Source organism: Varanus komodoensis, unplaced genomic scaffold, assembly GCF_004798865.1.
Source record: "Varanus komodoensis strain SLA01 unplaced genomic scaffold, ASM479886v1 scaffold49, whole genome shotgun sequence".
Taxonomy (NCBI): Eukaryota; Metazoa; Chordata; class Lepidosauria; order Squamata; family Varanidae; genus Varanus; species Varanus komodoensis.
In genome coordinates this window covers 6838811-6899758 of record NW_025336072.1, presented here as the reverse complement: position 1 = coordinate 6899758, position 60948 = coordinate 6838811, and the positions used below count along the sequence as shown (strand labels likewise).

Sequence of the window (60948 nt, the reverse complement as noted above, 5' to 3'; positions counted from 1 at the left end):
GCTGTTTTTGTCAGACAAGGTGTTTTTTTAAAAAGTAAATAGTGGTAAGAAAGAGGGAAAGGCTCTGCCCAAACAGGCTGTTTGACTAATCATAGACAGTGTATAAAATATTCTATATCAAAGTCAATGATGAGGTTACAATGGCATGCCCATAGTGAGCCACAGCACCTGCATACACCAGACTGAAGCCCTAAATAAACCATGGGTGGAGGCTGCTATATTCAAAATGGCAGTCACAAACATGGCAGCAAAGCACTATCTGATTATACTAGTGGGTGGGGGACAAAACTAAATGACTTGCTGCTACTTTGTCACTGGAATAGATTTAGGATCCAACCATTGTACTGGCTATTCTATCACAAAGTTCTGTTGGCAAACCAAAAGCTTCTTCTGTTGTATAGGTGATTCTCTGCTTGTTGTGCCCACTATGTGTAAATTATTTATACTAAAATCAGTGGAACATATTTTGCCTTAGTGTACATAAGACAGTTATATCTAGCAAAAATGGTGTTTCTCTGTAATCTATTATATATGTCCTTATCCTACTTTTAAGATGCTAATGAGGCCATTCAACATCCAAGAGGAAACTTGATGCCACCAAATGTTAAGGTTCATCTGGATATGTGGATGAATCTCTCTGCACCAATTATGGAGAGAATACAGCTTCCTAAAATAAATACCACCTCCCCGTCTCTTATATCAACTACAACTGTTTCGGAGAATTTAAAACCTCACACTTTAATAAGCTCCACAAGACCTTTCCAAGGTTCATTTGGTCGGCAAAAAACACAAATTGTCATTAAAAATGTATAGGCCCATTGAGACATGGGAGAACTAAATCTCCCTAATGTTAGGCTGTATTTCTGGGCATCCCATATGGAATATCTGGCAGCAGAGTCCCAGAGAAACCGAGGGCTTCAGTGGCTCCAGATTGAACAACAGGCAGCAGGCCAAATTAATCTGGCAAACCTCCCAGACAGTATAATCCTCCAGCCACTCAGCCAATACCAGCCCTGTTGTAATGAATGGGACAGCAGCAAGAACAGCTCTTTGAGTAGGAAAACCAGGGTTTCCAAATCTGCAGGTACACTCACCTCAAGTTAAAAGGAAACTAATTATAAAACCCATATTCAAATCTAGGATACAGCATTTTAAGAGGTACAAAGTATCTTACAGACAGCATGGTCCATCTCCTACAACTCAATTATGTAGTGACTTACTAATAAGTACTTCATGTGGAGCCATGGGGTTAGTCACTTGTAACTATTCTTGGGCTTATGATTCTTGACAGCATCATCAAAACTGAACTCATCTGTAAGTTGAACTCAAAAAGTACAATTGCTCAAAGAACTTTTTAAAAGTGCCATTACTGGTGGAGATCCATATTTTGAAAAGGGGGTGGTAGTGAATCAGATAAAATACATTACTGACAAACTCAGTTTTTATTTCATTGTAGTCACAGGAGAAATTCCCCCATTAAAAATTAATACAGTTAAACAGAATTATGTGCTCCCTCTGGAACTACTTTTTTTAATCTGAAGAAGTAAAATAGGATTTACTTCTTTAAGCTCTTTGGCCTTAAACCTGCTTTCTTCATACAGAGTCCAGCAAACTTATTGCAGCGGTTAGAAGACACATCTTTCCAAATCACAGAAAATAAAGGATGGAAGTCAAGGGGAAATGAATGACAGCATTAACATTAATTCAAGGCAAACATGAGGTTAAATTCTACACATAAATTTTACATCTCTGCTGCCATATTAAAATACATATAAACTTATCCAAATGTCTACAAGCAATAACTTAAAACCTTCCCCCCACCTTTCTGTAGTCACATACCCTGTTCCAGATCTGGGAAAATGTAGGACTGTTGGGAATATTAGCCCAGTTTATTATGAATAATTGAGCTGGGAAGCTTGTGTGTGTGTTTTATGAACAAAGCACTATTGTGATACTTTGTCAAAAACATACTGGACATTTTCAGTTACTGATACTCTTCAAGTATATGCTTTTAAAGGAAGTAAATACTGGAATGTAATTAGAGGATTCAAATGGCCATGCTTTAAAGAGCTAAGATTTAACCTTTAAGGTTTAAACTACCAACCCAATACTTAGTACTAACTAAATACTTAGTAGAAACAGTGTTTTATTTTACAAGGGTAGCATGCATGCTGAAATCAGGTGTCTTGGATTGTGATGAACATTCCTACATTGGGTAACTCCATACCACATTTGCAGTTCTGCATACACTTACTTAGGATATGTAGATAATATATTACTGGTAGAAAGCAGAGATGAACTGAAAAGATTCCTATTACAGTGAAAGAAGAAAGTGCAAAAGCAGGACTGCAGCTGAATATTAAGAAAACAACATAACTACAGAAGAATTATACAACTTCAAGGTCAACAATGAAGAAATTGAAATCGTAAAATATTTTGCATTCCTTGCCTCAGTCCTCAGGAGACTGCAACAAAGAAATTAGAGGAACACTGAAACTTGGAAGAACTGCACTGAAGGAACTAGAAAAGATCACCAAGTGTAAAGATGTTTTAGAGGAGGCCAAGACCAAGATCATTCACACTGTTGTATTCCTGATCACTATTTTTTGTTGTGAACACTGCACAGTAAAATGGTCAACTGCACAGAAGCCAGCTATATATACAGAGCCTCCTTCCCACTTCCCCAATTCTCTAACGTGGCTGCTGGTGAATCTCAAATTTGCCAACAAGTACAGAAGAAATCAGGACAATATATCATATATGTGAGAAGCGTGATGCAAAAAAATTGTGAAAATACTTCTCCTCAAGTTAAATAACCAAGACTACCATCAGAGGGAGGTAATTTCTTAGTTTATTGCAATAGACGGGGAGAGCCTGCTCTATCAGAATCTCTCCAAAGTACACACACACAAAACAGCTCCTTTTAACCCTCAAGCCATCCGCCACAGTCCTCCCCCTTTCCCTCATTGGGTAAGGTACTAGGAGTTTACAATCTTTCCACCCGCCTACTTCATATCTCCCATCTCATCCCACTACATACATCTACATACATCACATGTGCATTATAATTAGCCCATTGTCTATTCAAGGTGTGTGAGTTAATATTCATCAACCAATTGCGTGCTTATAACTAAAAGTTCACTAGTTAGCTTCACCTTGCCCTATGACCCCCTGTCTCATAAAGCTACTAGGAGGATGAGATAGGAAGTAGCAAACTTTCTACCCTCCACATTCCTTCAGACAGGCTTCATGGCTTGGTTGTTTGCCTCACTGTTTCTCAATCACTGAGTTACTTCCTTGAGAAGCCACAAGAAAAGCAATGGTCAGGTGAAACTCAGGAATATTATATATATAGTGAGCAGACATCACTCAGATATCAACAAAAATGCCACCATATATCTACATTCTCATCAGTTCTTCATTTTCTTGATCCATGGATCTCTTGATAATCTTCCTAAGGAAAATGCATCTTAACAATTCCATATTTTCCACTTATACCAACAAATTGTTCTGCAATTATGTTCTTAACATATTATTTAGAAATATCTTTTTATAAGACTCGGTTGTAAGGAGAGCTGCTTGTCTGTAGATGGCATCAACAACCTCTGAAGATAAGAAACAATCTCTCACTTTAAAGATTTTATTCTTTTTACTATAATTATTATTATTATCCTCTGTCTTGGAACCCTTTTTTCCTTTCTGTGCCAGGTGAAATCCCTTTTATTTTCCCAATTTAATTGTTAATTGTATTAATTTGTGGTTTTTATATTTATTATTGGATGCTGTGCCATTCTTATTTCTTTATCTTATTTTATTGGTGGTGTTCTATACTGTCCCAAGATGTCAATGATGGGACAGTATATAAACGTTTTAAATAAATAAATAAATAAATGGAGAAAATTTAAAGTTAGCATTCTTTAATTATGATGACTTTTCATCATGTGTAGGTTCATTTGTTTTTAAAAGGCCCTTTGCAATTATTTTGAAGAATCAGAAGTCATATTCAGATTATCAACACAGATAATAAAATGTTTCAGTATTAGCACAGCACCTAAACTAATTTTGCATAAAAATATTCTGAGCATTCAGACTCGAAATAGAAAATGTATGTATTGCTAGATGTGAGCTTCCTCAACAAAAGTTTATTATTTTTATAGGGTTTTGATTGTCCTGTTCAGATATAAAATATCAGTATAATTGTCATGTTGGAAGGTGAAATATCTGGTGCCACATGTCACAAAATAGGCTATATATATGAATCATATATATAAATGATATATGATATATGATTTATATTCCTCCCTATAAGCCAAAATGGCTCTCTGGGTGGGTGACAAGAAGGACCTCTGATGATGATCTAAAGGCCCAGGTAGGCACATATAGAAGAGGCACTACTTTAGATAGCCTGGCCTCAAGCCAGTCAGGGCTTTAAATATTAGTGTGAACACTTTGAATTGCACTCAGATTTCAATTGGTAGCCAGTGGAAATGGTAGAGGACTGGTGTTATATGTCATATAGCCACTCCTTGTCAGCAGCCTCACTGCCCTATTCTGCATCAACGGAAGTTTCTGATCTCTTTTCAAAGGAAGCCCAACATAGAGAACGTTGCAATAACGTAGACAAGAGGTTACCAGCATGTAAATAACTGTTGCAAAGTTCTGCCTGTCCAGATAGAGTCATAAATCAGCCTGATAGATAAATCAGCCTCAACTGATAAAAAACGGTTCTAGCCACTGAATCCACCTGGAATTCCAGCAATAATTCAGGGTGTAGAAGCACTCCAAGCTACAAACCTTATCTTTTAGCGGGAGTGCAACCCCATCCAAGACAGGTGTCACCCATCTGGACAGAGGAGCCCCTCACCAAAGGACATCCATCTTAGCTTATCTCTTCTGTTTATTGATCCTCATTCAATCAATTATCAAGCCCAGACCACAATTCAGAATATCCACTGCGTCACCTGCATTAGATGAAAATGAGGTAGAGCTCAGTGTCGTGAACATACTGCTGACATCTCAGCCCACACCACTGAATGACCTCTCCCAGTAGTTTCAGGTAGATGTTAAGCGGCATAGGGGATAAAGCAGAATTCTGCAGAACTCCATGGCATAAATGCTGTAGCACAGAGCAATAATCCCTGAGCACCACCTCCTGGAATTAGCCTGGCAAGTAGGAGCAGAAGCACTGCAAAGCAGTGCCTGGTACCCCCAACTCAGCCAGCCTATCCAGAAAGATATTATGGTTGATGGGATCAAAAGCTGCAGAGAGATCCAGGAGAACCAAGAGTTGCTCTCCCCCTATCTTTCTCTCAATAAAGGTCATCTCACAGGCAGTCTCTGCTTCAAACCCAGGCCAATTGAAATAGATAAGGATGGCCCATTTCATCCAAGAATGCTTGGAGTTGTTCATCCACCACTTGCCCCAAAAGGGGATGTTGACGACTAATTTTAATGGTTTATCTTCATTTTTGGATTTTATATATTCATATAGTATTTATTAATTCTATGCAGTGTTTTAATCTTTTTTTAACATTTTGTATTGTTAAACCGTCCCGAGACTTCAGTAATGGGACGGTCTACAGAAGTTTTAAATAAATAAATATTCTTCTCCTATTTTAGTTTTAATTCTGTTAATTTGTTTACTGATTGTATTGTTTTATTGTTATTATTGGTTTTTGTAGCAAAAATTATATTGTGTTTGTATTGTCTTATGTTGTTGGAGTTTAATATGTTGTAAGCCACCCAGAGAACCTGTTACTAGTGGGGTGACATATAAATTGAATAAATAATAAATATATATTATATAGTTATTATAATTATTAACATCCTCTGGGTCCAAGGTAGCCTTTTTCAGGCTTTAGACTGTACTGGCTAGGTAGGAGTTTGGTTACTTAGAGGGTGATTTAGTAATAACATGTACTAGCACAGTCCAGTCAATATTAGTGAAATTGAAACAGTATGAGCAATTGGTGGAGTTTCACCTTAGAGGTAAATCTGGTACATATCTACTCAGAATTACACCTCACTGAGCTAAGTATGCATAGGATTACACAAAATGGATTTGGTTGCAAAAGATAAAAGAAAATTCCCCTTCTTCATCTAGGCTGATCTGGCTTGAAGATTTACTGGAGAATCAAAAAAAGAAAGAAAGAAAGAAAGAAAGAAAGAAAGAAAGAAAGAAAGAAACAAGAGAGCTATATTAGAATAAGCAGAGATGTTCAGGAGAGACCACTAAATCAGAATAATCCAGTCAAACTAGGAAATGCAATCTGTCTTTGACACTAGTGAACTATTGTTTGAATACTAGTGTTGTAGAGATTGTAAGATGTGTGTATGCAATAAGTTCTGAAGATATAGGTCCTTCTCGATGACTCAACAGCCCTACTATTATTCATATATAACCTCTCCCCACCCATTGCCTTTGGTCAACCACCAAAAATGTATGTGCATGTTTACATAAACCACATAGTATTTCCATGGCAACCTCTTTTGGAGATGTCATTGAATACAGGGTTTGGTTAGATTATAAAGGAACTGCATAAATAAATTGGAGAAGAATGCAACACACAAAACAGTATTAAAACAAAATTGTTCAGCTATATGTATTTGATATTGTCATGGACTACTTATCGCTGAGTTGGCCCCACTGGTTTACTGCTGAGTAAACATGTATGGGAGTGCACATTGGGCAAGTCATTTTCTCTCAGCTTCAATTCCCATCTGAACTACTTTTAAGGACTGTTACACAAGGTTTACTACTAGGTAATTATGTAAAGGAAGAAATTTGAAATCACTAAAGCAGAGTGTAAATGTTAAACATTACATATGCTAATAATGACAACTTGCAGAGCAACAAAACTGAAATAATGTGATCCAGAAAATATCTTAAGAGGAAGTCATTACAACCCAAATCCTCTTTAGGTTATATGTTAACAATATCACCACTACCATACCCCTGTTTAACTGATGAAATCTATCTTTGCCTGTGAATAATAACTTTTCCCTTGTGTTGTGTGTGCACACATGCATGTTTGGGGTTTTGTTTTTAACACTAGAAAGATTTAAAAAGGTAATCCTAGAAACAACCTAGGTTCTGTTCTGGTTGGTGGAGAAATGCAAACCACAAGGGATATTATCTAAACATCATTATCGATCAGAGCTGAAACCTACAGAAAGACTTGTTAAATTACTTATTAGCAACATGCTTCTATAAAATAGGAACAGCAACAGACAGTGTGTGTATCAGAACTGGACATGATGCAGGAAAGTGAATATTTAGCACCTGTGATATTTAGCACCTCAACTTATTTATGTCCATACAATTGTGCTGTTAAACTTCTATTTCCATCTAGTAATGAGTAGCAGTAAGAGATACTGTGTTCTGCTGGTGGAGGTTTCAATTTTCTGATACCAGGAGGCAAAGATTGCCCTTGTTCCTCAGATCATTCCTATCTTCTAGCACAAAAACAGGGCTTTTGCAACCTTCCTAGCCTTCACATTTTTGTCTCTCTCATTCCCTGCTTTTTTTAGCCAGATGCCACTCTTCTATATTTCTGTCCCTTGTAATTTTTTTTAAAATTTTATTTTCTTAACATATACAAATACATAGAAAAAATGTAGAATAGAGAAAAAAGCTAGTATAAACAGAACAAACTAAAGTGAACAAGATAAACAAAATAGACAAGATTGCCAACAGAGACAGCCAACCTCCCGAACTATCTTCCTGCGCTTTGTGAGAGCTTACCAAAAACTCTCTATACATCAACAAATAGTGCTTTCTCTTTTCTTTTCATAACTCCCCCAAACTTCCATTAATCATGCTAAGCACAGTAAAAATTTCCATTTATCATTAAATTCTTCTAACAGTCTTCTGTTTACTTAGCTGGTTAGCTTTGCCATCACTGTATATTCTGCTAGTCTATTTCTCCATTCCTCAATAGTTGGGGGCTCCAGTGATTTCCATTTAGAAGCAATTGAGATTCTTGCTGCCATAGTCATATACTTAAACAACTCTGACATATTTTTCAAAAGGGTCTCTGGGATGATATTCAAAAGCATGTTCTTGGGACTCATATGAAACTTAATTTTGAAGATTTTCTGCATTTCTGCATGTATCAATTTCCAAAATTGTTGTGTTATTTCGCATGCCCACCACATATGATAGAAAGTCTGTAAATTTTTTAGCTATAAATATCAACCATCTTAGCAGGGAAAGGGAAGCAATTCACTGAGGAAGTTATTCATCTTCTAGATAACAGCACTGTTTTGTAAGTTAGTTGGGCTTGGGCTGTCTTTAAGATTTGTTCCAGATGTGCACTACCTAAGCAGCCTTCCCCAACCTGGTGCCCTTCGGATATTTTAGCCCAACCCCCACCCCAGCATTCCTGATCATTAGCTGTGCTTCCTGGTGTTTATGGGATTTGAAGTCTACATTTGAGAGGGGCACCAAATTGGAGAAAGTTCCTAGGTACCCCCCACATTTGAAGATTTTCAGTAGGCTCCAGAAGAGGTGTAAAATTCATACAAAGACACAAGAACTGTATCCAAACACACTGTCCACAAGTGGGTCCACCACTGATTCTATTCTGCAAGCAAAGCTCACCATTTGCACAATGCATCATTTAGCACTTCCTTTAGGAAGCCTGGAAAAAGCATGCAAATGTTCCTTTTTGGAGCAAGATAAGTCAATGGAATCCCTTTACATGAGCTCGTTTACATGACTTGTGCCATTCCAGAAATAGAAACAAAAACAGCGAGTCAGAAGGGGCCTCCCGGGCCATTAAGTCTGACCCTTGTCTCCAGCCGGCTCCACTCATGAAATGCCTGCCATGTGCAGGTCCAGTCTATTGTTAAGCACCCTCACCGATGGGGCTTCAGCCACCTCCCATGGAAGCCCATTCCATGCCCTAGGGGTCTTAACTGTCAGGAAGTACTTCCTGGCATCCACCTTGAATCTTGGTTCCCTGAGCTTTGCTCTATTGGAACGTGTCCTGCCCTCCACCGCAGGGGAAATGAACCTTTTCATTTCCTACATGTAGCACTAAATTCTCCTTGTACCACTTATAAAATGGAACTGGTGGTGACTCTCAGCTATGCATGGTCTGCTTGAATACTGCCCTAACAACTTAATGCAGATTTATCTTCTCACAACAGGTCTCACCACCTTGCTTAGAACTCATGGTAGTTACGGATCTTGGCCTCCATGGCAAGCAAAACTAATCAAAAGCCTCATTATTTCCAATATCATGTCTAGGAAGTTTTTATGAGGGAAAGGCCAAGCAGAATCACCTCAGTATCTGTGACTCTTTACATGGACCTTTCCACTAATCATTTAAACAATTATGGGCCCTTCCTTGACTCTGTAATTACTATCCCGTTGGGTAACGTCTGTTGTTTATGCAAGGACAGAGCATATCTTAACACTACCATGCATAACACTCTTTCCTATGCTTTGATGGAGTTGATGCTTCTGTTGGGACAATTCAGATAAATCCTGGTAGAAAAATGTTGCTTATATGTAGCTTTATGTTATAAAATCAAACCTGCACCCCTTTTTCTTAAAGCAGCAGAATTCCAAGCCAGGTTACTGTTCAGCTTTGCTGTTCCCTTAAGAAGATGGAATCATAGCTGGAGTGAGAAGATGCTGTGGTTTAATACTATCAGTGGGGAAATACAGTGTTCCCATCTCCATCAGCAGCAGACCAGGCAAAGACATTCATTTGTTTCTGAATGGACTCATTTAATCATCTAGTTCCACAGAGGCAAGCGCCTGCTATAGTTGTCAAAACAGTTTTCCTGAATGGTTCCTCAAGCAGACATATTTGCATGTTTAAACAGACAGAGGGTTATCCAAACTGTTAGGAATTCACTGAATTGACTTGTCAATAAGGCTCCATCAGGGAAATTTTCTATTCTATTGTCACAGGCATTTCTGATTGGTTTAGAGTATTGTTTTGTATACGAAGACATCAAGATGCTATTATATTAACATTATCTGGAAACCTAATACTCTGTATGTGACTGGAAGGTTATAAAAATGTCTGTATATGGGCTGTGAGTTTGTAATTGCCAGTGAGAACCACTACCCAGTAGCATGCTATTGTAAGTAACTGCAGGGGTCCTGAGAGATCTTTCAATAAAACTGCTGAGGTTCGAGGCGAAAGGGGATAGAAGTATAACAAAAGTTTAGTAGAATAAAAATATCTTAACTGCTTGCCTACATTATATCAATAAAAGCCTAATCTCAACTTCCTTGTGAAGGAGTTTCCCAGTCAGGATGCTACCACCAAAAATGTCCTGTCTCACTCCACTATCAAGAGTATGTCCTGGGCAGTGGGATGCAAAGTGAGCCTTTTAAATAGGAATAAAAGTTATTGGTGTGTTCACATTCTTAATGAAGCTTGATCCTTTAAGAGTATTTGCCTTTTTTTCTCTGTTTACAAGGTGGCCTTTAGGACAAGTTGCCAGTTTCTAGGAGTTCCATAGGTTCCATAAAGCTCAATAACAACACTGGGGCTTGCCTGGCTTTATAGCAGAGCATGTTATACCCTGTCTTCTGACACAGCAGTTATTACATCCCTGACTCCTTTTCTGTAATTTGAATGACAGCATTTCCCATGTTTTTCAAAGATTATACACCCTTCTGTTAAGCAGAACCAAGTTCAACGTATGGTGGATCTGCCTGATTGCCCAATGTGTCTTGAGTGTTCTTTGTTCAAACTACACACTGGCATTCAGCTGAAACTTTTTGAGGAAGGCAGGTTCTGTGTCTGAAACAGAAGCACAAACCTTCATCATGCCAAGTCTCAAACTAGCTTTCAAAAATTTTATCTTAGGCACATGAAAGCTGCCTGTGATCACTGAGTCTAAATTTAAATCCAGTCATACTGTATTCCCAGGATGCAGGTGGCACAGTGGTTTAAACAGCTGTGCTGCTGGGCTGGTTGCTTGAAAGGTTGCCGGTTCGAATCTACAGTGGGGTGAGTTCCCATTGCTCCGTCCCAGCTCCTGCCAACCATGCAGTTCGAAAGCATACAAATGCAAGTAGATGAATAGGTACCACTTTGGTGGGAAGGTAACAGCATTCCGTGCACCTCGGCGTTTAGTCATGCCAGCCACATGACCATGGAGTCTGTGGACAAACGCTGGCTCCCTCAGCTAGGAAATGGAGATGTGCACCACCCCCTAGAGTCAGGCATGACTGGACTTAACAGGGGAAACCTTTACCTTTATACTGTATTCCTGCTACTGGGACTTAAGCATACATGTGTGCAGCTCTAAGGTGACATGTATGTCCTTGCTGTTATATTATAAAAGGTGCATTTATACTGTACCTTTTTTCTTCTTGCAGCCCAAGGCAACTTACATTGCCTTCACTCCATTTTTATCTTCACAGCTCCATGAGGTAGGGTTAGGCTGAGATAAGTGACTGGCCCAAAGTTACCCAGTGAAATTCATGACCAAATGGGGATGAAAACTGGGGATGCAAGGTTGCCAGTCCAGCACTTTTAAGCACCATGCCACCTAGTTGTCTGTTGCATTATGCATACAGTATGAGGTAGGGATACACTTGTAGATGCCCTGCCCAGATCTATGCTAGTGCTGGATTGGACGGCTTTCTCTGCGGTGGTGCCCAATCTATGGAATGTGCTCCCCAGAGAGGTCCACCTAGCGCCGTCATTATTTGTTTTTCGGCACCAGGCGAAGACCTTTTTATTTAAGCGTCATTTTAATTGTTAATGTTATTTTTATTTTAAAGTTTTTTGGCCAGGGTGACTTATTTTATACAGTTATGTGTATTTTATATTATTTATGTATTTAAATGTATTTATTTGTAAGCCACCCCGAGGCTTCAGTGAATGGGGCGGCCTAGAAATTTTCTGAATAAAATAAATAAAATTTCACGTGTGGACTTTCTATGTTGAAGAAAAAGCACTAATTGCATATTGTCAAGGGTACCCATTAATATTATCTCAATATTGGAGAGATGGACTAAAACAAATGAAAAGAATACCCATTGGGAAAAAAGGAATGCAGTAAAGCAATGTAGGGGTTTTCATAGAAGCCAGACCATATTAGTCAGGAGAAATTATGGGGCTAGCCATCAGGTCTTGAGTGACAGGAATGAGAGCCCAGAGCCTGCAATGACAGACATAAGTCTAGCTCTAGGATCAAGGACTATTCATTGGATATTCCCCAAACAACAGTGGCTAATGAGATGTATACCCTCTGCCCCTTTCCATTCCTTTTCGTGAACTGTTCCTTGTTTTACTGTGGCCAGTGTTTATTTCAACGGAGCAGCAGTCATATCTCAAACTTCCTGCGAATCTTCTAGTAAGCATTCTTGTAGCTTGTTTTCCTAGTAAGATACCTTTTCAGCACTGAAACCAGGTTTAAAATTATGCCAGCGTAGCTGCGTCCTCTTCAGCGTTCCACCTGTCCCTCCCCTACGTCCTGCTGGTACCGGTACATCTAAAACTGTCGTTAAATTGCACTAAGAGTCCCACACCCCGCTTGTTGGGCCTTTCAAGGCGAGCTGGACTACGCTTCAATCAGGGGGATGGACTTCAGCAAGTGGGCGGAGTACCGGGTAAGAAGCGAGGCATTCTCCCAGGAGAAACCGAGCAGGCAGTTCACTGTCCATGGAAAGTCAACGCTAGGCCCAGCTGGCTATGAACATAGTCGCGGAGCAGCAACGGAGACGGCCGCGGGAACCATGTACGCCCGAGACTGAGCGCGTAAGTCCGCCACTCAGTGTGCAGGGGTTTGACGGGCGTTCCCGCGCTGCTTCCCGGACTGCCATGCGTCATAACTTCCGCCGAAGCTACGGCCCCTTCTTTCTTTCCTTTTGTGCTCAAATTGCTACTTTGCCCGTCATTTTTCCAAAGATAGGGTGGGAGGAAGAAAGCGCTCAAAGCAGATAAAGCGCTCGTTGCTGTTATTCCTGTTGTAGACCTGATTTTTGCTGGCCGTTCAGTCCATCTACGCGGGAATGAGGGGAGAGAGAAAGAAGAATAAAAACAACGGATGGGCAGAGAGAGAGAAGTAGAAAACTGAAGAAGGCAGTATCAAAAATCCCCTTAAGATAGAACGAGATTTGGCAAGTTAACGTTCTCTGCCAGTTCCTTCTCAGGATCTGTTTTTAAAGGCACAGTACAAGCAACATTGCCCGAACGAGATCGTTCTGGTCTTGTCTGAAATAACGGCCTGAGTGGCAAGCAGAACATTGTAACAAAACAAACAAACAAAAAAAAAGACTAATTTATTTATGTACCGTTTTGTGCATTCCGGACATAAATGCGTTTGCTACTTCTCAAGATTCTTTGACGCAGCCTTGCTTAGTGCTTCGTTGCACTTTTCTCTCTTGTTTTCAAGCATTTCGTGGTTCTATACGGTACAATACTTTCCCTTTGGAGTTATTCTTTGGTTGCAAATGATCTTTGGAAATATTAATAACAAGTGGGCATGTAAAGGAGGGGAGGTGACCCCTTAAATTTTCCCTATCTCTCTCTCTCTCTCTCTCTCTCTCTCTCTCTCTCTCTCTCTCTCTCTTTTTAACAAAGAAACTATTAGAAAACAAAATTTGTCTTTAAAGGCTTGCAGACTGGAAGAACTGCTTCTCTGAGTTTTTTCTTCCCCCTGGTTTATTTTTAACAAACAAATAATTAGAAAAAGTTTATAATGTCTTTAAAAGGCCTGTGAAGAAGATGAACTGCCAACCCCACCCCAATCATCTAGGCTGTAAGGGGTGCCTCACAAGTCAGAATGGGCTGTTATTGTTGCTCTCCCTCTTCCAACCTCCTTGTCTTCAAGCTCTTCATCCAGCATAGAACAAGGCCAGCTTTGTGCCCAAAGACATCATAGGGCTTTTTAGCCTAACCACCATATTGCATTTGAAGCCAAATGGGAGGGCAGAGTGAGTTTTTCCTCCCATTCCCCTGAGTCTCAGGCTCCTAGCATAGGCGAGCATATAGTCTTAGCCAGCCATGTTTGCTGCTCAGAGTCTATGACATAGGTAGGCTTGCAGCTGACCCCAACCTGTCCTTCTGAGCCACCCAAAGTTCCCTCCATGACCTCCATACATTATTTTTCAGTGGGGTAGGAGTTTGCCACACCTACAGACTCATTAAATTCTCTTAGAGCTGGTTACAAATAGGTAGCTGGTAACTACCAAATCACATTTCAAGTTGCACTACTCCTGACACTTCTATCAATATAATAGTAATTTTGTCTAATTGCAAGTCAAAATCAGTGAGAATATATGCCACAAGCTTGTTTTCCTGCTTTTGTGACTTTAGGGCTATTATTTTAAAGGACTGAAGTCTAAATCATAAAACTTGAGGGTCTGAAAAAGAGAGTCTGGGTCATAAACTTCAGTCTCATGCACCAATTTTGGCATTCATGTTCTTAGGCCTCAAGTATCTCTGACAGATGCTTTTACTGCCTCTTCAAACATTCAAGTGATTCTACATCACTTTCCTAGAGTGTCTCTTCATCCATCAGACCTTGCAAACTCTGTGAGAAAGCAGCAGATTCTGACAAGCAAATTTCATGAGCTGTCATAGGTGTGAGAATGGAGAAAGATGTAGTAGCTTGGAGATGCATAAATGTCAGAAACCATTACCCAGTTATAAATTTAGATGGTAGATGCTTCTGATGTAATACTTTGGCAGTTCAGAGGTAGTAGGATAAGGTGATGCTGCAAGGGTGAGAGAAGACACAACTGGATTATATGCATTGAGGAGAAATTGTTGCCTGGGGCTGGAAAAATATCCACTTGTCTGGACACCTAGCATTTTTGCTGATTATGCTGGGGAAGTTGAAATACTAAGCTATGCAGTTACCTTCTCACCTGCTTTGAGAGCTGGGTGGAAGGAAGGATATGTGCAAAGGGATGAAGGAATTCACCTTGGAAACTTGGTGCACTGGCAGGGAACCGTTCTAATACTCCCTTCACTGACTTCCTTCATCAGGTCTGACTCTATTAGCAAACATAATAATGCAGGCACTCTGCATAGTCTAGAACAGGGGTTGGCAACCATTAACACTCAAAGAGCCATTTGAACCCGTTTCCCACAGAAAAGAAAACACCAGGAGCCGCAAAACTCTTTTGACCTCTAAAATGAAAATAACACTGCATATATCATTTTTTACCTTTATGCTATGTATAAAAAAACTATAGTGTGTTGCATTTATGAAACAGATCGGGGGCTGTGCTGTGCCGGCATGGGTCGCAGATTGGGGGCTGTGCTGTGCCAGCACGGGTCACAGATCGGCTGCTGTGACGCGTATTTTGAGCAACGGAGCCGCAGCAGAGGGATTCAAGAGCCACATGCCTCTCCGGAGCCACGGGTTGCCGACTCCTTGTCTAGAAGGAACAGCAGCAGCCTCCTGCCATTCCTCTCTGTTGGAGGATAGAACTATGTGTTCCTGATAGCCTTCTTTGCTCCCTATAAGTTAGTGTGGCACATTAGTTAGAATATTGGGCAGGAACTTGGCAGATATGGATTCTAATTCTCCACTAAACCATGATGCTCAGGGGTAACTTTGGGCCATCCCACCTCATAGTGTTGTTGAGAGAATAAAATGAGGAAAAACATGCCAGCCACCCTGGGTTCCTTGCAGGAGGAAAAAAAGGTGGGCTTTAAATATAATAAAGGTAAAGGTTTCCCCTTGACATTAAAGTCCAGTCATGTCTGACTCCAGGGGGCGGTGCTCATCTCCATTTCCTAGCTGAGGGAGCCAGCGTTTGTCCGCAGACAGTCTCCGTGGTCATGTGGCCAGCATGACTAAACACCAAAGTGCATGGAACGCTGTTACCTTCCCACCGAAGTGGTACCTATTAATCTACTTGCATTTGTATGCTTTTGAACTGCAAGGTTGGCAGGAGCTGAGACGGAGCAACGGGAACTCACCCCATTGTGCAGATTCAAACCAGCAACCTTTCAATCAACCAGCCCAGCAGCACAGCAGTTTAAACCACTGTGCCACCTGCATCCCTATAAATATAATAAATGACTGCAAATAAATGAAAAAGCTACCCTCCTTTCTTCAGGTGTGGTGGAGATGCTGTACCAGTGCCACCATGTGCCAAAGTAAGATTCAGCTGCCAGTCCATTCTGCTTTTATAAATAGAATGAGGGAAGGACACCATCCTGAACTTGAGCTCTTCACAAAACTTCCTTCCCCAAACTCAATACATTGAGGATCTCACCTTAAACAATGTCCTACAGAAGCTGGCTTCATTATGTTTTGTAGCAAGGATATTTAGAATAAGTGTGAACTGCTCTTTATGCTCAAAAATATTAATTTATTTCTCACTTCTGAGAGCTAAATTACTAAATATTAGATTTTGTTTTAGCCCTCTAGTGTTAATAGTTAAACATTACAGAGTGTAGTCCTTCAAAGTTTTCATTTTTGCTTATGTGGAAGTAGCCAGAGGGAAATTTAATATAGAGTCTTTAAAATGTCTTTGTAAGCAAAAAAAAAGTTTTTAAAAGGATATAATTCAGAATTCAAATGCAGCAGCACACTTATGACAGCTAAAATCACCAGTGATTTCTTATACATTAATTTTCCAAAGCTTGATCTCCCCATATCCCTTTTCTGAAGTAGTTCCAGTGAGCTTTATAGCATAATTAAACCTAACAGTGTCATGGCATGTGCTTGTTAAAAGAGCAACCTTTGGTACTTAATTGTAGTTAGTTATCATTTGTGTTATTAAAAGAGCATTTGCAAATATACAGCAAGGTAGGCAAATCCCTCAGGAATTTAACCCACTATCTTCAAAACCCACACTCTGCTCTAACCTTCCCTTTGGCAGAAAAGGGTTGACCATGTTTCCCCTCTAGAGCTTATTAAACTACTCCATTAAGTGACCAGAAGCTGTTAATGCATTAATGCCATTAGTTGCTTCCCACCCACTCCACATTTTTTCTCCTTTTTTGGTGACACTAATGGCTTTTCTGTGTTGGATTAGATTTGTTCACTGTGTTGATCAGAATAATGCAATCTAATGCCATCCTTATTTTCAGTTTCTGTATAAAGGCTATCGTCTTTAATGCTTTATATTCAGTAGAATGAGTTTTAATATTACCCTTAAGGGGCATTGGTCTTATCTGCAGCTTTTGAGATCATAGTTGGTAATTGGTGTCTCCTTTAATTTTTATTCCACTGATACACTCAACTAAGAATATGCTCCCAGCCATATGGTAATGCAGCCAAGCCAGACTGTGAGTGCAGGTTTCCTATCCTGCCTCTCCCTTGGGTCAAACAGTACATTTCTTCCAGAACTAACCAAACTAAAATTATCAAGCAGAGGAAAAGACAGTAGGTTTTATGGAGACATTCAGAAATAATACAAAAATGTCATAATACCAACAACAGAGTAAGATGTCAGTTACTGTAAGAGAAAGCTTCAGTGTCAGCATACAACCTATTGAATGAAGCTCTAGTAACTGGAATTTAACATAGAGAACCTTACTGTGATGCCATAAGCTGAAGTACTGAATCCCAGGCTCTTAGATAAATATTCCTAGCCAGTCAGATTGTGGTCAACTGGAACAACCAAGAACTTTGCAGACTCACAACTGAGTTCCGTACTCAGGCTCAGTGATCCGGTAGCTCACCACTTTTGGCAGCTGCCTGAAATATCAAATGTGACTTTCCGGTATTCCTTCTGTCAGGCAACCAAAAGAGGACCACCAGCTTTGCAATACTAGTTAATGGGACATCAGGGGGCTACCAATAATGTAATATGAACTAGTGAACAGCCCTGCCTCCAGAAACCAAAAAACCCCTTGCTATTTTTGTAATGGCATTAGTACACCAAATGTATGTGCCATAATGTTTTGCTGTACTGCAAATTATACCTTGAAGTATATCCTCCATTAATTGTGCAGTGGGAGGGAAGCATATAGGTCAGCCAGGTAAATTATTGCTGGGCCTGTAAGAGATAAGAGGCTGTAAATGAATTCAGTGGAATTTATTTTTGAATAGCCATGCATAGGAAATCATCTGGCTTTGAGGTTACTCAAGTCTACTGATATGATGGTGAAAGCAATAGATGTATCTTGCCAAAAGTAACTGCATTACAATGCTAAAGTTATACAATAGAATTCTGTATCTAGGATCTCTGACATGGTGCCCACAGACATCCTTCCTGCCATTTACCATAACCTTTGTCCATCCTGATTTTTATTTTAAGAATTTTAGAACTATTATTTCCACTGGCAAGCTTGCATGCTACAAAGTGAAGTGGTACTTTCCAATGTCATTTTTATTTGGTTCAATTGAATAAGTTTTGCGGGTATATGTAGAATCATAGAATAATAGGGTTGAACGGGGCCAGAAGACCATCAGGTCCTGCTATCACAGGACACTTAAGTTATACCATTTCACTCAGATGATTGTCCGGCCGATTTTTGAATGTCTCTAGTGAGGGAGAGACCACATTGCCGTACTGTTCTGACAGTGAGAAAATTCTTCCTAGTGACTAGTCTAATTCTGGTTTCTTATAACGTAAGTCCATTCATTAGTGCTATCATATCTCTCCTCAGTCTTCTCTTCTTGAGGCTGAACATGCTCAGTTCTTTCCTCATCTTCTGTGCATGTGTAGAGCCTACCTCTGCCCTGTATTTTGGTTTTGGAATAAATTACTTTTCTTTTGACATCACCATTTTGCCTTCTGGGAAATTAGTATTTTATGCCCAACCATACCCACCATGGCAGCTTTTTATGACTGGGCAATGACTCCATAGCAGCCATTTGTGAGAGTGCTCATGACACTCAAAATTACAAGAAGGTTGAGAGACACATTAACATGAGTTAGTGATTGACATCATGGCTTATGTAAGCCATGGTAGGTTCTGAGGCATGCCAGTGGTCATTTGAATATTCAGACTGCACAATAAGCCATAGTAACTTGTGGTTTGAATATTCAGAGTGACTACTGGCACACACAACTCACTATAGTTTAAATAAGCTACTGTGAGCTACAATAATTATGGGAACTGTCCAACTATCCAAGGGGCTAACAGAGGTGGCAGCTCAATTTGTAAGAAAAGGATATCCAGAACATAGGACACAACTGAAAGATATCATCTAGGTATTCCATTGGATCAGCCTAAAGATGGAACTTGGGCACAAGGAAATTCCTGATATTGTTGTAGAAAACGGCTTGTAAAAGGCTGCATGCAGGTTGCCATTTGAGCAAATACAGAAATTTTGGCAGCCAGAATCAGGAAGAAAGGAGTGAAGAGCCTCCTTTGCAGAATCCTGGACTTTGTGGCTTAAGGATGAATTTAGCAAAGGGAGTAAAGGAGCCAACAGATGTATGAGAAGGGCGTGCACCAGGACCTTGAGGTAATCAGGAATATGAAAATGCCCAGAACCTTAGAGATATCAGGAACATTGGGCATTTTTGACCCTGCTTTATAGAAATTAGACAAAGAAACCATGTTTCTAAGGGAACTGTCTAAAAGAATATTGTTTTTGACACCTTTAAGATTCTTTTTCCAAATCTAATCAGGCTGGGATTTTCTTGGAATTGCCGTAGCTATGGGTGGGGGTTTGTGATTTTTAGCAATTGTGTATCACTTTGAAAGTAGGGAATTCTTTGCCTAGATTTATTCATGTCAACTTTCTGATTAATATGGCTGAATCCATCAGGAAGCACCAAATTTCAGTGTGATTGATTGTTGAAATTCCACCTTTTGTACATGACCAGATGACCTAAGACACACTGACATGCTGGATCTTTTTTGCCATTACAACCAGAGATACAAGCATTCCAGACTTGTTTTTACAGTGTGTAAGGCCGAGTTTCTTTAAGTGGCAACACATAATATCCCAAAATACTGGGAGGAAGTGTCTCAGACCTCTGGGTAAGGCAGCCTCCCAACACTGTAAAAATTTGGTGGAAGTATTAGCTTGGTCCTAGCAGAATGTAAATTCTTACAGCTGCCAGATTTCTATGGCATATATAAGTACAACTCCACTGAGTCTTGAGACCACATATTAGCTTATTTGCCCCATCTCTACTCCTGGTTTGCTTTTAATCCATATTTCATGCTGGAAAAATGTAACTGACCCATACTTTCTTGCACTGGGTAAGGGAGCATGGGTGAACCCAGGGCTGTCTTAACGGCATGATGGGCCCCAGGCAAAGCAGTGTACTGGGGCCCCTACAACAACTACTGTTAATTTTGGAAGTTTTCCAAGGGTTAACATACACAGATTAGTATGGGTCCCACGGGCAAGTGCCCATCAGGCCCATGCGTTAAGACGGCCCTGGGTGAACCTGTATTTTGAAAGGACACTAGTTTTCCCTACTGGAAGATAGTGGTACAGCAGTCACTCATTTTATTGACATGTGGGATGACAACAAATAATGCAACAGAATACCAAAATCAAGAGGATCCTTGATGTTAACTACAAAGTAGCAAAAGTTAAAATACATAATACTAATTTAAGCCAGTACTCTAAAGCATTTGCCACCTAATCTATTTAATGATAAATTGTTATTCACTACACTTACACCATACATTTTGTGAAGCCTTTGTACAAAATTCACTTTAACCCATATGAATTTGCCAGATAATGTTAATTTGCAGTATATGTTCATATTCGGCTTAGTTTTCTTATGTTTCCAGTTGAGCCAGTGAGTCTGCCCATATATATTTGAGATAAACTTCTATGCCTTGCTTACCATATCCAATATGCTACCTGACATTTGGACTTTTGAGCCCTGTTATGACAGAATTAACACATTTATTCACCATTTTGATTATATTCAGTAAGAAATATAATCAAAATGAGAGCCAGTGTGGTGTAATGGTTAAGAGCATGAGACTGGAACTCAGATGATCTGGGTTCAAGTCCCTGCTCAGCCATAGAGCCAACTGGGTGACTTTGGGCCAGTCACAGACTCTCAGCCCAACCTACCTCACAGGGTTGTTGTTGTGGGGATAAGATGCAGGAGGAGAATGATGTAAGCTGCCTTGAACCCTTTGTAGGAAAAAGGCAGGATGCAAATCAATCAATCAATAAAAATAGGAGAGGTCTAAAGCTGGCTGACCAACTAGGCCTTGATGTGGACATGCTAGTACTGTGTTATTAATGCATTTTCCACAATCAAAATTCTGTACTGGTCTGTGCTGCAGTTCCATGAGATGTTTTCAGTGTCACTGAACTTCAGTAATTTGGAATTCTCTGTAGAAGCCTTTGCAACTTCTTCTTGCATTAGTATAAGATTCTTAGCCATCTACCGTCTATGCTAAATTTTATCTCTGATAGTAAATACCTTAAAGCCATAGCAATAGTCTCATTTTATTTTTGATAAGGAAAATTTCTTCTAATGTGTAGAATAAATCACTTTTCTCTTTCATCCTCCTGTCATGCATATTGCTAGTTATGCTGCTTGTACTTGTATGTCATAGCTTTTAATAAAGGACAAATTCTACAGTAACAAAGGAAGTGGATGTTCTCCCAGTGGAAAGCTGCCTGCCTTCAGACAGCCTTCTCAGATTTTGATTATTACATTTTGCACATTCTTCATATAATATATCTTTTGTTTCTGATTCACTTACTTTAGATATATCTTGTTTCTTTTTCAGTAGTGTTCTTGTTTCAGCCTTTCTCCTTGGAGATTCTTCCTGTATTCATCCTTTGTTTTAAACTAACAGGATTTTTGTTTGTTTGTTTATATTCAGATTTTGAATAGTTTCTGCAAGTGATCATCTGCAACAAAAAGTTGTGGAGTATCTTTGGCCCATAAGGGGAGTGTTCCTGTCAACACAGAAATAAAATCTTGAGCTGTTCAGAGGGATTGGGGAAATTTTCAGGTGAAGTGAAGAAATGGAGACCTTTGTTTCTTCCCCCTCTTCAGGAAACGTTTGTTCATTATGCTGTATAGCATAAACAGGGCTTAGTCCAGGGGTAGCTTGTAGAAGAGCTTCTTGACCTCATTGTCTGAATTGCCCGGATATGATTCACTCTGTAGGATGATAAAACCTGTTAGGAGCTCAATCCAGGCCAGTATCCTGCTTATTCCATTTTCCTTCTGCTTGTCCCAGTTGATACTCTTAGGTGTTATTGCTCATCTTTCCCCAACATTCCATGGGTCTTGGAAGCCTCTGAGCATAAGTTGTCAGACCATTTCTAAATGTATAAATAGCATAGCTAGTAAGTGCCACAAGGTAATGTAACCACTACCATATTCTTGGATGGGTGACTTTCAAACTGTTAAGCACCCAGCCACCACATTTCCATATTGGAAAGGTAATAATGATGCATCTGTGTAGTTTGTGAGCAATGTTCATGAAAGTTGGCTCACTTATCCAGTGAAAAGAGTTACAGAATTTCCAGCATCCAAAATACACCATTGTGAGATCAAGTTCATTGATATGAACTTGTGTTTTTCTTTCTACCTTCTCCTCACATCCACCTCAAAACTCCTGTTGTAATTTATTTATGATTTATTCAATATGTTCAGTGTAGAAACAGTTTTACAGTCTTCTCCTGTGACCATCCTCAAACAGCAAGGTAGTTTTAGTTCATACCTCAAACAGAAAATTGAGCTAGAAAAATTACGATTTGTGAAAACATAGGCCTTGAGATAGGGCTTGATCTCCCAGGAACAACACACTCTGCCCACTGAGCATAAGTACAGTTGGGGGGTGGGGTACAAATCCTTCACTCTTAATTTGTTTTTCATCCCCTTCCCGCAGAAAAGAGTATGCAGAAGTCAAGAAACTGTTTCGGAGAAGATCATTGTTTGCCACCCACCAAGCAAGTGTACTATGAATTCCTGGGACATTGAAGAGAACTTGAAACAAAAAGATCCATCTGAAATTTTCAATCCTCAGAGTATTAAAGAAAAGCCAAATTATGTGGTATGTTTTATGTAACCCAAATCCATGCTTTTAACAGAAAATGTTAATATATTTCATAATAAAAATCTCAAATAATTGTTGTTTTTAGAGAATTTTGTGTATATGTGCTTGTTAATCAGATAATTCCGAATAAGGAAACCAGAACTGGTGCCCAACCTTGCCCAAGATGTATTGCTGGAGAACCTGTAAGTATATTAACTTTTTTACTATGGCATAAAAGATAGGCTGATTTGTAAATATTAGAGCTATAAAACATAAGGTTAATTAAAAACACACCCTGCAATTACATTTCTCAGGTATAAAACATGTAAATAAAAGAGGCAGTATTGATTTAGCTTTTTCTCTGTATAGTAGCAGAATGCAAACTAATATGTTTCCTTGTACCAGGTTGAAAATTTAGGGACTGTAAGCTCATTTTTCAAATATGTAAGAGAATGCAGACTTTAGTCATGTAAATGAATCTCAGTTCAGGTTAGAAAGGCAGAGATTACTCTATTCCATGGATGTGTCCACTTAGGAGACATTTAATATTTATGGGCAGTATTTTAGAAATAATTCCACAACATTTGGCAGGGTTTATAGTTTGATAATTGCATATTGGTTTTAGATACATTCTGTCTGATCTACAACCTGATTGAGTCAAAGATTTTTGGACAGTGTTCTTCCCATACTAGCAAAGAAGTTGTGCCTTCTAAGTTTATATGAAGGCTGCAGAGTTCCCTCCAAAACCGTTAAAGCTGTACAATCTTCCCAGCAACAGGCACTGCGCAGGTGCAGCACCCATATATGTGTGAATGCACGGATGACCACTTGAAGAACAGTTACCTGGAAGCAACCTGCCTTTTTCAGATCAGAAAACATTTAAATTATAGCAATGCTTGGGTCCACTCAAAGAACCCCTACATCAAGTGTTTTGGGCAACTGTATCTAAAATCTGTCAAGTTACAAATTTCATTGCAGTGCATTTGTTTTTACTTCTTCTCCATGTGATCCATCTAATAGCCTCTGCTTTGAATTAAAATGAACATATTTTCATTTCAGGGACATTTTGGTCATATTATGGACTTACAGATGATCACAGGACATTGCACGTGGTAGGCATGTCATGAGTGGAGCTGGCTGGAGCCAGGGTCAGACTAGATGGTCCTTCTGACTTGCTCAGATTCTATGATCCATTGGTACTCCATAACAAAGCATGTATGAACTGGGTTGAGCTGCTGGATTATTCTGCACTCCTCTTAAATTGTAGTATGTACAAGATCTGACTGGATAAAGTTCTCAATAGAATATTATGTTTATTTCTTTTTTATATCTTAAAATACGCTATTCAGAAGAATATTCAGCTTGATTCTTCAACCTCCAGTGTACACATTTATACACTGGAAGTTCATTTTCACAAATGTGGATTGTTAACTGCAGGTAAACAAAACATGGATTTGCATGATACACATGCACACACATACATATAATATAAAAAATATACTGAATATGTGTGTATGACATTCGCATGTGAATACTGTCTACACAAAATAATGTGAATATTGTGAATGCCTGAAGTGCGTGTGTGTGCATGCACAGCCACAACTCAAAAGATTTCCTTTCAGTTTATTGTTAATATTTGCTGGTATATCTCTGAATGTTCAATAATCCACAGAATTTGTTTTAGATACTCAGTATTCATATGAATGAATGTCATTCACCCATTTTGGATGTGCACTGTAACACAGAAAGAGATATAATTGATTATACTCTCATTGCTTCACCTTTCTTCCTTTGAATACAGGATGTTTTCATTTGACTCTTACAAGATTGCCACTATGAGGTCCTTTCAACCCTTATAAAAGGAAAGCCAAAACCAGTGAAGGTGGGAGCATATCAGAAGGATAGAATAAAGGAGAATGATGGGGACAATAGTTTGGAGGATAGCAGTGGGGAAGAACCCTTTCCTCCATCCCCACCGTACATTGATGGGTGTTGTTACAATGGTACTTGCCCAGAGAACCCAGATTGTTCTCCATTAGGGACAAGACCTGGTGCCATAATAAAAGCTAAAAAGGTTAAACCAGTGGTAGCATACCGAAGAACAGTGACCACTTATGAGAGTGATAGGCTTTAGGAGATCAGGCACAGAAAAGTAACAGAAGAAGCAATTATGAATAAAGAATTGCAGGAAATTGCTCAGGAGGTGGGGCAATCAAAAGGGATACCCGTAGTGTGGGTGACAAGATTTTGGGCAGCAAGAGACAGATTTGATATGAATGAAGAGGAAGCCCAACAATTTGGTAGATTCTTCTCGGATTTACATATAGAGGAATATATAGATACCATAGGGACACACAGCATCCCATATGCTTTAAGAGTGTTCTGTGTGAGTACAGGATCAGGCAAGGCAAAAAGAGAAGTGATGACATGGGAACAAAAACCTGGAGAAGGTGCCATTGAATAGACAATTAACAATTGAGTTGTATAATGCAACAGACATGTGTGATAAAAGAGAATTAATAATAAAACAAGGTACTGCACAAAGGGCATGCATTACAAGAGATCAAAATAATCAAATGGTGTTAGAGTTGTTGAACACATGGATAAAGTGGAAAACATGTTGGAAAATACAGGGGAACATAAGGAGATAATCACGGAGTGCTCCTGAAATAAGTACAACAACAAACACATAAATAGTAACAATGGAAGATACAGAAAGGAAATACAAGATGATTAACCAGTGAGTGGAATCTACTACTAGGAAAACTTATCCACCATATACCCAGAAAACATATAGAGACAAGTTATCAGAGCGGGAATATCCAAAATGCAGAATGTCCTGGTTCCGTTCAATTGCAAATTGTGTTAATAACACACTAAAAAGGGGGGAAACAGTATTATGGTATTATGGGGGGTGTATCTGTGGGAGTATACTGACCAGGACAATATCAAGGACGATTATTATTTCCAATTTACAAAAATGGTACATGGGCGACTAGAACGTCATATCTTACCTCAATTTGGTATAAAGGATTTTGTATTAAAGGCTTACCCGACATTAGGATAGAGGAATGGCACAAAGAACTAAATAACCAAACTCAGTGTGACAATAAGTGTCACTTGAATTACACTTGCAATAATGCCGAGATACAATTTTATGTAATGGAGGGAATCCTGAGAAATACTACGGATGGACTGTGTGAGGATGAGAAGAAGGTGAAAAGACCTTTGGTGTATGGAATATACTTGCTAACAAATGGAAAGGATGAATCAGTAAATAAAACAGTTTCCTCCATAGTATTTCAATGGCATATGCCACAAAAGATTGTGTTTGGCCCAAGAATACATAAATGGAACTTGTATATTAACATGACTTTGTTTAATGTTACAAAAATAAAACCTATATGTAAGGACATGGCCATGTACAATTTAATGAGAGGCAAACAAGATAGATGGAAGAGAAGAGGGAGAGATCTCTTAGACACCATATTAGGAGGCATTGGAACAGGGGTAGGGTCACCAATTCTTGGGATATAGAGAAAACTGCAAATAAATTATCAACATTGGAAAGATCACTATGGAAAATACTAAAAATGGGAGATGATTTTGAAAACAGTTATAAATTACATGCAATGTCTGCAGGTCTACCTGAAGAAACTTTTAACCATTTAAATGAAACCTTTGAAATAAAGGATTTGTTTAAGCAGACAGATGCAAGAGTGAGAATGTCTCTATCTTGTATTACATTACAACAGGTACTCATAAGAGAATATATGGAAATGGTGTTAACAGGGAAACATGTGGCTATGCTTATCAATATAGCAGGATGGAATAACTACATTAACACTGATTTTAAAGATTGGTATCAAATAGGACAATATAGAATGGAAGAAGGACACTGGTATGTAGAAATGTATTCATTAGAGTATAGTGAAACAAAAACCACTACAGAAGGATTAGTATGTGATATACAACCAATGCCAATCGGAAACAATGGAGTGTTTTGGATGCCTTACTTCTTGTCTAATCATGCTTTGTGTACTCAAAGGGGAACATCTGTCAACACCACAGTTGATTTATCTTGATGTGAAAAGTGGGAAAGTTTGTCCTAAGATTATAACCCAAAGGGAACCATGTAACTCGAACATTAGGGATGGTATTTGTAGACTACAGAAAATGGGGAATGATACTTTTATTATAGATACTGCAATAGGATGTTTATGTGTAACAACTGTCTAATCAATTTTCTTGTCTAATGGAATGATTTTGGAAAAAGGACAATAGCGTAAGTGTAATATAACTTATATGCAAAACATAACTAGACACATACATTATGCTATGGAAATGGTAAACACAGGAGTAAGATTAACAAAAGGAGAAGTATGGTTGAATTTTTCCCTGGGGTTAAATTTTGCAAAACTAAATGTTTTATTGAAGGAGAATGAACAAATAAAACAACACTTACAGAAACATAGGTGGGATACAGCTAAATAATTTGTTAAGATCCAATATCAAAATGGTGAATTCCAGAGAATAGCTGATGAAAAAAGCTCATTAATTGAACTTCATTGGTATGATATATTTTATGAGTATTCACCTAAAGCTTCTGCTTTTTTTTACACTTGCTCATTCACCCAATTGTATGGATCATGTTTGTAATGATCATTATAATATTATGGATGATTTGTTTAATCAAAAAGATGAGGAACATGCAACATGATTTCAAAATTACTGAAACCCAAGTGAAACACATAATTGAACAAATGTGATACTTAATTTACATGATTTTTCCCTTTCTCAATTTCATTATTATATTTGATATTGTAAGAGAATTACAATACCAAGAGGGGGTGTTTGTTACACTGTGCATGGGTTCCTGAAGGCCTAAAGACCCAGAAGAAAATGGAGAAGCAAAAAGCTTTATGGGATTGACCAGGACTGAGTATTTTTCGCGGCAAAACGGAGAGGCCGGGAGTGGTTGGAGAATGAAACATAACAAGATAAGATAAGCCCGCCCTGGACCATCCAGAGGGAGAATGGAATCCTGTGACAAAAACCAGCACATTCTGCATCAGCTCTGCTCAGAGTTCACTGTTCGATCCAGTTGGACTAAGTTGATAGTGTCAACTTTAAGGTATAAAATGCTGGGGCTTTCCAGCTTCCGTGTGTGCCAGAACAGCACTGAACTGGTTACCCATAGTCCCGATGGATCACTGCCTGGAGAGGGTCTATTGGCTGTGAGTATGAGTGGCATGAATGTGAGCGTGAAAGAGGCCTCTTGATATTGTTGCTGATGACTCTGAACTTATATTCTTACACTTCTGTATTCTTTATATCATAGAATAAATGTTACATGCATAGTTTTAAAACCAGATCTGGTGTTCAGTCTCTCTTTGATAAGGGCTTTCCTTGGAAACCTGATAGTCTCCTCTTTACTGAATCAAGGACTGCTTAATTATGGTCACACTGGCATTCCTTCCCCCAGACCAAGGGAGCAACTCTTGGCCTGCCTCCTTCCTGGGGTAACTACAGCCTCCTCATCCACATTGACCTCCAGCTCTGCACCCAGACAGAGCCCACGCCAATTCCTGGGCTCCTTCCTCAGCTAACCCTTACCTTCAGCCACAGCACCTGGTGCCTGCTCTTACCATCTCCAGCCATCCTAACTGTGCAAAACAACAAATGGTCTAAGGTGGCCTTCCCCTTCATACAATAACTTCCACTGCCCTTGGATTAGGTCGTGTATTTTATCTCACTCCTGCTATCATGTAGTCCCCACCTCCCCACAGCCTCCAAGGTGAATCTGCACCTCAAAGCTCCCTGAGTGGACAAAGGCTTCAGCAGCAACCAGTTTCTCTCCAAAAAGGAAACAACCACCAGCCTGAGTGCTCTCCTTTTATTCTCCCCATCACCCAAGCAATCAGAGCTTTTGGGTCCATGGGGTGACATCTCCTGAGCATTTCAGGTGGGGCCCATCAATGTGCCAACCCCCCACCTCTCCCAGACCCTTCTCCCTGGGAGTGTGGAAGGATTTGCAACTGTTAGATGTTTTTCTCTCCCTCTCTTTGCCCAGCCTCAGCCTGAAATGTCCTTGAAGCTGCCACCTGGGCTCTGCAGGTCTAGATTTAAGTCTGTCTTCCCCTTTCTGGGGACATTGTGCCTTCTTCATTACAACTACGTATCACTGTAGGCTTTGTCCTTGCAGTTTCATGGAGACATGCTGCACTGAAATGAATGGTATGGACCTAGTAAACTTGCCCAGTCATTAGCTAACATTTTCATATATGGTGAGATTCTAGCAGAAGAGCTTACACAGTCCTTTATTAGTAGAATGAATCAGTGCTCCTCTCCTATGCTGTACTAATCTTAAGAAGTGGCCATTTTTCAGACTTAAAACTGGCCATTCTTGAAGAAAAGGAGATCATACAGAGACTCTAGCACAGTGATGGTGAACCTTTTAGAGACCAAGTGCCCAAACTGCAACCCAGAACCCACTTATTTATCGCAAAGTGCCAACACTGCAATAAAACCTGAATACTGAGGTTTTAGTTTAGAAAAAACAACCCACAGCCAGTCCAAGCAAATATGTATACTTGGCAGCGCACTGACCAGCCATGTGAAAGCTCAGATGAATCACAGCTAATGAGTCACGGTTTGTGATGTCATTGCCTGGTGCTGCTACTCCTTTCTGAGCATGCACATGGCCCCTATGTGCGCTGTTATGTTTGGCTGCTGGGGTGATGCTGGGGCAACTTGGCTCATGTGCTGACAGAGAGGGCTCTTCGTGCCCACTGCAGTTTGCCACCACTGCTCTAGCATGAAACTGCTGAATAATAAGTTCAATTCTATCATTTCCGGATTGAATCATGATTGTAGTTTCCTGTCCCACTACAGATAATTAGTTAACTTAGCAATGCTAGGATGTTTGCATTGTCAATTACTACTGTTGTGAATAATGACCATGTCAATACAGTTTCACTTCAATATAATTATCTCAGTCTGTATTTTGTATTTTCATCTGCCTTCAGCGTTTAAATTCTTTTTCCTCTCTGAACCCATGTATGTATATATACCAGTCAACTGATACGAACAGTTCATGCATCTGGTGGAAGTGAACTTTAGTCTACAAAAGCTGTAATACTTTTTTCCTGTCTTTAAGTTGTCTCAGGATGCTTCATTCTCAGAACTGAGAAGGTCCCTGTAAATTCTCAAATCTACATTCCTTTAAGGCCTGGTTAATATAAAAACCACAAAGGGGTATATTTCCAAGAAAGTTTTTTTCATGGGATACGGACAAGACAAACCATATATTCATGCTTCCTTGGCATATATAATCACTCATCCATAGTGGGGAAAATCATTCCATGTTCAATAAACTGCTTTTCTTCAGGAAAGGATGGCAGTGGAAGGATTTCAAAGGTCATTCTAAAATGTGTGAAAATCCAGGTATCTGAACACAGCTTTACTTACAAGCAAATATGCTCATAATATGTTAAGGTTTCATAATAGGGCCACTTGTTTCCCAAATTTCTCCTTGCATGCATTTTTCATTTTTAGTTATTTCTTGTTTGGCTAGAATTTCTCAGTCTGCATTCTTCAATCTACCTTCTCCTGGAATTGACCTGTTCAGGATTCCCTGGAGTAAGAGTTTTGACCTCAAAGGTCTTTTTTCAGGATTTAAGGCCTCAGCTTTTTCTTTTGAGGTTTGTTTTGTCAGCATATTCTGGTCTCTTGATAGATTTCCTACAGATCAATCTTTTTTTCAGCATCCTGTTGAAATGGTATACCTAGATTTCTTCTCTGACCAGGTGTCCCAATAATAGTTTCAGATATCATACTGAGATATTAAACAGTTGCACTTTGTGACATATTCTAAATGAAAATGTGCAAAGAAAATAAAACTCTATTTAATGTATTTCGTAGTTGCTTTTCAAGAAATTCCTGTCTCTACTGCCTGCCAACCTCACAGATCTTAATCACAAGCCAGAACAGTGCATCTGTGCATTGTAATTGCAGTTTAATAGTTATCTATTAAGATAGGAGAGGATCAGGGTTTCAGGACCAGGATGTTGAAGGTAATGTAGGGACTGGTGGGATTTATGCAAAGAGGGTTCCAGTACCAGGGCAGAAGGGAAGGAGAAGGAGGCTGGGGGACCTAAACAAAGGGGGTCCTGGGAAGGTGCTGAGATGCATGTATACTGATGCTAGGAGCACGGGAAACAAGAAGGAATAGCTTGAGGATCTCCTGGGAATAGGAAGACATGACCTGATGGGGATCACGGAAACATGGTGGGATGAAAGGTAGGATTGGAATGTAAATGTAGAGGGGTATGTCTTTTTTAGAAAGGACAGGAAGGTAAAGATGGGAGAGGTCGTACCATTAAGTGTCAGGGAAGGGACAGGATGCAATGAGATAGAATGTGGCGCATGTGGGAATATGACAGAGGTGGTCTGGATGAAACTCAGGAGTTTCACCAGGGGGAGGGAGCTGACAGTGGGGGTATGCTATAACCCACTTAGTCAACTTGAGACCTTGGACAATGCCTTGACAGATCAGATTGGAAGGATCTCTTGCGGGAGAGACATGGTAATTATAGGAGATTTCAATCTCCCAGATATTAGTTGGGAGACTCACTCCCAGGTCACATTGCTTCCTAGATGCTGTTAAGGGAGGGTTTTTCATGCAGAAGGTCTGGTAGGTGAAAGGGCTATTTCATCCCTTGTGATATTTCAAAGGAGAGCACCACCATGGATTCTAAAAGAGGGATTAGACATAAGAGGAACCTCTGTAGGAAATAGGTACTAGACTGGATATGCACATGGTAGGCGTGAAATGAGCAGAGCCAGGTGGAGGTGGGGTCAGACTAGATGGCCTGGCAGACCCCTTCTGACTTGTTCTGTTTCTGTGATTCTATCTGTTTGAAATGCAGCCTGGTCACTTTTGTAGTTCATTAGGATAGCAAAGATGTAGCAATAGTAATCAAAATTACTGTTGTACAGCATAATAAATAGCTTCATCTATTTAATATTATAGGTACAATGCTACTTCTAGTCTTGTATGCATAATGCTAAGGTTTTAAGGTAGACAGGTTAAGAGCAGCTGAGTCAGCAGTCCCACACAACTTAAAAGAGGGCTTTTTCTGTTGTGGCATCCTTGTGGAAAGAGTTTTCCAGAGAAGCTTACCTGATGACCATATAACGTAATGATACCATTTATGATACCAGGTGAATATCTTACTTCCTTGGTCCTTCTGCTTTGTCATTTCAATTGTTTTATATCTACCATAGTATATTAAATCTTTGCATTGCTGCTAGGTTTCATCTTAGTTTCTATTTTTATTTTATACTGTAATGTTAAAATTCTATATTGTATCTTAAGTGCTTTAGTTGTTGCAAACTACACAGAAAGTATTGACTGTAGGCAGTATAGAAAGGTAATAAATAGCGGGACCTCGCAAGCAAGTAATCCCTTTACTTGGATGTAAGTTATATTGAAATCAGTGGGATCTACTTCTGAGTAGAGGATAAAACTGCACTGTCAGTCTCTGCTGTATTATTATGACAATTCTAAATATATAATTATTGGTTTATGAAACAGATTGCCCAGTTGGAAAAGGAACAATATTTTTTGTAAATATTTTTGGTGTGGTAGTTTACTAAGTTGCTTAATGAAAGGAATTGTGCACAAGATTCAGTTCAGATATTGTTACTCCAAATTCACAGATGAAAAAACCATAGAAGAAGAGTTCTCTAAACATATGAATTAGTGTGTAGCTTCCTTTTGTACCCCTGGGTCCCTGTTTGGGACCATGTCAAAGTTTCATGTATGTTGATGGTGCTGTGCAAATCATAAGACAGAGCACACATTTAGGGTTCAGTTCCTAAAAAATCTAGTGGAAGGTAGCCTAACTTACGGCATTCATGTCCAAATCATACTTTTGAAATCAGTGCTTTCCAAAATATGTTAGATGATCTGCAATCTGCAGACAACAGCTGCAATATGTTCTGAAATAAGCTGAAGCATAACGTATGCCTAGTGTTGTTATTGCTGCTGCTGCTGTTGTTACTATTATTTTTAAAGGGTTATCAGTTTTTAAAAATGCCTGCAAGCCATTCCAAGATATGTGGGGGGCACAGATTAATGAAGGTGTATATTCTGCAGATGCTTAGACACTCTTCACGTGAGCTCTGGAATTATGTATATACTTAAGCTTGCTGTAAAACAGACTGTTTAATTAGGGCCATCTTCACATTGAAATTAATTGTGACTTGACATGTTTTGAGTGGCGTTTTCCTTGTTATATGTGTGTGTGATTCTAGTGTTGTTACTGGAGAAGAACAGACAACACTGCATAATATTTGCTTGCAACACAGGGTATCATTCATGAGTTATATATAAATGGCAGCTTTACATATTTAAAGGAAACACGAACTGCTTCATATCTAAAGTATGTTTCCCAGGGGGTACCACCACCATTTGATCTATTTTTGATTAAAATGTAAAAATTAAAAATTAAATCAAATGGTGGTATAACTCCTTAGGGAAAACATACTTCAGTTATGAAGTATTCCCTGTAGCAGCCTTGAAAATCTTACAACTGCATTGTCTCATCTCTAGGTGGTCCTTTTATGTCACACATAATTAAAATGAATTGCTGTTAGGGAACCCATACTACAGCATACAGATTTATGAACCTGGAGGCACCTCCATTCAGATGTAAACAGTGATATCACAAAGTAACTGTGAGGGATAAACAGCATGAGGAAAGGTATCAGTGAGTAAGACATTTCCCTGTGCTATATGAGGAAAGACCAGGTGCATGTCACAAAACATTAGGTATATGTCTGGTAAAAACTATTTCCTGTAGAAGTATTATAATGCAATGTGATTAGTTTACACTGCTTTTGCTGTGCTACTCAATTCTGCCTTCTTGCTGAAATAGCTAAGAACTTTTAATGTATAAAGAAATGACTAATATGCCACCATGACCAAAAAAGAAAAAAAGAAATTGGATTTCCAAGGAAAATGTGCTTTTTAAACTCTAATACAACTTTTATCAGGATATGTGGATGTACATTGGAGTGTTTTGATATTTTTAGTCAAGTCACTTCTGTCCATAACAATGATTTGGCTATGCAGTAAAGCGTGACTGAACTGCAACTTTTTCAAAATATATAACTACAAAGAGAACAGGTGAACCCCTTGTAAATTCTGTCCAGAATTTACAAGAGGTTTGAGGCCCTAGTTTGAATATGTGCCAACTCACATTCAAAAGTATTTGGAGCAGACCCTTAAGCTATGGTACCCAGCTCTCTGGAATGCCTTCTCCAAGGAACCTTGCCAGACCCCAATACTTCAGGAAGACTGTGGAGCCTGACTGATAACTTTCTTGTGGTTTTGCTTCCATTTCCAGTGCATTGCTTCAGGCCTTTCTGAATTTGCTATTCATTCATTCATTCATTCATTCATTCCATAATTCAACTTATATACAGCAGTTACTTAGTCCCAAGGACTCTCTTATTTAGGTAATAACTTGTTTCTGTGTTAACAGTTTTAATTTTTTACTGCATTAACACCATATGTTTAATGTTTGTGTTTCTACTTGTTTGTTCTATTGATGAGGTCCAGACAATACACAATGACTCATGATGTGTTATTTAACCCAAGAGGAGTCACAGTGCCCATGGATGTCATGTGCAACATGTAACCTACTTAGGGTTGTCATGTCATGCTGTCATGTCATGCAAGCCAGGCAAGCATGTGCTAGGCAAGGGCAAAAAATTATCACAGAACACTAAAATACACCATTGTTTAACCCTCACATAATCCTTTCTTCCTGGATTTTCACAACAGTACATTTGCATGCAGCCCAGATGTACTGCAGCCTCTGCACGGGCTATATAACTCAAAGTGGGGTGTCATGTCAGGCAAACAGCCCCACTGGTCTATGCTTTTGGCAAAAGCCACTTTAAGAATACATGTAAAAGAAAGAAAAACAGTGCATTAATTAATAGGTAAACTTTGCTTTTTCTTCCTCCTCATCCCTCCCACCCCCCCTTTCCTTTTATGCCATCTTTTGTGTATATCTAAGAGGGATAGGGTAGGGGTTGCCTCAAGCAATATCTTTGAAAGCTACCTTGGGAGCCATTTTGGCTAAAGAGTGGGATAGGAATTCCATTTGTTGGCTAGATTGTGTCTGTCAGCAAGTCAATAGAAAACTTAAGATGTTGTGGGGATAGCAGTAGTTAAAGGTTAAATATCAGGCTATTGTCAAACATTTTTAAAGGTAATTTTCTTTTTTTGTTGTTGTTTTTTAAATTTTTTTTACAAAAACTACATAACAAAATTATACAAATAACGTGAATTACATAATATCTAGACTAAAAAAACCCAATAACAACATGGGCTAAAGATATACATACCAACATAAACTAAAACTATACATAACAACATAGTGCTCCCATCACCCTGGGAAGCAAAGCTTATACAAGATCATCACTAAACCCTGTGTCTCTCCAAAAATACAGCGAATCTTTTGCTGGATATTTCTCTTTATGTTTATCTAATAAATATAGTAAAAAGACATTCCATATACTTGTAAAATCATTTATTTTCCTTTCCCCTTTCCTAATTTTCAAATCACATGTCAATTTATCATTAAAGGCTAAGTTCCACATTTCATTATAACAGTCAACAATGTTAATTAAATCTATAACTTTCCATTTTTTAGCCATTAGTAATCTGGTGGCGGTAACCATAATAATAATCAGTTCTTGTTGTGCTCTGTCTAATTGTGAATTCAAAAAAATTATTCAAAAGCGCAATAATTGAGCACATCAAAATCTTTCTATCCATGATATCACTAATTTCCTTAAATATCATTGCCCATTCTTTCTGTTTAATTTTGCACAACCATCACATATGATAAGTCCCTTGTTCTTTTTTGCACCTCCAACAAAGAGGCGTTATTTCAGAATTAATTCTATTTAACTTTACTGGTATATTATACCACTTCCAAATTACTTTAAAACAATTCTCCTTTACTCTGATCGACATATTTTTTGTAATTCTATTATTCCATTGTTTCAACCGGTGTACTTGACTAATATCTTTCCTCATATCATCAGAGAAAAACACTGAAAAGCACAGCTACTATTCAAAAAATCTAGCAAGCTATAAAATATAAAAAATATAAGATACAGCACCTGGTCAGGATGGTTTTCTGTTTTAAGCGCCTGGAGGAAAATTAATACTACCACTTCAAAAAGTAATGAATGAAAGTCAAGAAGAGAGATAGAAACAGAAACATGGGAACAAAGCTCTCCTCAAATGTTATCTTTCCCAACCCAGCTACCATTCTTGTGACACTGTGCTGAACCGATTCTAACCTAGCTATGTCTCTCCTATAATGTGGTGCCCAGAACTGGACACAGTACTTCAGTTGTGGGTGCACCAGAGTCATGTAGAGTATTATCAACAGCTCCTTAGATCTGGAAGCCACACTTCAGGCTATACATAAAGGTGGCATTTGCCTTTTAACCACCATGTCATTCTGCTGGCTCGTGTTCAACCTGTTGTTGACAAGTACCCTAAGATACCTTTCACAAGTGCTGCTCTCCAGCCACTTGTCCCCTATTCCATGCCTGTGACACCTATTCCTGTGTCCCAAGTGTAAGACCTTGCACTTATCCACATCAAATGCCATCCGGTTGTCCCCCCACCCCTTCCACAGCCTGTCCAGATCCATCTGGATCTGGTTCACCAGATCCTCAGTTGTGGCCACCACCCCCAGTTTGGTATTATCCGTGAATTAAGTCAGCAGATTAGTTTAAAACATTGAACAGAATCAGTTCTAAAACAGCCCTGAAGAACTCCACTCATCACCAGCTGCCATCCTGATGATCCCCCAATTATAGTTACCCTCTGCTTGTGGTCTGTCAACCATGCCCTAATCCATCAGACAGTTCATCGATCTATCCCAAAACACAACAATTTCCTGATCAGGATATTATGCAGCACTTTGTCAAAGGCCTTGCTGAGATCCAGGCAAACCACTTCCACTGCATCACCTCTGGTAAGCCACCTTATCTTATCACAGAATTCCACAAAGTTCATCTGGCAGGATCTGTTTTTACAGAATCCTTCTGTCTCACTCTGTTTCTATGTTTCTATCATCTTTCCCAGGATAGACATAAGGCTAACTGGCCTGTAATTCCCCATGTTCCCTCTACTACCCTTTTTGAAGATTGGAGCCACTGATGCCACCCTTCAGTCCTCTGGACCGTCTTCCATTCTCCATGAGGCCTCAAAACTGTAGGTCATCAGATGGGAGAACACCCCTGCCAATTCCCAAAATACCCTCAGGTGTAGCCCATCAGGACCTGGTGCCTTTGTAACATCCAGGGCTCTGAGGAGGTCCTTGACTTCTAGTGAGGTGACTCCAATCTATGTCCCCATAATCTCAATCTCATCTAGCCCCCCATGTAGAACTCCCCCAACCCTCTTTGGGGAGAACACAGAAGCACAATAATCATTTAACATCTGTGCCTACTCCCTTACATTGATTACCAGATCCCCTCCCTCACATTTAAGTACTTCCACCACCTGTCTCTCTTTCTTCTTCTAACATGAAGGTAGAAGCCCTTTCTGTTGCTTTTTATATTCTTTGCAAGTCTCAGTTTATACCCAGCCTTAGCCTTGCAAAGAATCCTTCTGCATAGTGCCACCACTTCCTGGACTACCCTTTTCTCCACCTCCTATGGAGGTTCTTCTTCCTTCTAGTCCCTCTTACTACATCTCTTTGCATCCAGTGGTGCCCTTCTATGCCTGCCCGCTTTGCGAATCAGCAGTATCATCAAGGCTTGCACCTCCAAGACTTCCCTTTTTAAAGCCATCCACGCCTCCTGAATTCTCTTGCCCTCCAGTTCCCTCTCCCAGCCTGGCTTTCAATTGCCTGCAGTATGTCCTTGAGAAGTCCCAACTCCTAGTACTTGACCTACCCCTCTTCCCCATTCCCCTGATCTCAAAGCATAGGATGCTGTGGTCACTTGCATCCAGAGCTCCCCTAATCTGCACATTATTCACCAGATTCTCCATGTTGGTCAGAACCAAGTCTAGGATGTTCCCCTCACCACCTGCCTTGTTTCCTCTTGGACCCTCTAAGTGAAAAAGCCTCCCTCCATAGCTTCTAGGAAGCAATGGGACCTAGCTGCCGCCACTGAGTGCATCTCCCAACTAATATCAGGGAAGTTAAAGTCTCCCATTATGACCATGTCCCTCTGATGAGATGCCCTTCCAATCTGGTCTATCAGAGCATTACTCAGGGTCTCAGTTTGCCTGGTGGGTGATAACATACCCCCACTATCAGATCCTTGACCACCTGCAGACCCATCAATCCTACCCACAATGCATCTTCCTGAACCCCTTCTACCCCGCTCCCTATCTCATTGCACCCTATCCTTTCCTTAACATATAGTGTTACAATCCCCTCCCCTCTTTCCCTTCTTATCCTTCCTAAAAAGAGCATACTCTTCTATGTTAACATTCTGATCCTGCTTTTCATCCCACCATGTTTTTGTAATCCCCTCCAGATCCTATCCTCCTGTTCCCAGGAGAGCCTCAAGCTCTTCCTGCTTGTTTCCCATTTTCAATTATGAAAGAGACAAACTGAAGTCAAACATGCACCCTGAACTTCAAGAGAGCCAGCTTTAATGAAATCAGAAAAATGATAAGCATAGTGCCTTGGCAAAACACCCTTAAGGTGTCCAGGAGGGGTGGGAAATCTTGAAAAAGAAGATTCTCCGAGCACAACTGCAGACAATTCCATCAAGGAAAAAGTGTAGAAGACAGCAGAGGAAGCCCACGTGGCTCCACAAAAAGTTAGGTGACAGTCTGAAAGAAAAAAAGAACATATGTGTACAAGGACTGGAGGCAGGGCCAGGCCACAAAGGAAGAACATACACACATAGCAAGGTGTTGCAGGGATGACATCAGGAAGGCTAAAGCAGGAAATGAACTGAGAATAGCAAGGGATGCTAAGCACAACAAGAAAGCCTTCTTCACATACACCCAGAACAAAAGACATGAGAAAGAGAAGGGCGTCCAGCTACTCAAACTGGATAGCAGAGCGATAACAGACGACAAGGAAAAGGTAGAGGCACTAAATTCCTACTTCGCTTCAGTCTTCTCCCAGAAGAAAATCTACAACCAAGGGGAAGTACAAGCTGGAAGTGAGAGATGGCAGCCCAAGATTGACAGACAAATGGTCAAAGAATAGCTAGATGGAATGAACACATTCAAATCTCCAGGGCCTGATGAACTCCATCCCAGAGTTATAAAAGAGCTAGCGGAGGAACTCTCAGAACCACTGGCTATTATCTTCAATGAATCTTGGAAAACAGGAGAAGTGTCAGATGACTAACAGGAGAAGTGCCAGATGAGAAGGGCTAACATTATCCCTCTCTTCAAAGAGGGGGAAAAAGATGCACCTGGGTACTACAGACCCATTAGTCTGACATCAACTCTTGGAAAAACTCTTGAGAAAATTATCAAAAAAATCCATCTGCAAGTATCTTGAATAAAATGCAGTGCTTAATAGAAGCCAGCATGGATTTATCAAAAATAAATCATGTCAGACTAATTTAATCTTATTTTTTGACTGGGTAACCTCACAAATGAACAGAGGGAACACTGTGGACATAGTCTGCCTAGACTTTAGCAGAGCTCTTGACATAGTGTCACATGACATTCTGCTAATCAAATTAGCAAAAACTGGATGAGATGGAAAATCTATTAGGTGGATCCAAAATTGGCTGCTAAATTGGACACACAGAGTGTTCATCAAGGGCACCTTCTCAAATTGGATGGAGGTAACTAGTGGGGTGCCACAGGGTTCAATCCTGGGTCCAGTACTCTTCAACATCTTTATTAATGATTTGGATGAAGAAATACAAGGAAATAGAATCATATTTGCAGACAATAGAAAACTGGGTGGAATAGCAAAAAACCAAGAAGACATAATGAAAGTCCAGGGTGATCCTGATAAACTTGAACACTAGGCTGAAAGCAACAGAATGAGATTCAGTAAGGACAAGTGCCATGTCTTCCACCTAGGAAAAAGAAACCAAATGCATCGATACAAGATGGGGAATACATAGCTCAACAGAAATGAAGAAGAAAAAGATCTTTGAGTAATTGTGGACAATAGGCTAAATATGAGCCAATAATGTGATGCAGTCACCAAAAAGTCAAATGCCATTTGGGGATGCATTAACAGAAGTATTACTTCCAAATTACGAGAAGTAGTAGTTCCTCTATACTCCTCACTAGTCAGACCTCTCCTGGAATACTGTGTCCAGTTCTGGGCACCAAGATTTAAGAAAGAGGCAGGTAAATTAGAAAGGGTCCAGCAGAGGGCAACAAAAAAGATCCAGGGTTTGGAAACATTGCCCTGTGAGGATTAACTAGGATTTCTGGGCATGTTCAGCCTTGAGAGGAGAAGCCCGAGGTGGGACATTATAGAGTGATACCTCAAGGGCTGTCACAAAGATCTCTTCCTGCTGATATCAGAGTGAGGGACATAGAATAGTCAATTCAAGTTTTGACAACCCAGATTCAGACTAGATATCAGGAAAAGCTTTCTCACTCTCAGAGGATTACAACAGTGGAATCAGCTGCCTAGAGAGGTGGTGTGCTCTCCCACACCAGAGACCTTCAAGTTGAAACTGGACAGCGATCTAAGTGGGATGGTGTAAATTGGTTTCCTACAGTAGCAGGGGGTTGGACCCAATGGCCTTCATGGCCCCTTCCAACTCTAGTATTCTATGAGATGGGACTTTCTACCATACATGGTGGATATGTGATAGAAATGAAAGATTTTGGAAGCTGATACATATGGAAATGCAGAATATACTTAAAATGGACTTTTCAATCAATACTAAGAATTTATTCATTCATTCATTTCATTCCACTTCTATGCTGCCCCAAAACCTAAGGTTCTCTGGGCAGCCTGCATATGCTAGAACTGCATAAAATAATGTCATAAAACAGTTTATAGAACAGTTAGAATATATAAAAGAAAAAATAGATAAACCATCCCATGATAAAATATGACCACACACAACCAATTAAATATAGCCAATAAATTAACAACCAAAAATTAAATTAAATAAGTAACATAGCAAAATACAAAAGTATAAATTAAATTAAATTAACCAAAAGCTTGTTTAAATTAGTAAGTTTTTACCTGGCACCTACAAGAAGGAAGAGTTGGCACCAACCGTATATCCCTGGGGCGTGACTTCTAAAGTCAAGGCACTACTGCCGAGAATGCCCTCCTCCTAGCCTTTTCCCCTTGATCTCACTAGGGGAGGGTATTCAGAGGAGGACTTCCAAAGAGGATCTAAGCGGACAGGAAAGAATATATAAAGAGAGGCACTCCCTCAAGTACCCTGTTTCCAAGCTGTTTAGGGCCTTATCTGTCAAGGACAACACTTCGAATTGGGCTCAGACTGGAACAGGGAGCCTTTGCAGCTGACAGAAGACTGGCGTAATATGTTCTTACCAACCAGTCCTTGTAAGCAGCCATGCCACCCTGTTCTAAACTAGTTCTAGTGCCCAGGCCATTTTCAAAGGTAGCCCCATGTACAGTGCATTACAGTAGTCCAGGCAAGAGGTTACCAGTGCATGGGTCACTGTGGCAAGGCTCTGCTCATCCTAGTAGGAACATAGCTGAGAAATCAGTTGAAGCTGACAGAAGGTGCTCCTGGCCACCAAGGTCTACCTGAGAAACCAGGGAGAGCTTGGGGTCCAGGAGCACCCCCAAGCAAAAACACATATCCTTTAGGAGGAGTCCAGGGTAGGTTGAGTGATTCCTAGTTGGAGTGCAGGAGTTCCCACCAACAGGACCTCCATCTTGTCTGAATTCACCTTCATCTTATTGGCCCTCATCTAGCCCATTACTGATTTCAAGCACCAGTCCAGGACAGCTACCGCTTCACCTGGTAGATGACACCTGATGACACCTCAGCCTTCACCCAGTGGTTTCATGTAGATGTTGAGAAGCATGGGGGATAGGATCAAACCCTGCAGAACTCCGTGATGCAGTCACCATGAAGCAGAGCAGCAGTCTCCCAGCACCACAATCTGGAACTGGTCAACCAGGTAGGAGCAGAATCGCTGCAGATCAGTGCTTCCTGCTTCCAACCTGGCCAGCTGTTTCAGAAGGATACCATGGTTGATGGTATCAAAAGCCACCAAGAGATCCAGAACAATCAACAGGGTTGCACTTCCCCTGTCTCCAGCAAAGGTCATCCCACAGAGTGACAAAGGCAGTCTCCATTCCAATCCCAGGTTGAAAACCCAGTTGAAATAGATCTAGATAATCAGTTTCTTTTAAAAGTGCCTGGAGCTGCCAGCCCACCATCGACTCGATCATCTTGCCCAGGAAAAAGATATTGACTACTGGTCTAAATTTATTCACATTGCCTGGGTCCAGGCCTGACTTCTTTAGGAGTGTGTTATCACAGCTGCCTTTAAAGGGACTGGCACCACTCCCTCTCTCAAGGAGACATTGACAGCCTCCTGGATCCAAATGCAAACCCCTTCCCTAGATCTCACAATAAACCAAGATGGGCAAGGGTTAAGCAGACAAGTGGTGGGCTTGACTTGTCCAAGCATCATGTCCATATCATCAGGCCACAGTAACTGAAATTGATCCAATAAAACAAGATCAGATGGTGTGCTGGGCACCTCTGCCAATGGAAATGAGATAACAGTGGTGTTCAAGTCAGAGCAAATCTGAGTGATTTGGCACCTGAAAGTGTCATGCAAATTCATCACACTGGGCTGCTGAGGGTTCAGTGATATCTCTTTTGGGACCAGAGTGTAGAAGACCCTGAACCACCCAGAACAGCTCTGCACAGCTCTGGCACTCCAAGGATGTGGTTAAGGTGGAGTAAAAGTGTCTTTTAGTTACCTTTAGGAATAGGATCGAGAATGAACACTAAGCCATGGTTTGTCATATTTGGCCTGGGGTTTCCTGCACCTGAGATCTAGCCATCTCCTCTCCTGCTTCATTGGCCTCAGTTCAGAGCAGGCTGGGCACTTCGATGGGGGAGAGTCCACTTGGGGGCAATTGAGTCAACTGCCCAGGTCATCTCTTTATTCCACAAAGTAACCTGGATTTCATCAGGAGCACCAACCATGCCAGCTGGACAAACCTCCAGAGCCTTCTGGAAACCCACAGGATCCATTAGACTGCAAGCGTGGGCCAACTTAATGGGTCCTCCACCCCTGTAGAGGGAGGAGGAAGCTGAAAGTTCAAATCTCAAGAGGAAGTGAAAGATCCATGACAAAGGGGTAGTTATCAAACCCCCAACCACCAGATTGCTATCATCCTGTCCAGTTGAGAAAACCAGGTCCAGAGCATGTCCCTTTTTGTGTGTCAGGCTGATGACATGTTGAAACAGCACCATGGTTCTCATGGCTGCCATGAAGTCCTGAGCCGCCCCAGACAAGGCAGCCTCAGCATGGGAACTAAGGTCACTCAGGATCAACATCCTGGGGGTCCTCAACACCAGGTTGGTGGTAAGAAAACCACAGCCCTGCCTGTGTCTGCCCATCTGTGTGTGCATCTCTGCTGGTGTGGGGCCCAAGGGCTGGCTCTCACCCCTCCCTTGGGAAATGGAAGATCCGTCCATAAGTGTTGCAGCTCTCTAGTGAAGTTGAGGTGTTCCAAGCGCCTGTGGAGGGTGGCCAGGCAGCATGAGGCATCAGGCAGCACAGGGGAGCCAGCAGGAGAGTATGTGCTACTGAGTATTGCATCAGAGACTATTCCAAAAATCATGACAGAGTTTTTAAATACATGACAGCAGCAGCAAGAGTGGTAATTAATTCAAAGTGGAAAGTTGAAGACTGTCCTACTGTCGAGAACTGAGAGAACAAGTTAGATGACTATACAATAATAGTGAAATTAACTAACAGAAGACCAGTCAAAGAATTTACTCAAAGATGGAAAGCTTATTATGAGCAATTTAATTAATAGTTGAAGAAAATATAGTTTTTAGAAATGTTAGTAATTAGTATTTTAAAATTAAAACAATAGACAGGACAAATTTTGTTGGACTGAAAATTGGACTTGTTTTGATGGGAATATAACCAATGAGATTTTCACTTTTTATGAATGGGTTTTCTTTACTTGTGGATCTTTATCGAAGTTTAGTCAACATCACACATCATGAGAAGGCGAAACTCCCTGGTGAAGACAATCATGCTAGGGAAAGTTGAAGGCAGAAGAAAAGGAGGATCAGATAGATGGATGTATTCCATGAAGGAAGGCACATTCTTCAATCTACTAGAGCTGAGCAGGGCTATCATGGAGGGTTTTCATTAATAGGGTGAAAACACTGGAGCAGATTAGAAGGCATTTAGCAACAACAACAGTCAACATCATCTCCTATTTGTAACCCTTCTGTGTTTATTATCATTTCTTTCATCTTTTCTTTAATGCAGAAAATCTGCTAAGGAGAAAAAGACAAAACAGTTGCACAGGGCCTTCTTAATGTTAGCACTAGGAGTCTTCCATCTGGAAGCACATTTAGTATCCTCACAGGTTTTGATTCCTTCACATCATTGGCCTCTGTGTATGGATTTTCTGAATCTTGCAAGAGAATCATGTTATCTGACAATCTCTTAGAACTGTATAAACCCCAGAAGCTGGAGCCAGTCACTGTATCTCAATATGCACTGTGATTTATACCCAGGTAGAACTGTTACATACAGTCATGGTCCTCAAAAGTCATTTATGCAGGAGTGCTACATTGAAGTGATCGTGGTTTGGTGTTGGATGTGTGAGGTGGCCATGATCCAGGAAGTAAAACAGGAAGTTGGCTAGAGAAAATTGTTTCCTGTTTGATCAAGCTTAATATATCCTTAGTATTAGGGAGGGAAATGCCATCTGACTACTTAAACAACTCCTATTAATGATGTTCCCATTTAAACACTTACCATATGTCAACTGTTATGCCCCACACAAATGTAAAGAAAAGCAGGGTATCCTATGGAAAGTATAGACTTCAAAATTTCTATCTACTGCAGAACCAAATCAGCCTTGCTCCTTTTGGTTGAGTTTCCTTTAGAGCTCATCAGCAGAGGCAAAAAATTTCAGAATGCTAGTCCTTGCAGTCCTCAGGCCCAGGGCTATACATTACAGTATCCTGCCATGGTTTACAAAATATGGGGAATATGTATTGGAAGATTTTTCAGGCTACCGCTTTCATTAATAATCTGATCCATGTCTACAGATTATTTTAGTAATTACTGCACATAAAGGGGACTCTACAGCAAAATTGCAAATATGTCTCTGTTTTCATTTTCTGCTTTTTTCCTGAAGAATGGCAAATGTCTGAAGTTCTTGACTTTGTTTAACAATGTGTAAATAATGTTCATTTAGGTTTCCAAATGTCTTATTCTGACTCTAGAGACCTACAAATTAGCAATGCAACCCTCTTAGCAAACTAATCAGCAAATTGTTTGAAGGTTTAAAAAAATCATTTTGCATTCTGAAAATGTTTCCTAAACCCTGCATGGTTTGCTTGGCAATTTCAACAGCAGCAGCAGCAATTTAGGTAGATAAAATAATGGGGACTTTGTGGCAGAATTCAGCTTATCTCCTTGCCTTGGCTGCCTCTCCAATCATTACCTCTTTTCGATCTCCATTTTTTTTTAAAGGCAGAGCCTCAAAAATAGATAATTGGGGTATTACTACTCCTGCTACTACTGCTGCTATTACTTGCTTTTCAGAAGTGTGCATTTATGGCTATCCAATACATGTAGTTTTACATGGTCAATATCCCTATATTTTTCAGTCAAATGGAGAACCAAAATTGAATAGGTAACCTGCAAGGAAATTAGCAAGATAAGGCTCAATTGCACAAACTGCAAAGAGTGGGTTGTTGGGAATAAAGTAAGAAAAAGTAGGGACCCAATAGTCAAAAGGACAAAAAAAGCTGGGAGAGCCAAAGCAGAAAGTGTGCCAAAATGTGCAAATATTACCCACAGTTTAAAAAAAAAAAAGGTTGGCAGAATGGGACATGCTAAACGGGGTCCCATTTGGACACCAGCAGTTCTTACACAAACCCATGGGCCCCCTGTTATTCTGTTCCATATAGACATTTTCTAAGGGTTTTTTTAAAAAGAAAAAACTGCAATAGTAGCTGGGGAGTGGGTGAAGTGTTGAAATGGTTGAAGACACTGAAAAGAGTCAGTTCAACACTTGAAGGATCATACAGTCAAGGGAAAAATATTGTGTCTCCCATGTCCCCCACCCTGCAACTTTGGGGCACTTACTTCTTACTATTTTTTTCTGAATCCTTCACAACCATGTGCAACTAAGCATTTATGCAGCCATATCATGCCATTTTCCTTGTATGTCACCCATCCTCTTCATTGATCCCTTCAGCAACTGAAACAGAAATGGGTTTGACCAGGGAAGAGTACACATATTGGACAGCCATAAGATCACACATGCAAAAGACAGATCAACAATAACAACAAATTATGACCCTAACTTCACATTTTTGGGGGATGAAAAGTAAAAATTAAAAGCGACAGTTTCTCTGAAGTGTTATTCTGGCACTGGTGAAAGGGCAGTCACTGGCAAGGCTACAAAAGCATGGGGTGGGGTACTGCTATTGCTGAGTGGCTCTATAGTTGGTCCTGGTAATAGTTCTCCTAGGTTCAGACAGCACAATAACCCATTAAAATTTCAAGTGATGCCTAGAGGAAGTGATGGGTACGTCATGAAAAATAAACCACCCTGCAAAAAGCAGTCTGGATTCTGACATGTTCACCCATCTCAGCTAGGTGCTCATGGTGGGTTGCTATGTCATGCAAACCAGTATATAGTCTCCTATCCAAGGACTGACAAAGTTGAGACCTGCTTAGTATTAACAATCTATCTTCATCATGTGCCTGTAGCCCATTCTGTAGGTCGTTTTATATTATGGTAGCTCCCACCTTATAATCTACTTTTGAATCACAATGGACATTTTTGAAATACACAAAGATCAAAACAAGGAAACATGTAGCTACATGCCTGGCTGTGACATATATAAGCCAAAATATGTTCTCTAAATCACAATCATGAATGATTCAATAAATGCCTTGAATAATGCACCACCAACTGTGCATAAGGCTGGAATCTTATTCCTACCTACCTGGAGGTAAACCTAACTGATATCTGTTGAAATGAGTAGACATTGTAGAATCATGATGAAAGTCAGATTGCTTTCAGTCATTTAAATGATTTCAGTGGGACTTATGCACACTTAGGTAAGAGCTGGAGTTTTATTTAGAAACTTATTATTTCTTCCATCCCTGGCCATCTCTGGGTCTAGTATAATACTGTGAATTAACTAACATTCTCAGCTCTCTGAAGATGGTTTGTATGACAGCTACAAATGTATGACAGCTACAAAAGTGAAGAAATACCATCATCAAACTGAGACTTGGAACTCATTCAGGCTCCTGTTTCTGCCACACTTTTACCACTAGTCACATAGTGTCATTTATTTATTTATTTATTTATTTATTTATTTATTTATTTATTTATTTATTTAAACATTTCTATGCCGCCCCTTGCCAAGGCCTCGGGGCGGCTTACAACATCGAATACCAAATACATTAAAACAATGACAATTAAAATATATACAGTAAAATAAAATAAGCCGCCCTGGCCGAATAAAATTCAATAATATTAACATTTAAAATGCTGCATAAATAAAAAGGTCTTTGCCTGGCGCCGAAAAACAAATAACGACGGCGCCAGGCGGACCTCTCTGGGGAGCGCATTCCATAACTTAGGCGCCACCGCTGAGAAAGCCCTCCTCCGAGTAGCCACCCTCCTAATTTCCTTCACTGAGGGCTCCCGGAGGAGGGCCTCTCCTGCTGATCTCAAGGGGCGGCTGGGCATATATGGACGTAAGCGCTCCTTCAGGTAACCAGGACCCAAGCCATTTAGGGCTTTATAGGTCATCACCAACACCTTGAATTGGGCCCGGACTTCAATGGGAAGCCAGTGAAGCTGATGGAGAACTGGAGTCATGTGAGCATAATGTCCAGTTCCCGTCAGCAGCCTGGCAGCTCTATTTTGAACCAATTGAAGTATCCGGACCGTCTTCAAGGGCAGCCCCACGTAGAGCGCATTACAGAAGTCAAGACAGGAAGTCACCAGTGCATGAGTCACTGTTGCGAGGCTATCGTACTCCAGATAGGGGCGCAGCTGATGAATCAGCCAAAGCTGGAGGAAAGCGCTCCTCGCCGCTGCTGTTACCTGAGCTTCGAGTGAAAGCTCCGGGTCGAGGAGCACTCCCAAGCTGCGGACCTTATCCCTAGGAGGGAGTGCAACCCCGTTCAGGACAAGGTTCAATTCACCTTCTCCGAAGCCGGAACCGCCTAAGCCGGAACCGCCTACCATCATCATCAACACAGAAGGAGGCTTTATGAGTACAATTTCATAGCTAATATTGCAAAGTTATATTTAAAAACATCTATAGAAATTTATAGTAGCACTGGGCTGTAATTTTGCCATTCCTAGACTGGGATAATGAACTAAGCAGAGAACTCAACCCTTTTGTAGCCAGTTGGTAATTCAATTGGAACATTATCAACTTTGGGTTTAAAACAACTTTTGAAAACAACCCAATTATTTAAACAGACCACTTTCTTACCTTTTACATTATGAGATGATAGTCCTAGATATACTGTAGTGTCTATAGAGCTACTCTTGCAGTACCAGTGTTTCTGGCAGTCTGTGTAAGGAATACAAGAAGTAGCTAGTAAGTAGATCTAGAAAGAGGGTTAAGAGAAAACTAGAGAGGAGACAAAGAGAATTGTTACAGGGAGAAAGAAGTCAATATGATTCTTTGTTAAAAGAGATGTCTTGTTATAGTGAAAAGAGGATTTTGTTGCGTTAGGAAAACTGCAGAAAAGAGCAACTAATATGACCACATGTCAAGAGCAACTCCCCTATGAAGAAAGGTTAAAACATCTGTGACTGTGTAACTTAGAAATATTATGAGTAAGGGGAAATGGGATGAAGGGGCACAAAAATACACATGGTATAACAAAGTGGGTAGGGACACATTTTTCTCTTGCCCTCATAATACTAGGACCCTGGGCCATCCATGAAGCTGATAGGTTGGAGATTCAAGACTGATAAAAGGAAGCAATTCTTCAGACTCTGCAGAAGATTCAGCCTGGCTTTTCTTATATTTTATATTTTTAATCTTCAAAAGGCATTTCTAGGGAAAACAATACAGCCCACCAATCACTAATAGACTTGGATGCCACTCTCTACACCAAACACTAAAAGATTATTCAATGTTATTGTCTATTTCTTTATTCCTTTTTGGCCAAAAAGTCCCTCAACATTGATCAGCAAGATTGATGCCAAAGCAAAATTCAAACATTACCATGAAATATGGCTTCTGACAAATTTGGAACAGCAATAACTCACTAACATATTTGAAACCAAAAAGCTGAACATGAAACACATTTTTCCATGTCCAAATGCAAAAAGTCCTCCACACCATCCAAGTGCTAAGGGAGAACAGGAATGACTCTTTCCCATGTTTTTTTAAGCTTTCCTAGGCAAGGAGTGGGGAAACAATAGCTTCTCTGGTGACTCTAAAAGAACACAGTCTTTCACACAAAGTTTCTTCCAACACCCAGCTTTACATCTTTTCCTGTTGGATCCAGGCTCCCTTCATGTGTTTCAGTAGAAACAAGTCTGCCATGATATAAGAGGATAACACGTTCATTTGAGTCAGGAATATCAAACAAATTTAAAGAAACAAAGGCAGAAGAAGACAGGAAAAGTAAAATATTGACTTGATCTAAACAAGACATGTAGTCCAAGAAGTAACAGAATGTATAATAGACTCACTGCATAGAGCCTAGCTGTCACCATAGAAAGAGGATACTAGCCAGTCAAATAACATTTTTCTTTGTGCCTTGTAGTTTGGATCCAGACAGGTAGGCACAGCCATACTGAACTCCAGTGACTTCTCCTGGAAAGGTCTGAAGGCCCATTTTGAGTTCCAGTGGTCCTGACACCTTAGTTCTTTCCAAAGTTCTCCACCTTTTCTTTCTTGCTTCCTTTCTTTCTAGGATGTTTTCTAGGATGCTGGTGATAGAGATACACTCCTTTAAGACATAGTGAAAATTCAGCAGTAACTGAGTATTGCATTATAAAATAAATGAAAAGGGGACTGTGTTTAGTTAAAATGCAAATAGTACATTTATATGAAATTCCTTGGTGACAGGAGTCTGGTTATCTAGTTAAAATCCATCCCTCTTGCCATTGTACCAGCTTTTCACATGAGCTTTAAAGAGCTATTTCAACCAAGTGAATTAAACATACTTAAATTAAAATAAAGTGTGAACATGTAAAGGTAATTGCACAAATTTGCTATTTTCACCACCGCCACCACCCCATATCCCTTGCGATACTATTCCATGTGGTTCAGGTGTACCATGTATATACCTGTCAGATGAGCCAAATCAGACTTGCTCTTTACTGCCAAGGAAGAATTAAGTACAAAATCTTCTGAAGGAAGCAATTGTGAAGTGTGGAAGTTTCTAGTCAGGCAAATAAATTGGATTTAAGTATATTACAGTCATAATCTTTTTCTGCCTCTCTCCAGACAGCCTTTGTACATGAAGAAATGAGAATGTATTCTCAGACAAATCTTGACCTGAGGGAGAAGGCTGAAAGAATCTGGATTTTCAATAACATAAGACAATAAAGCTCAGACTTCTAACCTACTGCAATATGGTAAAAGTATAAAGAGCTTAGCAACTAATAAAAGGAAAGGGTCTTCCAACTCATATTTGAAGATCTAGACCCCAAAAGGACACTCCATAAAGATCATAATGGGTTAGTCAGTATCTAACAGATACGATGTACCTTGTTGACCAATTGTCTGACAGTTGTCTTCGGTAGGGTCTGGATATTAATAAGTCTTGGATTGATTTCCTTTGGGTATTTGGCCTCATAATTGTACATCTACTTGTTGTGACACTGTAGCTTGTGATATGTTTATTTAATGTGGCTTCTTTAGGGGTTAAAAAAAGAAGAAAGCAATGAAGGGATGCTGTTGCATTTCTGTGATCATATGCATACATTGCAAATTTTTATCTCCCTCTAAGGTATTGTGAATCAAAGTTATTATACTGTAAGGGAGAGGACATGATCTTAGGGGCAAAGAGGAAACACAGGTATGTTTGTCCCTTAGGTCAAAGCACTATCTTCCCCCATTTCAGTTATACAGGGACTATAAAGAGATTCAATTATCACTGCATTTTTATTTCATACTAACAAAAGTTTCTCTAGAAGGCATACAGCAGCTAAATAATATTTTGACAGTTAATGCTACTGTAAAGCAGGTGTTGCTCACACAGAAAGATCAGGGAAAACAGATGTATAAGAGAACACCTGTGGATTTATTCAGTGAAGCATGTTTAAAATGGGTCTTCCTAACAAAATAAAGAGCCAACCTCTTCAATCTGATCTTACTCTTACAGCAGCTTTATAAAACAATTATTAAAAGATCATGCAGACATACATGAGGCTGTGTCTCTCCATTGTAATCTCAAGACAAGCACTGTGTTTTAAGTCTCCATCATGCAAACACAGTGTAGTAGAACTGTAGAACTGATATCACACCTTGATAAAGTTTTGAGATATTAAGGAGTAGTTCTGTGCATGTTTAGAAAGGAAAAGGTCCAGCATGGCTGGCTGAAGAATGTTGGGAGCTCTAGGTCTTTTTTCTGTCTAAGCACACATAGTAATGTACCTTTAGGCAATCTTATGGATGTATGTCCCAGTACAGTCTATGCTGAGTGGCAGCAGTTTTCCAGGGCATCAGGTAGCAGCCTTTTCCTGCTACCTGATCCATTTTTACCTGGAGTTCTCTGGGTTTGAACCTAGAACCTTCTCCATACAACATTTCTGTTTTACTACAGTGCCTTGCTCAAGATGTAGTCAACCTCCGATCTTTCTCCTGCCAGGGCTTATCTGGGATTTCAACATATGATCTCCTGTACCCTTTGTAAGCATGGTTACTGAGCTCACATAGTCTTTTTGAGTTAAATCTTTCTGGCCATGCCTGACATAGAAGATTTTTTAAAGACAAACCAGATTACAAACTGCTCCAAAACATCCAGCAGAATAGCAGGAGCTGGAAAAGAGAATGCTCTGCCTTGCCAGATCCACAGCAGGGCACCTAGTACAGGAGAACAAAACAAAGGAAGTAGGATGATACAAGATCTTGCATTCTGGTTATGTTTGGTCCCAACTATATAAGGAATAAACATCAGTCGGAAAATTTTAACTAAAAGCCATGGCTGTTCTGGGACGTCTTGTAAAGGAGAGGGTACAAATATTGTTAAAGATAAATGTAAAGGCTTCCCCTTGATGTTAAGTCCAGTCATGCCTGACTCTAGGGGGTGGTGCTTATCTCCGTTTCCTTGCCAAGGGAGCCAGCGTTTGTCCGCAGACAGTCTCTGTGGTCATGTGGCCAGCATGACTAAACACCGAAGTGCATGGAACGCTGTTACCTGCCCACTGAAGTGCTACCTTTTTATCTACTCGCATTTGCATGCTTTTGAACTGCAAGGTTGGCAGGAGCTGGGACGGAGCAACGGGAACTCACCCTGTTGTGCAGATTCAAACCGGCGACCTTTCGATCAACCAGCCCAGCAGCACAGCAGTTTAAACCACTACGCCACCTGCAGTCCCTGCACAGATCATTAGCCTTTGAATAAATTGGATTCAGGTTGAATTTAATCATTATAGATGTGCTGATTACAGGAAATTCTGTACCCTATAATCAAAGTTTGAAGGTATTGAATGGACCCATGTGGCATCAAAAAATATATCGGTGGTGCCCAAGAACTAGTTTAGCATGTCATGTACAGTATAATGAAAGCCCAACAAACAATGCTTTCTCCGTAATATCATTAGAAGAAATGTTTGGAATGTGATTTATTATGGGAAATAATATAAATGCTCATGAGAAATAATAAAAATTTTGCCACTGTTTGGAAAGGGTTTTGAGTTGAACCCAAATATGCTGTTTTATACTTCCTGTTACCCTGTTATTTAAACAAAGCTGTGCTGTTATTCAAATATATCAAAATTGCAATTTAGAAAAATGATTTTTCTCGACATAATTGGCCCCCAGCCTGGTGCTGTTATTCGCCCTAGAAACGCACAGGAACAGAGTAGAGGCAGCAGGCAGGAGAAGCACTGATGCGCTTCCTGCAGAGGAAAGCAAACTATGCCAAAAAGTGTTGAAGCCTTCTCCCTATATAGGTAGTCCCTGGGTTACAGACAAATTCCATTTCTGAGAACACCTTAAGTCAAATTTGTATTTCAGTCAGAACACACAAGTAAGCCAAATGTTTGTCTTAGTATATGTATATATTTTACCATTCCATGCATATGAAACACTTAAGAAACACTTCCATATTCACTAAAACATCTTAAACATGATGCATTGTAACAATGATAAAAATACAGTAACAATAAATTAACTACATGTACTGAAGGGAGAGAGAGAATCTCTATGCATGTGTGCATGTGTGAAGGAATACAGTATTGTAAAAAACAAAAGTTCTTAAAACACTTTAGAACAGTCTTTCAAATCAGTGCCTTATAAAGCTAGCTCACCATCATTCTTGTATATATTATAACAAGTGTATTTATTTATTTATTTATTTATTTATTTAAAGCTTTTATACATCATCCCAACTAGCATTTCAAGATGGTTTACAATAAGCACAGATAAAAAATGGCACAGCATCCAGCAATTCACAATAAAATTACAATTAAATCATAATCAAAGCCAATTAAACATTAAAATAATAGGAAAATAGAAAATAAAAAGGTTTTTGCCTGGCGCCAAAAGGAAAAAAGCATTGGCACCAAGCAAACCTCTCTGAGGAGCGTATTTCACAATTGGGGCACCACCACAGATAAGGCCCTCTTCTGGGTAATCACTGGGACCAACATCCTGGGGGTCTTCAACACCAGGTCCGAGATTATCTCTGTCAGCTCAGGCAGGGTATCTGAAGGGTACACGGTACACCAACAGATCCCTAATCTGTCCCAGTTACCCAATGCCAAGTACAAATACTCCAGGTCTGGCCTCAAAGGGACAGGGAGCCCCATGAGGGTGACTGAAAATTAGGGCCACACCACCTCCCTACCCTCAAGGCGGGGTTGGTGCCACACCAGATATCCGGACGGACACAGCTGGGTGAGTGACATGCCCCCGCTTCTCTTGCCCAGGTCTCCATAATGCATGCCAAGTCAGCCTTCTTGTTCTGGACCGACCTGGCATTCAATAGAAGCACCACAAAGCCTGAGGGCCAGCTGATATCACTGCCTAGAACCTTCTGGTTGGAGGAAAAACCAGAAGAGGGGACAGATACTAGGCATCTGCAGAGTCGTCAGTCATCAGTATGCTCGGGGTCAGGGAACACTTCCAGACAGCACACCCTGTCCTTTAGGGGGAATGCAATCCCATCCAGAACATGGCAGAAGTCACTAATCTAGAAGGCTAAACCGCCCATCTTATCTGGATCTTATCTTATCTTATCATCGAGTCCATTACCTCAGCCAGGCTACTGCCTCATACTGATGACTCTGCAGCCCAAACCTCTGGATGACCTCTCCCAGCAGTTTCATGCAGATGTTGAAAAGCATGTTATCCAACAATCTCTTAGAACTGTACAAACCCCGGAAGCTGGAACCACTGTATCTCAATGAAAAGCATGGAGGATAAAATGGAACCCTGCGGAACTCCACAGCAAAGTTGCCATGGCGCAGAGCCAGAATCCCTCAGGACCACCTTCTGGAATCAGCCAGACAGGTAGGAGTAGTAATGACGTGTCAAACCCCAGTGCCATATCTTCCCATGCCCATAGCCACCCCAATGAAGTGGTGCCCATCCACTCCCCAGGAACTCCCATAACAATTAAAACCCTAATATAATAAAATACAAAACAAATCAATAGCCCACACTAGGATGCTGTGCATATACAATAAAACAATAAAACAGAGCCCTACTACAAAGATGCCACTGGCTCTGTATAAAACAACTATAGCAATAAATAAAATGAAATTACCAAACTCAGCCCACTCCCCGCTTCCAGTACAAACCAGCAGAGTCCCTGGCCCAGCCCAACTCCAAATGGTCCTGAACGGCTCTGCCCTTTGTGCTCCACCCCTCCCCCATGGATGCCTCCCTGCCCTGACCTCCTTTCTCACAGGTGTCATCGCAGTGGGGACAAAAGTGCAGGTGCTGGGGAATGCAGGACAGCGAGGGGAGTAGCCGGGTGCAGACCTTGTCATCCTCAGCAACAAGATCATGAATATGAAGCATTTTGAGCACTTTAACGTACTTTATGTCAGTGGTTTTCAACTATTTTACAGCAGGAGACCAGCAAAAATAGGATTTTTTTTTCAGGGACTGCTGAGGCAGAAATAAAAAGCATTATATACATAAACAGTATTTTGTGTATTAGTTTTTAAATATAATACCAAAAAATGATAATTCTCTAGAATAACCAGAAACTAAGCAGTAAAAAATGCTAATAAAAGAATAAAATATTGAAATTAAATGTAATAAAAAACAACTGAAAATTTTAGAGAGCAATATTTAATTCAAATAAAGCTAAGGTGAAATCTGTTGTTGCTTCTTTTCAAGAATACTTGATAGTCGTGGCTGCAGTGTTGTTTCTGGGAGACAAAGTGCTGCACTGACATCCATTCTGTTTCTTTGCTTGGTTTTTATCAGTGACAGAGCTGAAAAACTCACACAAATTAGTGGTAGAAGATACAAGTAACGATTTAATAGCTCTATAACCTAGAGATGGATTTTTTTTCCAGTGCTATCCAAAACTGTGACAATGATTGTATTTTATGTGACATCAGAGCACTTTCCCACATCCTGCAAGGTTTAGATCAGTTCCACTGGGGACTTGCAGAGCTGAGCAAGGAGAAAAAACAGGCTGAGCACCAGTTGCTGCCCTTATATGCAGTTCTGATAATATCGATGCTGCTGCTGCCACCCCCTCAGCGTGCCCTACAAGTGACCCCAAGTTGCCTGGTTCTGGTCGGCATGCCATCTTCCAGGAGTTCCTACTGATCGTCGCTCCTTGTCAGGTGGCACAAGACAAGGAGCTCAGTTCTCCTGGCGATGGCAGCATTGCAGAATGAGCAGCAAGAGCAGGCTGAGCTCAAGTTGCTGCTCTTCTATGCCGCCCCTCTGCAGCTCCTCCTTGGGGCTTTTTCTTGTGGAGTGGCAGGAAATCTCCTGCGGTTGGATTGGTGGTTGAGAACCACTGCTTTAAGTTGTTTGCTCCTTTTGCTTGTTCACTTTCTGAATATATTTCTGAGTTGCTCTGCTGATAATAAATCATAAGAATCATAAAATGCCTCAGTTCCACACAAAACCAAACCTAAAACAAAACAGAGAAAATAATCAGAACTTTCTTACTTTTATAGAATTGGGTAATATTTGCAGGCCTGTTGACCACTTTGGAGAGGATCAAGCCTGCCAAATTCTACTCAGACAAGGTCCAATTCTCTCTATCTCTGCTGTCAATTCAGCATCATTTCCCTATCTGTGGTATGGGCATGCTAATACTAGTCTAGTTCCTTTTAGCATTTGCCCTTCTAACTGGGCCCTCAACTGCTACATTTATGATGAGAAAAAGAAAGTGACTGTACAAATAATCCTGTACAAAACAGGATTTCGAGCTTTAAAACAACAACAACAGAGGAGTACAACAACATACAAAAAGAAACTGGTCAGCCATTTGAGTGGGATGGTATAAACTGGTGTCCTGCACTGAGCAGGGAGTTGGACCCAATGGCCTTCATGGCCCCTTCCAACTCTACTATTCTATGGTTCTATGAGTAGGGAGAAGTCATCCAAGGACGTGTGCTTCTGCCCTTCCCAGAAACTGTTTTGCCAAGGTTCTGCTTCATCACTGAAGCCCTGCACATGCACAAAACACATTGGCTTGGGTATACTCAAGCCAACACTGCAGGACAAAAAAGCCACAAATATCTCTAGAAAATCTCTCTCTTTGCAAAAGCCTGTGACTATCTCTAGGAACTGTGCAGCCACTGATTGTGTGTCATCAAACATGTCACATGGTTCCTTAGAGATATTTTCAGTTTTTCCTTAGAGATATTCATATAGGGTTTATAGAAGTCCATGTGTTCAGAGGTACATAACCCAGGAAGTACGGGCATTGCAACCCCCTACCCCTGCTCCCTCCCACTCCCAAGGAAAACGACTTGATGTACATTTTTCTGCTAGCAGCTGCAAAGCTGCTCTGACTGGTATTTCTTGTCATGTTCAAGCTCATGCCCAAGACCTGTAATGATTCATGTGCCTTTCTGATTGTCATGTCAATATTCTGTAATCACTGATATTTGCCATACTATTGTATCATGTCACCTCTGCAAATTTCTCCCATTGTCTTGACTATGAATACATTACGTACCCATTATTTTGACATAATCAACCCCAGCTCCTGTGTACATGACTCAAAACCTATAAAACACTCTGTATATGTTCTGGAACTTGGAGCTGATTGGTACACCTCCACCTGGCAGCTCTGTTGTAGGTTTGTAATGGAGGTTAAAACCAGAGTGCAAGAGTGAAATTAAAAAATTGGGTCTGCACAATACGCAGTAAGACTGTTCTGATTTAAAGTGGGTAGAATTTAGGATTCTACCAACCTTCTGATTCTTCACCCTAGCTCTTAACTGTAAGAATACAAAGTGCTTTCCTTGAGAATGCAAAGAGTAGGACATAAGTTAGCCCATGTATGCTTCAGATAAAGCTTTCATGGCACAATTGACCTGCCTCATTCAAAAGGAAACATTAATTTGGTTGTTGGACAGAAAAAAACAGAAGAAAAGAAAACCATTGTGTCACTCAAGGACTTTGTTTCCTGATCTGCTATGTAATGTTAATCACCACAAAGTAGTAAAAAGCATATTGCCATTAGACAGCCTATTCTGTCTTTTCACTGTGAGTGGCAACTCTGGAGATAGCCCTTAGGATAACTGTGATTATGCTTATGCTTCCCCCCTTCCCCCAAAACAGAGTCAGGAAATTTAGGGTTGCAGTCCTTCCATCGATTGAAATGTTTGAATATGTAAAGATGTATAAACATGTAAAACAAAGAAAAATGTTAAGAACCTCAGTGCCAATCATTCTTCCTTAGATGTGGTTGCAAAATGAGACTGGAGGTCACCAAATACAGAAAGAGCTCTGTTGTTCACTGTCTGGTAATAATGGACTTATCTGGAATCTCATAGGACTTTATCTTGTAGGACTGTCTAGCACAATCTTAATATATTGCAGTTTTCCAAGTTAATGAACAGTTGCTTCCACAGTTCCACTGTTGAAGGGCAATTATCCATACATTATGCACATCTATAGAAATCTTTTCTTTGCACTCTCAGTGGGCAGTATTAATTGCTAGACAACAAATAAATAGACAAAACCAATTGCATGGTAAATTTGAGACAATCTTTTTTCCTCGTTAAAGATTTGGCAGCATTTTCTTCCTTTCCCTCTTTCAGTGCCCACTTTGTCTTCCCTATCTTTTTTCAAGTCTCCCTTCCCAGTCCCTCTTTTCATGCATTAATGCCCTAGCCAGGAAAACAATCCACATACAGGAAAGTTTTCTTTACATGCATCTGCTGCACTAGGCACACAAATAGTTGTTTGAAATGAGAAAATAAATACCACGCCCCACCATATGCATTTATATGCAGCCTTTTCTGCTAAAATGCCAATGAGGTGAAGTACAACATTAAAAAAAACCTGTGGAATAATAAAAGGCAAGAACACTAAAAAATAAACAATTAATGTTCATTTCAACATGATTTCTAATTGTATTCTTAGTAAGCCTGGAAGACAAGATGAGTAATGGCAGACAAGCTGCCCACTCTTACTGATCTTCTCATCAAACACAACATCAAAAGGAACTGCTAGAGCCATTAAAAATTGGAAGTGAAGAGCTGCTGGGAGAAAAAGTCCTCGCTGGCCAAGTTCTGGATTTTATGCAAACTGCCAGGACTCCCAAGAAATAAAGCAGTGTGGGAGAACTTCCTGAAGGTGAAATAAACTGAAGCTGCTGTGTAGCATCTCCTGTGAAATTTGTGCAATGTGTGCTCAGTTATCTGTGGATGCTACTACCTGTATGTGCAGCCTTCTATTGTTCTTGTGTTTCTCTAGACTGGTATGGTTGCCATTTGTTTTATTATTTCTTTAAAACATTACGATTTACTTTTACTATTATGCCTAAATTACCACTTCATCATTTTCCTCCAACTTGCTATTTCCTTCCAAGTTAAAACACTTGTCTATTTCATAAAGGCTCTCTAGGGTTATAAAAAAGTAAAGAAGGGTCCATATAGGGTGATCCTTCCTGGTAAATAGAAAAAAAGGTGGAAATCCCAGCAGATTCAAAAACATAGCAATCTCTAATTACATTCAAGGAAAAGTGCAGAGGTATCCTCAATATGCATGTGCTATTTACAAGTATTCTACAGAAACCAACTCAAGAAAAAACATCCAGCATTCTTATTATTGGAAAGAGGATTACTGCTATGTGTAATGAAGTGTGCACAAGAAAAAATAATAAGTACATTGCCTCTTCAGTGGCAGTGCTGACTGAGGGTAATTCGTAATTATTTAAATAGGCTGCAAGCAGCAATAACAAATGGATGGTATTTTACAACATATTGATACTTTAGTAATTAACAGAGCAAAAATCAATACAGAAGTGTGCCAACATAATTAAGAATATGCCAAAGTCACTTTCCAGCTGCATTTACACTTCTGTCCTGCAAGTGCCAGAAGCACTGGCTTGCAATTCTCTGTATATGCTTATGAAATGTCTCCATGTAGCAACAAAATACAAAATGCAGGTGACTTTAGTCACATAAACATTGTAGATCTTTAACAATAAACACATAAGACCCTGGAACACTTCTGTGATTTCTGGGGGGAATACATAAAACTCATAGTGGTGCTTCCCATGTGGATTGTACTTCTGTTCCAGTCTCCGATTACTGCTGCTCTCACTCACCATGTGATAGACAGACTGCCATGTCATTCTCTTGAAATGAAGGTAAAAACATTCTTAAATCGCAGGCTTAATGGTGGTGGGAATACACCGGGGAAGGGCTTTCTGAATAGTTCAAGAACTATTCCAAATTTTAAGCAGGCTTGGTTTCAGAGGGGAAGTTGCTAAAACAAAAACAAAGGCACCTCAAAAATATTACTTGTGATGTTACACTTTAACCTTCAAGTATAAATATAAAAATGAATTTATTGCTACCTCTGGCAACTCTGTTCGTATTGCTTACTGAATGGATTACAGAGACCTACTATGCTCTGTTAGGAGCGTGTGTTTTCAAGCAGTTTCAGAAGCCAGACAGTCTACAGAAAGCAAACACACTGGATTGTTTAGATGTAGGGATAGTAGGAGACTTAGAACTGAGATTGTTTTGGTTTTTTGTGTCCTCCTAGGATATGTATACATTCTAAAAGCTATGGTGATGTACAGACAGGATTTATCTAAGGATATATTTACAAGTCCCTGAAGCAATACAGAAGAAAATGGGTGTCCCCATAATATTACTAGATGAATTAAAATCATATCCTAATTATTTGCAGCAGAATTTGCATACTGGCTGCTCTCCTGTGCTGTCAGATGTCCGAATAGACTATCCTGATATTGCTTCCTCATGTCAACTCATTATTTCTCATTTCTGGCTGATGGAGATCTGTGGCTGTAGTGTGTATGCATTTCATGATGCCAGAGCACACTGCTGCTGAAGTAGAGGAAGGGCTGAACTGCCAGAGCACACACTGGACCAGTTTGTGTGATCACTGTTGGGTTACGCAATGCATGCTGGGTACCAATTGTCTAATCATCTACCTGGGTGTGGCTTGACATGAAACCTCAGGT

The 60948-nt window shown here is 40.1% G+C and overlaps 1 protein-coding gene across 1 annotated transcript; it reads left to right on the top strand.

Annotated features, from left to right (window-relative positions):
- The first annotated feature begins 12587 nt into the window (after positions 1 to 12587).
- On the top strand, positions 12588 to 28246 carry CUNH10orf143 (chromosome unknown C10orf143 homolog). Its single transcript, XM_044445668.1, has 4 exons — positions 12588 to 12737; positions 22728 to 22892; positions 23012 to 23077; positions 23934 to 28246. Exons 1-4 carry the CDS (start codon positions 12672 to 12674, stop codon positions 23988 to 23990), a joined length of 354 nt encoding a protein of 117 aa, XP_044301603.1. The 5' UTR covers positions 12588 to 12671; the 3' UTR covers positions 23991 to 28246.
- Positions 28247 to 60948: the final 32702 nt, after the last annotated feature.

Excerpts from the sequence above, each read along its gene's own strand:
- CUNH10orf143 (XM_044445668.1), top strand. The coding sequence starts at position 12,672 with ATGAACATAGTCGCGGAGCAGCAACGGAGACGGCCGCGGGAACCATGT. Across the intron at positions 12,738-22,727 it reads GTACGCCCGAGACTGAGCGC|AAAAGAGTATGCAGAAGTCA; the intron begins GTAAGTCCGCCA and ends CCCTTCCCGCAG. Across the intron at positions 23,078-23,933 it reads GATGTATTGCTGGAGAACCT|GGACATTTTGGTCATATTAT; the intron begins GTAAGTATATTA and ends TTTTCATTTCAG.